The sequence below is a fragment of the Felis catus genome, chromosome A1 (genome assembly GCF_018350175.1).
Source record: "Felis catus isolate Fca126 chromosome A1, F.catus_Fca126_mat1.0, whole genome shotgun sequence".
Lineage (NCBI taxonomy): Eukaryota > Metazoa > Chordata > Mammalia > Carnivora > Felidae > Felis > Felis catus.
This window is the reverse complement of record NC_058368.1, coordinates 80,440,725-80,501,672: the sequence shown is the minus strand read 5'-3', so window position 1 is coordinate 80,501,672 and position 60,948 is coordinate 80,440,725. Positions and strand designations below refer to the sequence as shown.

At 47.1% G+C, this 60,948-nt stretch overlaps 1 protein-coding gene and 1 long non-coding RNA gene across 3 annotated transcripts; one reads left to right on the top strand and one right to left on the bottom strand.

Annotated features, from left to right (window-relative positions):
* Nucleotides 1–739: 739 nt before the first annotated feature.
* LOC109499207 lies at nt 740–7,944 on the bottom strand. The gene is made up of 2 exons (XR_002741915.2): nt 7,717–7,944; nt 740–2,668 (listed from the first exon to the last, which is right to left on the bottom strand). It is a non-coding gene; the product is annotated as an uncharacterized LOC109499207 (long non-coding RNA).
* Nucleotides 7,945–8,064: 120 nt separating this feature from the next.
* On the top strand, nt 8,065–41,271 carry ANKRD10 (ankyrin repeat domain 10). 2 transcript variants are annotated; one of them, XM_023253212.2, is made up of 6 exons: nt 8,065–8,427; nt 11,289–11,441; nt 15,603–15,694; nt 26,706–26,941; nt 36,246–36,341; nt 39,698–41,271. In XM_023253212.2, the coding sequence occupies exons 1-6, from the start codon at nt 8,218–8,220 to the stop codon at nt 40,171–40,173; spliced, it is 1,263 nt and encodes a 420-aa protein (XP_023108980.1). In that variant the 5' UTR covers nt 8,065–8,217; the 3' UTR covers nt 40,174–41,271. The 2 variants fall into 2 exon arrangements, with proteins under 2 accessions (XP_023108980.1, XP_044911835.1); XM_045055900.1 differs by lacking the exons at nt 36,246–36,341; nt 39,698–41,271 and adding an exon at nt 28,592–29,823.
* Nucleotides 41,272–60,948: the final 19,677 nt, after the last annotated feature.

The following is a 60,948-nucleotide window of genomic DNA, read 5'->3' as shown; positions in this document are numbered from 1 at the left end:
ACTTACATTGATTTATGGATAGATAATACACGCCAAGCTGACCAATAGAAACAAAATGTGAGAATTACGTATATAAGGAAGATTTTTCCATGAGCCACGCTAAAAAAAAAAAGTAAAAATAAACAGGTGAAAATCATTTGACCGATATAATTTATTTAACCCAACGTATCCAAAATGTTACAAATTGAATATGCACTCCATATTAAAAATCATTCATGAAGAATTTTGTATTCTTTTACTCTTACCAATCCGGGGTCCATTTTACAGGTATGGCATGTCTCAATGGGAGTGCTACACTTCCCCTGGGAATATTTGATCTGCGTTTACATTTCACAATGGTTACAGTGGAAAGAGCAGGTACTCATATCCAAGTTGATTTTAAGTTGTTTAGACTCTTAAATTTTTGCCAATAATTGCTTTTAAATCCAAATCTAAATAAGTTAAAATTAAATAAAGTGTCAAATTGAGGGGATTGGGTGGCTCAGTTGGTTAAGTGTCTGACTCTTGATTTCAGCTCAGGTTATCATTTCATGGTTCATGAGATTGAGCCCCACGTTGGGCTGTGCACTGACGGCATGGAGTCTGCTTGGGATTCTCTCTCCCTCTCTCTCTGCCCCTCCCCCACTTGCGCAAGCACCCACTCTCTCTCTCTCTCTCAAAATAAATAAACATTAAAACATTTTTAAAATATAAATAAAGTGTTAAATTCACTTCCAAAATCTTACTAACCACATTCAAGTCTGTGCCACGTGGATATTCTTTTACTGTTGGTGGAAAGATATTGGCAGGTTTTAAGCCGGAGCCATTGTTGGATTTATATCCTGAACAAGAAAAGCCAAGAGGCAGTCACACTGGTTTAAGCAGGAAAGCATGGCTTGGGGTGGTAGGGATGGAAAGAAGCGTGTGCACTGAAGACATATTTGAGGTAGAGCCACCGAGATCTACAGTGAGCATAGCGTTGGCCCCTGGGTGCTGGACTTGAGCCCCTGGGTAGACATGTCTGGGTCTTTCACAGAGATAGAGAGTGGGGGTGGGGTGGTGAGTGGGAGTAACAGGTGTAGGGGTGACTCAGGAATTCCATTTGGGGCATCAGTGGAGTTGTCTAGGAGAGATCCTAATGGAGATAAGGACTAAGCTGCTGGGTTTATGAGTTTGGGCTGCAGGAAAGGTCCAGGCCGGAGACATGAATTTAGGAATCATCAGTATGTAAACAGTACTTGAAGGTATGGGATTTGATGTGATTGCCCAGGAAGAAAGTAAAGAGAGTAAAGGGCCTAGGACTGAGGCCTGGGGCCCTTGAGCATTTGGAGGTTGCACAGGAAAGCTGCAGAGTCACAGAAGCCAGGACATCATGTTCCCAAGAGGAGCCAGCTGCCCAGCCACTCCACACCCTGAAACACAAGATTAGCAGAGACTGTGGGTTGGCAAACCCAAAGGCTGTGATGAGTTTGCCAGGAGCTATTCCACAGGACTGCTGGGGACTGATGCCCTGCTGGAGTGCAAGGCAAAAACTACAGCTGACCCTTGAACACCACAGGCTTGAACTGCACTGGTGCACTTACATACAGGTCTTTTGCAGCACAGCACTGTAAATGTATTTCCTCCTCCTTGTGATTTTCTTAAGAAGGTTTTCTTTTCTCTGGCTTACTTTATCATAAGAATAAAGTATATAGTACATAGGACACAAAATCTGTGTTGTTTATGTTACTGGTTAAGCTTCTGATCAGCAGTAGGCTATTAGTAGTAAAGTTGCAGAGGGGGGCAGTCAATGTCATATGTGGATTTTCAGCTGTGTGGTGGTGGTCAGTGCCCAAGATCCATTGCTCAAGTGTCAACTATATATAAATTCTTTGACATTAGGGAAGAAGGGAAATAGAAATATGCACAGTCGCTGGAAAGATACATATGGGAAAGAGAGCTGTTGTCCTAAGGTAGAGCATCCATGCAAATTTTTGCCGGTGGACAGGATTAATCCATTCAGTAGGACAGGAGAAATCACTGGTTACTGAATGTCTTGGTTATTGGATATTCGTGTTTCCTTCCAGTGAATTGCCTATTCATATCTTTGCCCATTTTTGTTGTTCATGTCTTTCTTCTTGATTTGTAGAAGTTCTTTGTATATGCTGAATATAAGTCCTTTGTTAAATGACTTGCAGTCTATTTCCGTGGAACTATAGCTTATCTTTTACTTCATTTCTGGTCCTTTTTGTTCGGTTGAAGTCATTGGGGCACCTGGGTGGCTCAGTTGGTTAAGCATCCGACTCTTGGTTTTGGCTCAGGTCATGATCTCACGGTTTGTGGATTTGAGCCCCTTCCTGACCTTTTCCTGTCATCGCTTCACCTGGATGTTGATTTGTGGGGTTTTTTTTCATGTCCTTTAATAAACTTCTAAGTGTTCCCTTGAATTATGTGAGCTGCTTTAGCAAACTAACCTTAGGAGGGGCTTGTGGGAGCCTCCCATCTGTAGTGAGTCAGTCAGAAGCACAGGGGACAGTGGCAGCTGAAGTGGAGGTCGGGGCAGTCCTGTGGGGCTGAGCCCTTAACCTGTGGGGTCTGGTCCCATCTCCGGGTTGATGGTGTCAGACTTGAGCTGGTGTTAGAGAGAATTGTGTGGGGGAAAAAACCTCCACGCATTTGGTGACCACAAGCATCAGAAACGAAGTGTTCTCTGTGAAGGCAAAGGAGACACATGGGGAAGAAACACAGTGAGGAAGAACTGGGTTTTTTTCTACATCAGAAGGAAAAAAAATTGAATTTTTCCCATTACAGCACTAATCACTTTTTTCACAAGACAGGAGTAAGATGCAGGACAATCAGTAAGATTCCAGAATCTTGATGCTCAATAACTGACATCCTTGGTCCACAGCAGGTCTCCCCTTCCTGACAAGGAGATGCCAACTGATCTGAGTTTCAGCCTTTAGCCTCCTGTCACTCAACAAATTTGTATTGTAGGCTCAGCATGGGTGGGGCTCTGTCCTCACAGGAAAGATACAGTGATGATGGAGAGTAAGAGACAGAGACAGAGAGACAATGATTGAAATATGGAGAGACAGACAGACATAGAGACAGAGGTGGAGGGAGCGAGAGAGAAAGGCATCCGTCCAGTACTTTATTCAACAGGACACTGGTTTGCAGAGCAAGCTCTGGGCCCTGCCTGGGGGCTCCCTTTCAGAGCAGAGAGAGGCCACCTCTCTCTGCCTTCCCACCTGGAGCCACCAGAAGCAAGCTTGGAGCATGTTTCTACTCGTCAAGAGGCCTGTTGGAAGTGGAGAGGCCATCTCAGAAAAGGCCTGTTAACAATCAAGTTTTTATGACTAAAAATGAGTAACATTTACTTGCTGGGTTTTTGAATGTTTTCATCCAAGGGTGGGAGGAAACTAAAATGCCAGACACCTGGGAACCCTGGAGTAGAGGGGAAGGAGGCTCCAGCTGTTGCCTGGTGGAGGCTTCTGGAAGGAGAGGCACTTGGATTGGATTGTGGGCAGGGGGCAGGGGGCAGTGGGCAGTAGGGGAGCCTCCCCAGCAAAGTCTGTGTCCTGGGCAAGTGTCCTGAGGCTGCCACAATCAAGCCCAGCAAACCGGGCTTGGGCAACCTGAATCTAAGCCCTCTCGCTCTGGAGGCCAGGTGTGGGCAGGGCTGGACCTCCCAAGGAGGTCGTGACAGGGGACCTGCCCCAGGTGTCCCCCTGCCTCTGGTGTTGCTGGCCATCCTTGGGGTTCTTTGACTTCTGCACCCCTCCATCTCTGCCTCATGGTATTCTCCCCATGTGTGCATCTGTGTCCAGATGCCCCTTTTTATAAGGACACCAGTCACACTGGGTTTGGGGCTGGCCTGCCCCACTGTGACTTCATCTTAACTAGTTACATCTACAATGATTCCATTTCCAAATCAGGTCACATTCTAAAGCACTCAGGGAGGCATGATTTGGTCACAACAGGGGAAAGAAGCGCTGGGGGTGGGGTGGGAGCCTTCAGCAGAAGCACCCTTGGTTTCAAGGGCTCCCTGGACAGCGTGTGAGGAGGACAGACAAGTCCAGAGAGGCAGGCAGGCCCTGGCTGTAGGCATGTCAACAGGCCAAGGAACAGATCTGGGATTTTGCTCCCAAGGAGCAATTTCCAAAGTGTGGTGTAGCACCACCAACCATGGGAACTGATTTGGGAAGCACGTGAACACGTGTTATTTTATTGTGGATTTGCTTAAATGAGGAAAATGTAGTTGGCACCATAAACTCATTGGTGTTTTCTTAATAAAGAGAACGTAAAGTCAGTAATTCCAAAAAATTAAGTTATTTTAAGAAAATTATTAATAGCACAGATCCTCTGTGGATACAAAAGTCCACGCAGAAGTGGTAAAAATCCACGTGGGAGTGGTATCTGAATGACAGGAGTCTGGGAAGTCGTTTGCTACGGACTGAATGCCTGTGTCCCCGAAATTCACGCCAACGTGATGCTATCTGGAGGTGGGGCCTTTGGGAGGTGGTTAGGGTGGGATAACGTCTATGATGGGGTCAGTGCCCCGCAGAGAAGAGACACCAGAGAGGTGGTTCCCTCTGCACTGAGTGGGTTCACAGAAAGAAGATGTCATCTGTGATCCAGGAAGAGGGTCCCTGCTAGCATCCTGATCTCAGACTCGCAGTCTTCCAGTTTGTTGTTTAAACCCCCCAGTCTGTGGTACTTTGTTTTGCAGGCTGGAACAGACCGAGACACTGCTCGGTGTCCAATTTTAAGTGTATTTGCCTTCTTAAAAGATGGATCTAGCCCCATGGAGGGAGGTAGATGGGGGGGTCATGGATGAGAGAGAACAGTAAGGCTGTGCTCCCACTTTGCAGCCCAGGCTGAGGGCACCGTCCCAGTGGGCTACCCACACACAGCCAGCTGCAAATCGGATGTGGGTCTTCCTCTGAGCCCTCACCCATCACCTGGCATCACAGCAAAGCCTCTCACTTGCAGTAATGAAGGACAGTGTCTTAGCGTGGTGCATGGCCTGGGTCCTGCTTTCTTCTGCAGTCTCCCCTCCCATGACACGGCGTTGACCGTGTCCTGTTCCAAGTGTGAAAACAGCCCCACTGATGTCTCCACAGCGTGTGGGCAGTTCTGCGCACCTCTGACTGGGACGTGCCTTCACCCGAGCCCTTCACCTGAGGGGTCGAGCCTTCACCTGAGCCCATTTAAGCAATTCTCACACAATGCAATCCTAAGTGCGGGGCGGTGGGGGGTGGGGTGGGGGGGGAGGGCATGGGGGTTGTGTTATCTTATTTTGATACTTTGGGATTTGGGGTCTTCTTCTTTTCTTTCATGTTTCCGAATCACCTCTTCAAATACACAAGTTTGCTTATGTTAAAGAAAAAGACTATTAGTCAAAAACATCGATTAGTGAGACGTGTTAAAGCATAGTAAGGTGGACTGTACTCAGAGGAGGCTATGGCAAGTGGGAACCAGGACCCCACTTTTGCTTGCAGTGGGGAGAGAGATCAGACTCTGGGGAGAGAGATCGGACTCGGCTCTGAGAACAGCATGGGCAACTTCTTTACCCTGGGTGGGCGATGGAGGGTGGAAAATTACTACGACAAAACAGCAGGGCCAGCTAACCGTCAGGTTCTCCTAAACTGACCCAGCAGGATTCTTGCTGAAGGCAGGCTGGGTTGAGCCAACACCACTTGGGGATGGCTGGAGGGTGAAGAAACTGATTAGATATCAAAGACGATCTGATATGGGGGATGGGAATTCTAGTTCAACCAACTTAGCAGGAGTCTTGCTAAAACTGGACAATGCAGAGACAAATACACAAATCCAAACATTTAAGCCTAGTCAAAATTTGGGGGGAGACAGAGTAGTTTGGTCAAGAAGAGAATGTTCTGTCACTTATTTATGGTTGCTTTGTCAAATAAATCAAAGCACATGAGTGATGAATCTGGTTTCCTCCCTTTTCCCCAGAGCTTTGTAAAAACAAGAATCCCAAAGAAAATCCATAATTGGTAATAATGAGTTGGGCAAAACTTGGGATCAACCAACCAGAACACTGGAATTTGGAGTACTCATTGGACACCCTTTATAACTGTTCCATCCACAATTATCATACAGGCTATCTTAGGGACCCATCATCATATCTAGGTTGACGATCTATTTCAGCTACTTAAATATGTACATAAAAATAAATAAATATCTACATACTCCTAGCAACTCTGAAAACCAGAAAGTAACCTTAATTGAGGAAAGACGGCATTCTAAGTATGGTGCCACTATAACCTACTTTATTTTCCTAGGCCTTAAGGCTCTTTATGCAAAATATATTCCAAAGTTAAAAAAATCTAACTGGATTGGAAACTAGGTCTGGCAATTATTCTCAGCTCTGCCCCAGGCACACCGTTTGTCCTTGTGCAAGTTCTCAGCTTATCTGTGTCTCAGTTCTGTCCACTGCAGCAGGCACTATAAAGAGGCATAAGTAATCCCTCCCTCTAGTTATTACAGATGACAAGGCATCTTACAAAATGGGGTGCTGCTTTCCCAGGAAGGATGGAAGTCATTATGGTGCACATCTTACAGACATAATGAGATTAAAATCAGCCTGGTGTATGAAAAGAAAAATGGTTGAATTCTGTCTGCTCCAGAATTCAAGCTTGCAATGAGTTTACAGCATAGTTCTACCTTTCTGGTCCAAACAAAAAAGGTACTGTTTCGCCTACTGAAATATTCTTCCCTGCCTCATCTACTAGATTATAAATTCCTGGAAAGGAAACAGAACCTGCCTCATTCATATTTCCCATGCATTACTAATCACCCCCTGAATTGATATACTGCTGCTTTCCCTCACTGCATCTGGGGCACCTCCCAAAGTGCTCCATTGGCATTGTAATCAACATGTTTGTTTAACGAATAGAGGAATGTGTTGTACGTTTATACCATAAATTAACAATTTCCTTTGTTAGGCACGAGGTGCCTAATTTCTTATTAACTAATGCTGCCAGGTGCTATCTCATGCACTATTATTTTCCCAGACATCTGGTTACCTACTTAAAGTTGAATTACTGTGATTCAGAATTCTGTAAAAAAAAAAAAAAAAAAAAAAAAAAAAAAAAAAAAAAAAAAAAAGGAAAAAAGGCAATATATACAAGGAAAAATAATATATATAACGAAACTATGTGGTAAAGGTACTGTAAGGAACTACCCATAAACGTTGATAGTAGTTATTCCTCGATAGTGAAATTATTGATATTCACGTATTACTCATAATCAGAGGAAAAAACCTGTTAAGAAAACTGTGATTCTCATTGTGATTGTCACTGACAGGATTTTCCAGGGTTTTGCTGGCTGCTCTCGAAGCTCGCCCGACAGGCAGGCGCCTGGAGAGGACCGAGCCGGGCGGAGGCTGGTCTGGACTGCGGGGCCTGGGGTCTGGGTGGGGCACGCGGTTGAGAGCCGACCCCACCCGCGCGGCCGGGGATCCGCCTCGGCGCAGCTCCCCGCTCCCCGCCTCCCAGTCCGGGCCCCCGGGCTCTCCGCCCCCGCACTCCCCGTTCCCGGATCCCAAGTCCCCGTTCCGGGTTCCCGAGTCCCCTCCCTCCGTTCCCGGCTCCAGGTTCCCCATTCCCAGCCCCCTGCTCCAGGTTCCTGCCAGCCTCGGGCTCGGAGCATCAGCCCCATTCCGACCGCGCTAGGCCCCGCCCCCTGCCCCCGGGCTCGTCGCCCGCTCCCAGGCCCCGCCCTCTCCCGACCTACCTCCCGCTCCAGGCGTCTGCCGCATCCGGGACCCCACTAGGCCCCGCCCCCTGCCCCCGGCCTCATCACGGACTCCCCAGGCTCCGCCCCACTCCCGGCCGGCCTCCTGGTCTAGGCCCGCTACCCAGGACCAGCTGGGCACCGCCCCCTGCTCCAGGCCACTTCGCCTGCTCTCCAGGCTCCGCCTCCGCTTAGGCCACGCCCCGTGCCCCCTGGCCCGCTCTTGCTCCACGAGTCAGCCCCGGCCTCACCAGGCCCCGCCCCCTGGCACTGCAGGCCCCACCTTCAGACCCGGCGTCCGCGGGCACGGGCCTCAGACCTGCCCGCGGTAGGCCCCGCCCCCGCCCCGCCCCCTGTACGCGCTCGGCGGGGCTCGGCTCGGCAGCCGGCGGGACGCGGCGGCGGCGGCACTCTCGCTCCTTTGTGCTCAGGCGACGGCCTCTCGGGTCCTCACCCGCGCGTCCTCTCGGCCAGCTAGCCCGCGCTCTCCGGTGACGGACCATGTCGACGGCAGGAGCGGGCGCAGGCGTGGAGGCGGGCTTCTCCAGCGAGGAGCTGTTGTCGCTCCGCTTCCCGCTGCACCGCGCCTGCCGCGACGGGGACCTGGCCGCGCTCTGCTCTCTGTTGCAGCAGACGCCGCGCGCCCACCTGGCCGCCGAAGACTCTTTCTACGGCTGGACGCCCGTGCACTGGGCCGCGCACTTCGGCAAGGTGGGCGCGGGCGCTTTAAGGCGCCATTTTCCGCAGCTTTCCCGTGGTGGGTCGGGGAAGGTGGGGGCTGAGGCGCGGGGCGTGCCGGGAGCGCGGGGCGGAAGCGGGGTCTCGGCGGCGCCCGCGCCCCGAGGGGTCCCGGGCGCATGTGCGGCGGCGCGGACGGTCGGGGCCCCAAGGAGGGCGCAGGGCGTGCCGGGAGCGCGAGGCGGAAGCAGGCCCCGAGGCGACGGCGCCCCAAGGGGCCCCGGGCGCATGTGCGGCGGCGCAAGTTTCAAACGGCGCCGGCTTCGCGGGGGCGCCGCGCCTGGCGGAGGCAGTTGGTGGCTGCGGCGGGCTGGGCAGCTCGCGCCTCCGTGGTCAGCTGCGAGCCGTGCTGCCGGCGCCATGGGGGCGGACACCCACGGGGCGCGAGCTGCCTGGACCCGGGGCTGGTGTGGGGCTGCACCGGGCTGCTGGGAGTCCTCCGGGCGGGGGGGGTCCTCTGCGTCCCCTTCTCCGTCGCTTCGTAATCACCGGCTCAGGGCGAGTCAGCGACTGAGGTCCACGCTGCATTTCAGCGCTTTAATGGTAGAGATTGATGTACCAGAATTCCGGACGTGTAAAAAAAATGCTTTCCCCGTGAAGCGAGGAGCCGGGGCCGAAATGGAGAATGGGTTTTGTGGAGAAGCGTGCAGTGACGTGAAGTGAGTTATTTCCTTTCAGGGACGTGTTTTTGTCACTAGTCGGTGCGGCTGCTTTCCTTGCGGCTACATTCACAGTACAGGTGTATCTCCTGGGACAGCGCTTGTGATTCACGAAATGGGAGAGTCAGAGTGGTTTTGGTGGAGGAAACGAGAGGGGGTTAGGATAGCGGTTAGGACCCCAGCCCGGGTCTGGAAGGGCGTGCCCGCTGGGGGTCCCCGCGCCAGCGCCCCGTCTGTACCTGCTAGCAGGCGCGAGTACAGGAGCCCCTCTGGTCCTTCTCCCCCAACCCCCCCAGCCCTGTGTGTCCCCATCTGAGGCTCTGTCCCCTGTCCAGTGCGTCTTGCTCTGCTTTATGTTTACATGGTGGGTAACTCGGAGCGTTGGTTCTCCACGTCTTTTGTCCCTCAGTGTTTTGGGGGAAGACTACCCCGTAACAGGCAAGGACAGCGTTTTTCGAAAAGGCTCCCCTGTTGATTTATTCTCCAGTTGAGAGTGACACAGTATTGCATGACAATCTGGTACATTCCGGACAGTGTTTAAAACAGCCTTACAGACATTCATTCAGAGTATTTATTTACCAACCCACGGGTGCCCCTAGGTATCTCTAGGGAATACAAGTAGCTATAAGGGCTTGAACATGCTTTAAAAATCGTAAGTTGCGTGTTATGTATATTTTATGAGCAGTAAGAAGTAAAACCCACTGAATTCACTTTTTGAAAGTCTCCACCTCCTGTCGGTTAACCTTGGATACCAAATATAGCTGGAGGCAGTTAGTTACTTCAGTGTGAGAAAGCTGTTGGGGCAGAAATAAGGCCAGGAGTCAGGGCTCCGGGTTCTCAGTCCAGTCCCTCCTGCCCCATCGCCTGCAGCTTCCCTGCTTTTTGTACATTTCAGCCTCTGCTGTCCTCAGGCCTGCACGTTATGAACTATTCCCAACTTTCAAGCTGGTGTTCCTATCAATGTGCCAAGTATGCACGCTGCCTGACCTTTTGTGAGGCTTATTTTTTCCTCGAGAACTAGGCATTATTTAAAATCCCTAATTACACTTTGCTTTTATAAGTTGTCGCATGGAACAGTATCTTTCCAGCATTCCAAACCCAGTTTGCCAAAGTGAACGCATAGGTGACAGAGTTAAGTCTAAGGAGCTCTTGATGTTATGAGATTAACCGGTTTTGGCACACCAGCTGATTTTCATCCTTGTTTCTGCCGTTTTTGGGGTTTGACACCTGTTTGTCTCTGTTGGCACTGTCACTTTTCACTGGGTCCATCAATAAAGCCGGTGTGTGAAAGTATACCAACGGTGTGTCTCTTTATGAGCCGTCACTCCCAGATTTCCAGTTCCTAGAAGACCGAGAGAGCGTGTTTTAAATCTGGGTGCTCCAAAGTATGAGGGCTCATCTCCTGCACAGGGTGATCACGGTGACCTGACCTTAAGTCGCAGAAAAACGATAAGAGCTGTGGGGTGAGGTTGGGGTGTGGCCGTTTGTCCTTCTCTGAGGGCTGTCTCCCGGAATACAGCCATTGTCAGGGAGAGCTCTTTTGTGAGCTCTGCCCTGTGCCTCAAGAGGGTAAAGGGGGCCGGGCCGCCGGTCTGAGGACACACGGCGGGGGGGGGGGGGGGGGTGTCAGTGTGAGTCTGCGGACCGCAGGCCATCTGGGACCGCAGGCCTGGCTCGCGGTAGGCGTGTGTTGCACATCTGTTGAGTGTGATGAGCTAGGATGATATGGGCGCCTGGCTGTGGAGTGTGGTCTCCTAGTCACTCATGAGGCCCTTTTCTCCCCCAGGCGGGGGTGGGGGACTCAGTGCCACCTCTCACTCTGCACATCTTGTTCCTGACTTGTCTGGAGGATGGGCCTCTCACCCGAGTCCCCGAAGCTGCATCGTATGGACATGTGCAGACTGCAGAGAGGTCTTTATTTAAGTTTGTGTGACATCAATAGTTTTTACTTTTCTTCCTGCGTACAAACTTTTTTTTACCAGGACAAGGAAAAATAACTCTTTTAAATGCTTTTTTACAATTTGTATTGCAAAGGAACGACTTGTGTTCCCTTAAACAGAAAAAAAAAATGGTAACAAATGCCACTTATCTGCATCATAGAATTGAAATGGCGTGTGTGGTGTTTAATAGTGTATGACACTTACACGTGTCATCCCCCTCCTGCTGTTTTCAAAGTTGGACTGCCTGATCCAGTTGGTGAGAGCTGGGGCTACTCTGGACGTGTCCACGACGCGCTACGCACAGACCCCAGCCCACATCGCCGCTTTCGGGGGACACCCTCAGTGCCTCATCTGGTTGATCCAAGCTGGAGCCAGCATTAACAAACCGGTAAGGGAGTGCCGATGATTAACTTGGTTTTTATTTTCTTTTTCTACTTGTAATTACATGGTGTTGAGTTTTAAAGTGAGGCCTTAATTAGAGTTTGATATCTTAACCTTTGGGCTAACTGGAATTTCTGTTTATTGAGTTACTTGTGGATAATAGGCCCTTCACAGAGCAAGGCTTTCTGTTTACAGAGTGCTTTCACCTGCTCGGGGACTTAGAGCCTTGGTGACCCCAGGTGATTTGCCCCCAGTTACAGCTGGTGACTGAAGGAGTCTGGCCTGGAGCCCGGGTTTCCTGGCTCCCCTGCTCACAGCTGCCTTCGCTTCATGTGCACAGATCCTTGTGAAACACACCCGTGCTGGCGAAGAAGTGGCTATTAAATCTTGTGCGTGGTTAAGTTATGGTGAGCCAGCCGACCAGCGTTGAGTCAGGACTGCTTCAGGGAGCAGTCGGGGGTGGAGATCGGACGCAGTTAAGTAGCAGGTGTCGTGTGGTCACCCGGACAGCAGGCGTGCAGGGATTGTGTGTTGAAGTGTGCAAGCATGAGTGTGCACGTGCGTGTACTTCATGTTGTGTTCTCACTACTCCTTTCACTTCCTTGAAAAAACCTCAAGAGTTTTGCTTACTGGGGACTCGTGCGTGAACAGGTGTAGACGACTCAGGCTAGTCTGACCAAAGTGGTCCCCAGGGGGAGACCCTGCCCTGAGGGTCAGTTCATCTAAGGGGCTTGTGCCTCAGGCTCTGTGGGGATGCCTTTATGCCTTCCTAGTTTTCTCTTTACCCTGGTTTTATATGTTTTTTCTACTAATCATCATCAGGGGCCTACTGTGTGCAAAACCATTTTTATTTCTTCTCCACGTTTCTGTCTGAAGATTCATCCCTTGATGAGAAGCAGGTGGAACAGCTTGTGAGCCCTCTCTTCCCAGTAACTCAGCTGCACACCTCCAAGCCCATGATTGAGGAAAGGCTTTTGTATCGGTGCTGTAGAGCAGGGATCGGGGGACAGGGGGTGACCGCACATGCCGCTGCTCTTACCAGAGGCTCTGGCTGTCTGCTCCACACGGTTATGGCGCCAGGAGTCGCCTGTCCCAACCTGCCTGTCCCGGTGCTGTTTCTCTCCTCCCCAGCCTCCTGGCAGAACCCTGGGGGTGGCCACCTCCCCCACTCTATGGCCTGGGGCAGCTCCTTGTTCTGTGGCTCAGTCTCCTTGTCGACAGAATGTGGATCATCCACAAATGGTAGTGATTAATAACTAATGTTAATGTGGAATTTAAAACATTGGGTTAATTTTCATTCAGTTGTGACATAGCATCTAATTTACAGAGTTCTGAAGAAAATCTAAAGAAATTGGCGCTGCCTTTCAGATCTTTTTAAATCTAGAAGAGTCCGTTTTCAGGTAACGTGTTACAGCAGCGCAGTCCTTACCCTGGACGACAGGACTGCTCTAGATAGTCCTGTGTGGACACCCTCCGGCGTCCTGCTCCCAGGACAGGAGTCCCCAGACCTCACTCCCTGTCGCTCCCCTCAAGTCCTCTCCCTTCCGAGGTGGTCACCTGGGGTTACCAGCATCCTGCCCTTGTTCTTGAAAGGGTCTCAGTTGTGGTCTCCTGTGTTACGCATGTGTTAGGCTGCGGGCTGAGTCTCAGATGCCGGCTTGCTCTGGATTAGCGGCTGGCCTGCTGGGACAGGCACCCAGCGACCTCTGAGGTCACACAGCCCTTTCGTTAGCCACCCCCAGCAAGTGTTGACTCACCCTAAGGTAGACACTTTCTCATCTCCCACACAGACGGTCAGAAAATCAGGTTCAGGGTTCTCTAAAGTTTTCTGTTTGTGTGTGTAGTGGATTTGAACCTCCCCTAACATTTCTTCTTACAACTGTTTTATTAGTTTTGACCCATCTTTTTTTTTTTTTCTTTTTTAATGTTTATCTTAGAGCATGAGCAGGGGAGGGGCAGAGAGAGAGAGACAGACAGACAGACAGTGTGGAACAGGCTCCAGGTTCTGAGCTGTTTGCACAGAGCCTGACGTCGGGCTCAAACCCACAAACCTCGAGATCGTGACCTAGGCCAAAATTGGATGCCCCCGTTTTGACTCATCTTCTAACCTAATCTTGTGGCATATTAGTTCCTACCTGTTCTAAATTCATTTTTCTCGAGTTTCACAGAGACTTCCTTTGCTATCTGTGAACTTGGCACACGGGGTTACTGGACTCAGATGTCCTGTCTGAAGGCTCAGAGTCGTGCATTTACCCAGAGAGGGAGTGAGGCAAGTTTTCAGGGGATTTGTTCTTGGTCACTTTTGTGTGGACTACCCACGGGCATCACTTTTTGTATTATTTACAGGCCATGCCTTTAATATCTTCCTAGAACTTTGGTGGAATTTGATACCCCTTTTAGTTTCTTGTAACTGGATTAGAACTAGACTTTTCTTTCTTTAAAATGCAAGGTGACTCATCTGTCTTTGCACTCCTGGCACCTCTCCCACTTTCCTCTCTTACTCAGTTTGCCCACAATAGTTCCGGAATCAGACGACACCATATTTGATATTTTTGGAATGTGACTGGCCTGAACCTGAGCCTTGAGTAGCCTTAAAATGGCTCTTCAGTCTTCCTCTCTGGCTGCACTTCTCTGTGGTGTCTGCTCTTCCTGCCCGGCTGGACGGTGCTGTCCTCGCAGGGCACAGAGCAGGAGCTGGTTTGCTCTGTCCTGTCTGTTGCTGTCCTGCCGTCTTGAAGTAATAGAGCAAACCTTTGCCTTTTCTCCTTGCTGCAAAGAGAGCTGAAAAAACCCTTTCCTGTTTTCTTGGGGGAGGGAGTCGGGTGGCACGACCCCCCCGCCCCCTCCCACATCTCCATTCCACTCTTCCTGGCCATACCTCTGTGTCATCCTTATTTGTCCTTGTCATGTGCCTCCCATCCCCCCTTCCCACCTTTCTGGGAGGATAGAGATGGGTTTCTGCTTTATTAAGGGTCTCCATTCACTAGATGGTTTCCTGTGTAGCCACATGAGATTCTGTGTTTTTTGCTTCAAAAATGGGCTTGTTCTGTTTAGATCTCTACACCCCCTTTGAGCTTTTTTTTTCTTTTTTAAAGTAATGTGCATACTTTTTCTCCCCACTGCACACCGGAGTCTTTCAGAGCACATCTTTCTGGAAAATAAGCTACCGCCCCGCACCCTGGAGTGTCCCCTGCGAGCCCATGTGCAAGCCCGTGTGCACCGGAAGAAGTGGCCCCCTGCTGTGTCTCGCTGGTGAATGAGCTGCTCTCCGAGCGCCACGCCAGGTGCACAGCGGCCCCCCCTTTGTTACGTGCGGTCGTCTGCTGCCAAGTTCAGCTTCCAGGGACGGTGAAGTATGAGGACTCGGTCAGCATTTCCCCGCCAGGAAATCCTACAACAGAAACGACTTCCTTCTCTGTCTGCTATATCTTTCTCTACCTCCTCTGTACCCGAGAACCTATGAATGAAATTGTGTTTCGGATTTCTTCCCATTCATACAGCGTGAACTATGAACTAACTCCTCCTCAGAGTCCTTCCCCAGGGTCTGGTCTCTCTGCCGTCTCCGGCGTGAATCTCTCTGACACAGACTTTCTCCCAGTCCTTGGACAAAGTTGCCCATCACACGCATCCTGAGTTTGGATGTGAAGCTGGCTGTGTGCGGCCCTGTGTTCTCTCTCTCTTCTCATTCCTGACCCTTTAGCCTCCGCCATCACGGTCTGAAATCAAGTTCAAGGCAGAAAATGCAAAGGAGCCACTGGTGATGCCCCAGCTCAGGCCAGCCCTGTGGTAGACGTGGACCAGACCAGACGTTTGACATTATGTCCTGTGTTCTTGGCCTAGGTTGCTCTTTTCTCTTTAACCTGTTAGAGGATGGTTGTTTGGGGTTACATACGACACATTTGTGCTAAGATCTAGCATAAGATCATTTCTAAACTTCTGTCCTGCTTGTACGTGCCGTCCCTGCTGACCGAGGAATCAAGGCAAACCTGCTCCTTCCCTGGCGGACTGTGTTATCCCTCCCACATCTCTAGCCACATTTCTTTGTGCCCTGCTTGCGCTTTGACTCACCATGTTGCTTGGTTTCAGAGGTGAATGAGGCACGTATTTTATTCCAAATGTCAGAGTCTTGTTGGAGCTGATATTTTGCGTGTGCTCTTTCTTGTTTCAGGACTGTGAGGGCGAGACCCCCATTCACAAGGCGGCCCGCTCTGGGAGCCTGGACTGCGTCAGCGCCCTGGTGGCTAACGGGGCTCACGTCGAGTAAGTGCCTCCGCACATTCCTCCCCCGAAGATGTAGTCAGGGCGCTGTGCTTCCAGAAAGCACCACTGAGGGCAAGCAGCAGTCCTCAAGTTTGTGTTTATATTAGCAATAGAACTGTGCTTTGTAGACCAGTTGGTGTTAGTGAGCGAGGTTTCGCTGCGGGTTGACGACTAGCAGAGGGAGCTTCATCACAGCAGCTGCAGAACTGTTGCCACGACAGGATGCCAGGGTGGAAATGGCAGTTAACTCCTTAAATTTGGAACCTGGCATTGTTGACTTGGCCACCAACTAGTTGTGTCACCATGGGCAAGTCTTCAGACTTCTTTTTGCCAGTGTTAATTTCAAAATGGGGGCCTTGGATTGGGTTAGAGAATCTTTTCCAGCCTCTCCGGTCCCAAAATTCTTGCAGACAGTTTGCTTTTCTAAGTTGTGATTTTCTCCTCTTTTAGCAGATGTGAGATGTTTTAAAGCCTATTTTGACTTTTAATGATTTATAACTTCTCATAAAATGGAACCATATACATTAAAGACTTGAGACTCATTCTGAGTTCTTCACACTGATGACATTATTGCAGTCGTGTTTTCTCCCAGTTTACATCAGCTAGTTTATTTATGGTTTGATAGAACAGTGTTAATATTTGAGTGTATTAATTTGAAGATGTGATCTTATATGCAAACATCATTAGCTAGTCATGGCAGTGGGCATTTAGTTTAGATATTAAATTCATTTGTATTAACTTTCTCTTAAAAGATTTATATTGTAAAAATTTTTCTTCTGCAGTTCACAGCATTAACAAAATGGATGCGGTTTTCACCCTTAAATGTTGAGTGTAAGCTATAGAGCTGTAATAACCAAAATAACTATAATATCAGCTTTTTTGTTTTACCCTGTCTAGAATATCTCATAAGAATTAATTACAAACCACTTTATTCTAATTGGAAATGTGAAAATTTAGACTTTGGGAGAAATAAACCCACAAAACTAACTTAGTTTAACCCTTTGGTTTCCACTTCATTGTTTTGACTCTGTGTTATAATACATTTATTGAAATTAGATCCTGGACAGCAAAACCATATAGATTAATGCGAAGCCTATTATAGGCTGTAATCTCAGGGGCTGTCGTTAGACTCCTAGTGTCTGAGCTTCTGTTTCATTAAGTATTATATTATTAAGCCAAGTCATTAGTTTGGGCTTGGAATTTTTACTTACATAGAAATTTAGTATGATAAATATGCCCTGTGTTAACTGTTACGTTGCAGGGAACCTCGTGACTTCATATGTAATTATGATTTAAGGTAATGTAGAAACAATTGATAATATGAATATATATTATACAATTTGAGACGATGCTCAGTGGATTGCTTCACAGTGAAGTTATATTCGTAGTTTTCTTAGCTGTGTTTAGATTGAAAACTAAAATCTTTAATAACAGAAGCTTTGATTATGAAATACAGAGTCATAAAATAAATGATTAAATCACTTGTCATTTATTGAAATAATGAATAATTAGAAGTTGACCTCTTTAACGACTTATTTTTCTAAACTATAGTCTAATCGATCCTGAACATTTTATTACTAAGATGTTAGTTTTCTTCATTTCAGTGAATAGCTTAATCCTTTGAGCCAATAAATATTTATCGTAAATAATATCTTTTTTTTAATAGGTGTCTTTTTAAAATGAGAACCTTTTATTTATAATTCTGTCCTTGGTTACAGGACCCTCGAGTGTCTCTTTTCCACCAAGTGTGACTGAGCACAGCCTCGAGTGCCAGTCTGTTTTTCCTTCTCAGTATAAGAGCCTCTCCCTCGAGACCCTGCATTATGGTGATCTCCCTTGCCTGAACCTTCAGATGGTTTTTAGAAGAAATATTTAGCCTGAGCCACCTAGCCAAAAGCGATTCTTAAAATTCTAAGTCTTTGGCCTGGAGACAGAGCACACAAGTAATCATTATTTATTGCTGTTGTTTATGTGGTTATTTAGTTTAACATCTGGATAAATTGCCAGTTTTGCTAGTAAGCTAATTTGTAAATTGCTTTTTGATATCTGTTTTGCACATTAAACTATAAAGTTTAACACAGCCTACCAACAAATAACAGTTTGTGTCCCCCAAATTATGGTACTTAGATCTATTTTACTTGTTTCCTATAATGCTCCTCATGGTAAAAGAGTAGTCGTGGCAAATAAAATGCCTTTTGTTTGTTTGGTTTTTTTAAAGACAATCACGGGGGACAGTATTAATTTACTTACCTAAAGTTACTTATGTTTTTTCCAGTTCAGAATGGGCCAGATTCTTAATTCTTCATACTACATGCTATGATATTTAGGAGATGATATAAACTTTTCCTTTTCCTGCGAATAGATTAAAAGCTGTCTCATGTCAGTATTTTGTCACACTTGGTGGTAATTATTAATTTTGTTATTAATTCCTACTTTTTTTTTTTTTTTTATGTATCAGCTGCATAAAGTGGCCAAAGTCTTAAGTTGCTGCTTTTTTGGTCATTGGGTAGATAATGGTGAGGGCAAGCGTACCAGGCGTCTGTGGCTAGAATGGTTTGTTCTATAACTTACTTGTCAATATAGGCCGCATCTGTAAGATAACGCATGTCAGCTGCTGTGCATCGTGTGTTACATTTTCTAGCACCACACGTGAGTATGTTGATGGAGTTTTGTTTTTTTCCTTCTCTTATTTTACATCTTGAGTTTTGGTGCCAAGTTTTCTTTTTCTCGTGAGGTTTTGTTATCTGGCTTAGATGATGGTCATTGTTATTTACCACTGTTTACATCCAAAAAGAAAAATAACTCGGGAGTAAGTGGCAGTTCTGTGAGCACACTGCGTGTGTGTGGACTTTAAATTACCAGCATCTCTGCAGATTGTCCTCAGCCCCATCCTCCTCCAGTATGTCAGGTGTGGGGTGTCCATACGTCAGTTACTTGTCCCTGTCCCCAGCCTTGCTTACCTGACAGTTGACTTTGTCTTGCAGGCCAAACCTGAACGCTGCCCACATGGAGGGCATGTGAACAGTCACTGCCCCATTTTTCTTTTCGACACTCGAATAAGTAATAGTATAAGATTAAGTCTTCATGTGATTTTGGAGACAGACTTGAAAACTTGCCAACTGCCTGCGGATAATTAAGGACACCTTCTTACTGCTGACGTTGTAAACTGACATTTCAAGCCTTGGATTATCTTTACTTTCAGTATTTTGGCACCAGTGTTTTCTTGAGAGGTAAAGTGGAAAACCTTTCCGTGTCAACCACATATTGAGATAGCTTTTTTCCTGCCTCTGAGTAGACCTGAAGGGACTCTGCGGGACTTTGAGTGCATCTAGATGTGCTTGGGTCTCAGACACATTTGCTGGTCCTTTCCATGCCGTGACATACGGGCACTAGTGTGTAATTAGGTCATGGCAGGGTCTCCGTGGCTTCAGATAAGAGAGCGTTTCCGGGGAGGCCACTGATTCCATGGTGACCAGACCTTCTAATGGGCTACATATATTTTAACTTAATTGTTTTGATCCCAAGAGGAACTTAACTGTGGTCATCAGATAACTGGAGAAGCACCAATAGCCTTATGTAAGCAAGTTCAGTGACTCACTCTAAAAAAATCTCTCTTGCCTAATTTAGAAAACAGGCACAGTCGGCTGTAGGAACAAAAGTCTGCACTGTGGTCTTGATAGGTTTTTGTTTAATGTTACAAAAACTGTATACATACTACCGAACTTCCAGACGTCCTTAACTGAAATTCAGTTGGTTTAGTTTGGCTCCAAAGTGGTGGTCATATCTATGTGACCCAGCCTGCGGCCTTGCCTGTAGAGCCCTGTCTGGAAGCAGAATTCCCCTTAGGGCATTTACGTGTGATGAGCAGATTGGATGTTCCTTGTGGCAAGTTTGTTTGCAACTCTTGCCCAGAATTATTTTATTAGCCATTCATTCATGTTTGAAATTTGTGGTTTCTTTTCATTTGTTCACTTATTTGCCCTTAAGAATAACAGTCTATGAAATTTACCGGAATTGGAACTCTGAATTAGTTTCTAATTTTGTATCCTCTGCATTCCAGTCCTGCTCCCCTCCTGCTCTTGCCTCCCCTAGCTCATTGTCCCTGCGGTCAACTGGTCTGATCTTGCTCTCTGCTGGCTCTTTCCCCTTTTGCTGAGGTGCTACAGACACCGTGGATGAAATCCTTCCTGAGATGGCTCCTGCCAGACGGGAGCAGAGGTGGACTGACAGTATTGTAGAGTTGTCGACAGACTTAGTTTAGAAGTTTGATTAATCTCATAATACCTTGACTAGCACCTAGATTTTGGTAATTGTGTAATTACTGCCTTTATAAATAGTGCTTTCAAATAACCGATGATTTCTATAGCCAAAGATCTTTTTCCTTTGCTAAATTATAGTGGGAGCATATTAAGTTAATTTTATCTGACTCTTTGAATGATGCTCTCATCCTTTAATGTATGGAAACATAATTGGGATTCAGTTGCAGTATAAAACTATCCTCAGTAATATTGACCTTGAAATGAAAACTTGGCACCAAATTTATTCAGGTAAATACTTTAAAAAAGTTTCTTCCTATTGTTACTTGAAGACTGTATTTAAGAAAGTCTTCAAAATTTAAGAGTTTGGATACCAAAGGGTTAAAAATACACATGTTTTTCTTTTGCTGAAGAAATTTTAGATGTTTGCTAATGTTGTCTGTACAAATGGACATTTAGTGATGCTTTTTTTATCTTTTTTTTTTTTTTTTTTTTAACGATTCCATGTATTTGCTTATTTCCATCTAGGAATAGTTACTAATGTATTTGAGATACAGCATACCAAATTTTAAAGTAACCAGAATCGTGAGTTAACGGTTTTAGTCCGTACTGTTAAACTTTTGCTGAACTGTTGGCATATTTAAATTGGCTCCATGCTACACAGTACTTACTAGCGGTAATTCAGGAGGCAGTGCTGGGGAGCGGCAGCTCTTGGTCAATCAAGGTGGTCACACGCCAGTGGCTTACGCTCAGTACATGTGCTTCTGCACCTCATGTATGTATATGTATTTTTAATCCAAATGTTGCCTGCAAATATTTTAAGTTTCCTGTGTTATGAACCATTGCCCGTTTTAAATCACAAAGAAGGTTCTGAATCTGTAAAAACTACGCGTGTCAATGTTTTCCAGCTACGTAATTCGAATTGACTTGATTTTTCAAGTAACCCTAGAAAGGGGGAGCACTCCATATAGAAACCACTGAAACTGCCACAGGGGCCTCTCCGAAAACCTTACGGTTGTGGCAGTGAGCGCTCAGTGTGGCCTCCTCTCTCCACACGAGGCATATGTTGAGGTATTTGTTGCGGTGATTGGTTTTCATGCTAATCTAGGAACTCAGACATAGACTCTGTAGATTTGCATGCTCTGCTTACCCTAATTTATGATACCTACCTTTTATTTGTAACTAACAATAGTTAAGTTGAGATCAGAATTTTAACAGAAATACTATTTATATAAAAATTGTGGTTATTTTTGTATTGTCACATGGCATTAACAAAAAGAAAACATCCTGAAGGTGATGTGACAGCTCAGATTCTAAAAATTCTATTTCAATGATTTCCTGATCCGTGGTTTTTCAAATTAAAGCGAAAACTGTTGTTGCTAGAACGGCTTCTCGTACATTCCCATGGTGTGACACTGTAAGTGGAAAATAGACGGAGGACCAGCTGGCAGCAGGGTGGAGTTTTTTTTTTAAATGCTTTGGGGAGACATCCTTCAGTACAGTAAGTGTTAATATTCCGTTCAGAACTTTACTGCAGGAAATACAGTCTCCAAGCATTTACCTCTTAAGTTCAGTAGAGTTTAAAAAAAAATAGCATTTTATTTTGCCAGTTACTCAACAGAACAAATAATTCACAGTGAAGATGATTTGATGTCTTTCGTATTTCTGTGTTGCGATTTAAAAAAATTTTTTTTTAACGTTTATTTATTTTTGAGACAGAGAGAGACAGAGCATGAACAGGGGAGGGTCAGAGAGAGAGGGAGACACAGAATCTGAAACGGGCTCCAGGCTCTGAGCTGTCAGCACAGAGCCCGACGTGGGGCTCGAACTCACGGACCGTGAGATCATGACCTGAGCCGAAGTCAGACGTTTAACCGACTGAGCCACCCAGGCGCCCCTGTGTTGCGATTTCAAACGAGTACGAGGACTCCCTCCCCGCCCCCCCCCCCCCCCGGGAGGAAACTGGTGGCCTGCTCAAAGATCGCTTTTCACGGTCACGGTGAGCGTCACAGGAACCAGAATCTGCAGGTTCAGGCGCTGTCGGCATGGCTGCCGTAAGAAATTTTAGCAGACTGGTCTCACCAGCCTAAAAATCCGGTCCTGTCCACTCTTTTTAAAAGGAAATTAACTTTGAAAGTTCAACAAACTGACCCAGTTTGAGCATCAAGTTGATTGATGTCTCATTTTTCAAATCTCTGCCCGTTTTCGGAGATTTTTCAACTGGAATCAGAGGATGAATGGAGAGCTTTTAGAATGACATTACAGCATGTCCACAGGGGTTCTTGTCTGCAGAAGTGGACAGAGGTGAATTTTAGGTCACACGTCATCTACGTTCACCCAAGTGCATCAACGTGGAGATGCTGAGAGTATGTGTTGTTTTCAAGATGAGGCTAACAGTTAACGTGTGCTTTCAGGACCACCCCAGTTTTCATGCAGAATACAGCTTTTGAGAGTATATTTAAATAATTTTGCAGATATTGGTACTTTCCCTCTGGACTAGCGTCTGTAGACAGCAGTTCTGATTAACATCTGTATCAGTGCCTCACTTGAGCTTGTTAGGGGGTCAGCAGTGCACATGGCTATATAGCCCCACGTGGCCTGAACACCTGTGGACCAGAGGGGGAAGGCTTGGCTTTCAGAGAGCATGGGATCAGACCCAGTGCTGCACTGGGAGGTGAGAGTAGCCACCTGCCAGCATGCAGTCCTGGTCCATGCCTGGCTTGCACTGACAGTCAGGAACATAGCAGAGAGAGCTTAGGTGGAGTACCTACATGACCTTGCAACACAGAGGTTTAAAGGCTCGGTGAATTGGTGGTACATTTTAACCAGGATTACTGTTTCAACTCTTAAAACATCAAACTTGAAACATGCTTGAACAAGTGGGAAAGCATATATGAAGAAAGGATTTGAAGACATGAGCCTCTTTCGTTAAAATTTCAGGCCTTGAGAACTCTTCCATTTAGTGATCATTTATTCTAGTCTTTGATGGAAACCCCATGTGGGTTCCAGCCTCTGTAGGACATGTGAAAGTTCCCTCTTTATGAAACTATGAAAAATGGTTGTGGAATTCAGACTTACAGAGACAGTTTTCGTCTCCTTCATAGTAAGCATATTGCCTGATAGCAAGACACCAGAACATCTGGAGTAGGAATGATGGTCTTAACTTCTTTCCACATGCTCTCTTGGGTTTTCACATGTTTTTAAAGTTTCCCTTTAACATTTTGTGGTGTAATCAATTTGGCAACTTTTTTAAAAAAAGTTTTTTTGTTTGCTTGGATAGTACATAAAATTACTGGAAAGACAGCTTTGAGGAACGAACGCATGGTCAGACGTGTTTTATAAAAATAGGGGACTAGTTAGTAGTACCATCCACTGGTCAGATGTTAACTCAGCGGGTCTACTGTGCTGCTGGTTTTTGTATGGCCCGTAAACTAAGAATGATTTTTACATTCTTAAATGGTTGAACAAAAATCAGGAGAAGAACCATTATTCTGTGACAAGTTAAATTTATATGAAATTCTCATTTTAATGTCCATCAGCAAAATTTCACTGGAACGTAGACGTGCTCTACTGTGTACATATTGTTCGAGGCTGCTTTCAGGCCACGAGGACAGGCCTGAGTGGTTGTGAGCAAGGGTGTGGCCTGTGGAGCCTGCAGTATTTACCGTCCAGCCATTTCTAGAGAAAGCGCCTGCCCAGGATCAGGGAGCCCGCGTTCCTTCCCAGGCAGTTTGTGTAATATGTGCTCTGCCGTGGAGAAGCCGCGCTCTTAAATGTAAGCAGAGCAAGATTAGGGACTTGAACATTTGACAGAGTACAGAATGGAAGAGTGAAGGCAGATAAACGGGATTCTGTTGTGTACCAGACTCAGGTATAAACGGACCCTTTTGCCCAAGAGGAGTATAAATGCTGTTAAGTAAACCATGTGTTGTATACATTCAGTCCTTGGTAACAGAAGAAGGAATATACAGTCGACCCTCAAACTGTGCATGGCCGTTCATATGTGGATTTGTTTTTGATAAATACAGTACATACTGTACATGTATTTTCCTTACGATTTCCTTAATGTGTTTTTTTCTGGCTTTATGGTAGGAATACAACACATCATACATATAACATACAAAATAGGTGTTCATCAACTCTTCGTGTTTTCAGTAAGGCTTCTGGACAACAGTAGGCTATCAGTAGTTAAATTCTGGGCAAGTCAGAGTTAGTGTGAGTTTTCCACTGCACCCGGGCGGGGGGTGTGGGGGCGGGCGGGAGGCACCCCATCCCCTCATTGTCTAAGGGTCTGCTGTAGTTGGAATCTTCTGTAGCTCAGTGGGAACAAAGTAAAGATGGTGAACGTTGTTCTCTCCCAGTTAGTTCTTCCACAGTCACCGTGTGTCCCAGGTTCTGTCCTTACATCTTCTAGCACGTCTTCTCTCCCTTTCACATCACTCTGACTCCTGGCCCCACAGAAGCGTGTGCGGAACCAGCATCAGTCCAGACCCGTGGCTGCTCGTTCTTCCCTGCTTGGTCCGCACGTGGGGTCCCACGTGGGGAGCACATGGCGTGAGTTGGCTACGGTCCTTTGGAGTTTTGAAGGTGATCCCTCCTGCCATCTGGAAACGTGGTGTGCGGGCGAGTGACTGCGTTTGCGGGGGAGGAGATGGTGCCTTCCTGCTCAGGTCTCTGTGCGCTCCTGCTAGCAGGCTCCGTGGTCTCCTCTCTGGATGTTGGTGCTGATTTGTCGCTTGCTTGTGTTAAGGTTGTTTCCTGGGAAAGCAGTAAGCTCTCTGTTCTAACCCCAGTCCAGCTTGGTGTTGTGTTTCTGAGAGGAAAGTGAAGCCCTTGAGTGTGTCTGGGAAATTGTTCTCTTCAGCAACTGGAGTCTCCTTAAGCGTCTGCGCTTTCCTCGGTGAAGTCCCGGGTGGCGAATGAACCATCCAGAAACTCGTGTGCTTTTCTTCCTCACTCGGATCTTTCCTGCCGACGTCGTCTGTCCTGATTTCAGGCAGCAGCTTCTCATTTCCGTTTATGATTTTGGAGAGCAAGTCTGTGTTTCTTTACAGGAGTGATCATTTTATAAACTTTGGCATATGTTCTAGGCCTACGTTTTTTCAAATTTTGAGGAGTTAGATGTTTCCTTCCATGTAGCTACTTATTCTGTTCACATTTTTGATAGAGTAGACCTTTTCGGACTCTCTGCACTTGGGATAGCTCCTAGAGATGAAATACACCATTTCAGAAAACCATCCAGCCAAACCCTCATTTTAACATTTTTACATCAATAACATGATTTCAAAAACCAAGCGTCTGATCATTTTATGTGTGTGAGATTAACGTAATCACACTGTCCAATCTTCGGCGTTTCTTTTCTATTGAATTCATATATTAAAAATAATACCAAATTGTAGAATAGCACTCATCAGAATTTACAGCCATGAAATCAAGAAGTCAGTTTTAGTCCCCGTTAGCCCTGCACACAACTGCCTTACACACTTTTAAGAAAACATTGCTGGTTCTGGGATTCTCGAGTCTTGTGTCTTTTATTTCTGTTCAACCCAAGTTTGGGCTTTCTCCTTTCTTCAAACTGTAACACGTTTCTTTATCTTATGCTTTACAGTGGAGACAGGTTATGATTCCAAAATAGATTTTTTTCATTCCTGAGGTTGGAGCTCTGGGAGTATGATGGCTGGAAGTATGGGTACAAGGCTCAGTGGGAACCCCTGTGTGTCCCGGATCTGTGGTTTTCACTCTGGTGTCTCTGCACGGACGTTAGCCCGGGAAGCAAGCCTCACGCATCCGGTCTGCCTGTACCGGGCCCGTGGCCTCGCTCTGTGGAGGAGTAGGCGGTGTGGGGCCTCTGTTCTCGGTTTGTTGGCCTGTTTGGCTCATTCACAGGTTGACTTCACAGAGCGCGTGTTTTTCTGGTCTTTCGGGGGAGCCTCAACAGGGAGTTGCTTTTGTTCCTCTCATATTTATTCTTTCCTAATTGAGCTTCACAGGTGGTTCCTTCCTGTTTGTGTCATTGAGATTGTTCACATGACGCTCTGCCACCACTTCGTACTTGAGTCTGATGGGAGCTGCTGTGGAAAATCCCCCCTCCGCCATGAGAGATGCCGTGCGCCCTTTAGAGGGCCTTCCGCCGGGAGGCCCGTGCACGTGTTGTGGGGTGCTCCAGGCAGGGCCAGAAACCGACCTGAAACACACAGGAACTTAACACTTCACGTCTCCGGCCGCGCGGAGAAGTGATTTTAATGTCAGGACAGCCTTCTAAACTTCCACTTACAGTGTCACACGTTAGCATAAAATCTGGCTTGTCAGTGCACTCTTTTGAGAGAGCCGATTGTTACGAATGCCATGGACAATTTCAGTACATGTTTGTTTGTTATGATTTTACTGAAGCTAAAGGAATGGATTATTAAACTTAAGTGCAGATAATATAGAATTCTGCTTCAGGGTAAGTCTGAAGTTGGCATAAATTTAGGTTCTTCAGACTGACATAAAAAATGATTTTGAGAAGTTGAATAGGAAGATGCCTTTTTAAAGTTTAGCGTATTGATTTTGAAATGCCTATCTCCCAAATCGTGCTTCATAATCAGACGTGCTTAAGAGAGAAGTTAGTTACGCAGCTGGGGCGAGGAGCTCCCTGTAAGGAGCCTCGCCGTAACGTGTATTTTCTCGCTGCCCCGTGAGGTAGTCAGGTCGGCAGGGGCAGAGAGCAGGCGAGGACGCCGACGGGGTGTAACTCGGTGTTTTGTGTCACACAGCCTGAGGAACGCCAGTGGCCTGACTGCAGCAGACATTGCCCACACCCAGGGTTTCCAAGAGTGCACCCAGTTTCTCTCGAACCTGCAGAATTGTCATCTGAACCGTTTCTATAATAATGGCACCTTAAATGGGGGCCAGCAGAACATATTTCCTAATCATACTAGTGTGGGAGCACATCGCAAGAGATGCTTGGAAGACCCGGAACCCTTTGGAGTAAAGAAGGCTAGGACCGAAGGTGAGACCCCTTGGTGGGCGAGGGGGGCAGACGCTCCTGCTTTCTGTAACATGTTTTCTTTTTTACGGCCGGAAGCGCCTTCCAGATGAGACCTTCACTTGAGGGGCAATGTGCCCCGAGGGTCCTGGTGCAGTGGTGGTGATTTTCCCAGGAGCGGATGAGAGGGAATGTCGACAGCCCAGGTGTGGATGTGCCGGTGTAACTGTCTGCACACCCAGGCCCACCTGCCATGAGTTAGAAAGATTTTTCTCGTTTCTTGTACCTGTTTGAAATATAACTATTAAAAAAATCTGCCACTGTGCCTGATTTTTTTTTTTATTTCCTGTGAATGTTCCTGAGCTTGTGACTGACATTGTTGGTCTGGGTGCAAAACACAGTTTGACATCTGAGCAGGTAGAGGTTTGCCCCCCTCCCTCACTCGTGCTGTGCCCTGGCCACAGCCGGTCCCCACACCCCACAGGGTGGTGTGTGTGTCACGGCAAGACCTGAGGTGTCAGGTGGACGGTGAGGAGAAGTCTCTAAGGTAAGTTATTTTAGTTGTAAGTATTCTCCCACCTTTTTGTCTTCAGATAACTCTGGTGGAGTTTGCAAATAAGCAGTCACCCAGTCCCTGGGAGATGAAAACCCTCCCCTTGGTCTAGGAAACAAAATTGTGTGTAGATTCCTGCCTATAAGATATCTTACAAGACAGATTCATAGCTTGGTAAGAATATTTAATGAACTTAGAGATTTAGAGATGGCAACGAAAAGTAGTCATCTTGAAATTATGAACTTAGATAAGACTTGCTGAGCAGAAATGCAAAGTTGTGCCCTTTGACTGAGAACAGATCACCTCTCCAAGGGTAGTATGAGGAACCCTGAGTGGCCGGAGGTCTGCGTTGACTAAATTTGGTGTGGGTCAGCATATGATCCTGCACCTTTTTAGTTGAACTGGACTGTGTCCAGATGAAAACGGGTTTGGTTTTGGGTTTTTTTTGTTTTTGTTTTTGTTTTTACTATAAAGCTGATAAAGTTGTATTATCTACTTTTAAATGCTTATCGTGAATTCTGTGACTTTTTTTGTAGGAATGAATGCATGAGCCTAAATGTTTTACCAAATTCGTAACTTTTATAATTATACATGCTTTCTAGAAAGGTGCTATAACAGTCCTAAGCACAACAGGAAGGTGTGTCTAAACTTGAGAAGTGGTGTTTTTAATGGTGAAGTGTCCAGTATTGTCATTCATTTGTGCCACGTCCCAATATTCTTTCTAATGTATTTTAAAGGCCCTTTAAGAGCAACCGCTTTTTAAATATAGTCCTTTTCATTCTATTAAATGCCTGGTTTAGTATTTTGGAATGATATAAAGTGTTAGCTTCATTGTGCCCTCAAGCAAGAGTCATGTAGGATAAATCTTAAATTCTGTTTAGTACCTAAGGACATCACTTAACATTCTAATAAGGCTCAGAAATGTACCTGAGGAGTTCGTAAAACCAGTGTCAGGGTTTTTGGGTCAGTTGAATTGGCCGGTATCTCATTGTTGAAGTATCCTGAAAAGACTTTCCAGGATTCCTGGAACTTGAATTTAAGTTTCCTAAACCTTGTTTCCAAACACAGATTGGGTTTGAAGAATCATGCGATGTTCAGGGGCTTTTATTTCCCTCTTCCAGACACGGACTTGTTTTGCTTGACCAGGGTTAGGGGCTCACATTTTGCCCACCAAACTCCCCGTGCGGCTTTCCCGAACTGCCCGTTCCTGCTCAGCCGGGTGCCAGCTCGGAGGCAGACACGGCCGGAGCCTGGTGCTTCGGGGATACGGCCCCACGGTCGGGCTCTGCTGCACACACCCGGAGTGGTCCTGTTCTGTCACCACCACAGGAGAAATCTCGGCTCGACTCCAGATGCCCTGACTTCGCCGCTCCTCTCGCGTGTGCTCAGCTGTGTGCTGAGCCGTATCGCAGTTCCGTGCACCTGGCGCTTGGGACACCGCAGCCCTGCAAGCGGTGGTGGTCCTGAGGATGGCCCACGTGTCACTTGAGCATGTGCGTGCATGGATTTCTGTCCGGAGCACAGGCAGGTGCCTCCATCCCATGCCGTCCCCTGCCCGTCTTTCCTCTGAGGAAAGAGATGGGATTTTTTGCATTTTATTATTATATACTCACTGTGAGCGGGGGTGTCTCCACTACTAAAGATGTTTCCCCAGCTGCCTGGATTTTCTAAGTGAGGTTCTTTTTGCCTTCGGTACCTATATAGCCATTTCCATTCTTTGATCGGGTTTTAGTATGCAATTCAAGATATGTTCAAGTTACTTTTCATTTAATTTCTGGCGTCTTGTTTTGATTTGCTCTTTAAATGTGTGAGCTTAAATTTTTGCTCACTCTGAATTATTCATTTTGTAGACAAGTTTTTGATTTTCATGCCAGAGTAAAAATAAGTGTTTTTTTCCATATGCAATACATGATATAAAATGCCTTTTTGAATAACTTCACATGTAAAAGTATTTAAAAGAGTTTAAAATTGTCTCTCTCCCTCTCCCCCCCACCCCACCCCCAGTATAAGTTTGGCTGCTGCTTTTTTTATTTTTCTTTTTTCTTTTTTTTTTAAATAGGTGCCAGGAATATCTTTTCTGTATAAATGCATAGCTTGGACCTTATTAATAAAACAGTCCATTCCGTCTTTCTACAGCTTAAGGATTACACATGTGTTTTGGTGTGCAATCTATGTTCATAAAAGCAGGTACTTCCAGAAATTTTTCTGGCTCAGCCAGCTTTTAAAGATGTGCCTTGTAAATTTTATTTTTTAACTTTTTTTTTTAACTTTGGAATCCTGAGTCTGAAAGTTCTCTACTCTTCTCCACAGAAAGTAGCCTCTGTCTCTGCTTTCAATAAACAATTTTCAAGTATTTTAAGGTTATTGGTGTGGTTTTCCCTTGGAAATTACCGATGGAAAAGGACTTGAAGGGTTAAGAATGCCTCAGCCTTTCCATGTGGCCACATAAACTGCCCTGTGGGAACAAGTGCACGACAAAGGTGGTCCCAGGGGAGGTGCCCAGCTTCCACCGTTGACGCCAGTGTCTACTGCTCAGAGCACAGACCTGGTGGACGCGGCCGTGAACTATGGAGGGCGAAGTAAAATCCAAAGTCATTTAAACAGCTGATTTCGATTAAAAGTATTTGGCCTTAGAAGGGATTTTATTCATTTGGGGTTGTATTAAGGAAGCATCAGTATGTAAGTGGGTTTTGAGGTGTCCCCCCTGCCCCATTTATCAGCCATTCGCCCAAGATGGAGTGACAGATGGCCTTCAGTTACAGCTGCTCTAACGGTTCAGGTTTGTTAGCATTTCTGTTAATCTTCAGGAATAACATTCAGTACAGTTTCTCAGATGTGTGTAGTCCTCGGAAACTCGGCCAAACTTACCAGGGAGACTGGTTGGAAAAGAACGCCAGTCCCATCCGGGAGAAAAGCTTCCACGTTGTTTTAATCGGGAAGTGTTTTGGGTGCAATCCCGGAGTCTGAGTTGGGCAAGGCGGTGTGAGTTATACACTGGCCCAGTAGCCCAGGGTTCTATAATTGGAAACCATTGCCATAGGAAGTAGGCCGTGGTGATACCAGATCTCTCGTTAAATTGACTTCATGGTTTTGTTTTTTAATCAAAGATATATTACTGATTTTAGAATCTCATAATGTATTAAGTAGTTTATAAAAATACCTTTTAGGGAGAGTGTCTACAGTACTATGACTCAGTTTAAAATTAGCAATGAGGGGGTCCCTTCGCTGGGTCAGTCAGAGCATGTGACTCTTGATCTCAGGGTCATGAGTTCAAGGCCTGCGCTGGGTGTGGAGCCTAGTTTAAAAAAAAAATCAGCAATAAGAAGTTTTTCAGTACACTCGTGCCCAGGGTGTGTTTGACATTGAAGAGTCTCCACCTTTTAATTATCTGTCTGGACCACACTTAAAGAGGGGCAGCGGGGAAAGGAGAGGGTGTGATTTGTTACATGATACTTCTAAGTAATTTGAGCCTGAGATTCAGGAAATCAAATGCCTCCCCAGGAGTAAATCTGTAATTTGCTTCCTCGTTTGATTCTGTCTGTCCTATACATACATATGACATCAGGTGTGCTAAGCGTCCTCATGTTTGCAGGAAAGGACTACTTGTCTTCCGTTGTTTGACCAGAGGAGGAGAACACTGGTTTGAATAACAGGTGATTGTTTCGTCTTAGTCCCTAAAGACTTAGTGTCATGTACCTGCAATGTGAATGAGTCCCACTTCGACACCAGGAGGTTTCTGTGATGCGCACTCTCCCAAATTCAGACCTCCCGAGCCGCGGCTGTGGCAGGAACCAGCGGGACTCCGTCCTGGCACACCTTCTTCAGAACTGTCTCTTCTCATGCACCTTCCCTTCCCTGTCCTTTTAACAAAATCCCAAGTCCCACCTCAGTGTTTCCAGAACCATCACTGCTGCTCCATGCCATTGACATCTCCGCTCACCTGCCCTCCTGACTTTCCCCCAGGGCCTGACTTGGGGCCACGACAGGAGCTAAAGTCCTATGAAAGGTCACCTTACAGTAAAACCACCCTCACTTTGGCCTTAGTACTGCTCTGATGTTAATAGCACCTTTCTTTTAAAAAGTAATTATTTGAGTAAAATGTGCTCTGTAGTGGAATCAAGAATAGTTCTGATTAATTAGGGCTGGTGGGAACTACCAAGGGGACATTTCCTTCCTGGCTTTGTTAAAGGGGCACTGATGGCTTCCCTGGCGGTCAGAGCTCCTGGTTCCAAGGGGAAGACTGCAGGGGGGTGAGGTGGACCTGGGACCCCCGCAGCACTGGCACCTGAAAGATGCACAGAGGAAGGAGATCACTAGTCCATGCCCTGCCCCCAACCTCACTGAAGTCCGTGGTGTGAACAGCTTGGCAGTATTTGCACATCAGGTGGTCTCACCTGTGTGGAAGGTGTCGGGGGGGTTAGCACCCCACTAGCCAGCTGGGGCTCTCACATTTTTTTTTTTTTTTTGAGAGAGTGTGGGGAGGGGAGGGGCAGAGAGAGAGGGAAACACAGGATCCGAAGCAGGCTCCAGGCTCCGAGCTGTCAGCACAGAGCCCAACGTGGGGCTCGAACTCATGACCTGATCATGACCTCAGCTGAAGTCAGACGCTTAACCGACTGAGCCCCCCCTGGAAGCCCTCACATCTTAGAAGTATGTGACCGTACAGATTGGTTTTTGCCTTTTAAGAGATTTCTCTGCTTTTAAAGTTAAGCCAGGTTAGGCTTATTTTTGTGAGCCCTGGGTAAGTCCTTCAGTGCCCTTGGCAATTGAAATCTTGTTTTTGGTGGTGCCCAGCTGGCTCAGTCAGTGGAGCGTGGACGCTTGATCTCAGGCTCGTTGGGTTCGAGCCCTATGTTGGGCATAGAGCTTACTTTTAAAAATAATAAAAAATAAATCTAGTTTTTGTGTACATGTCCTACATGTCTGTACAGGTGGCATGCTGGTTGCACAGTAAGTGTGCACCTTCCAGACTTGACAGCCAGCACAGCAGCCAGCTTCCTCGATGGCACGGTTTCTGTAATGCAGCAGATAGGTGTTGCCTGGTTTCCAAAAGCAAAGTATAGTATCTTTCCCATGTTTTCAAATGGCTTGGTCATAAAATAAATCTAGTTTTAGAGCCTTGCTAAGAACTGGCTTTAGGGATTTTAGATGGAAGTACAAAGGCAGATTTCTGTGTTCAGTGGTCACACTTGGTTAGGACTTGCTTCTGCAGGAAGGAAGCTGGGAGGGTTTATTTTGAGTGAAGCCTAGCCAGTTTTCTATCACAACTATTCAACATCTAACATGTTCTAGAATCTTCTCAAATGCCTGCTTTGACCAAGTAAAAGGTAAGGACATTTTTTAATAAAATGTTCAGTAAGTTTTTTCCTTTTAACTGTGGAGGTCAGTAGGAAAATGGAAGGGAGTCTCTTCTTTTCCAAAGTGTAAATAAGATCAAAATGGGTAACTTGGAAAAAAGACATTTTGTTTTTTCTGAAATTTCTGTAAGTCCACCTTTCTCAGATACAATGTGGAATATTTCATCGGTTCCTCTGGCAAAGACAAAGTGGGTACGTGTGGGAGAAAAGAGTGAAGTCAGATCCAGTGCTCTTAAAATTCTGAGAGGCCAATATTAACATCATGGTTTCTAAAATACAGTTTTAAAAAGTAAATTGCAAGTTTAATGCCTTCCTCTGAGTGATTAAGCACTTCCTACTTAGAGGTGCTAGAAATAAATGAAGTATAAAATGGTACTACCCAGGGTTCTGGGCCAGCCGGATTACCAGCCAAGGAGTTAAAAATCCTTGCAGACATTCTACGGGAACAGTGCACTACAAAGATTGCCTGTCTGTAGAGAATGAAAATTCTAGGCTGGCTGCATCGGCACCTGCTGCCCACATTAAAGAGTTCCTTGACTACTAAAATACGCAAGCCCTTGGTCTGTTTCATTTTTCTCCTGCTGTGTTAATGAGGTACTATCAGCATTCACAAAGTGACGCCTGTGAGATGGGACCGTTGCCGAGTAGTCCCTAGTGTCGGAGCCTGGGTCTCAGGTTCAGGGAGTCGTTTTTGCTGTGAAGTGGCATCGGGCCCTGGCCCCTCCCCTTGGACACAGTTTTCCCTCGGATGTCCCCAGACTCCTTTGCCAGCGGCCCTTCTGGCCCCCTAGTGGCAGGTGTGCCCTCGTGTCCCACTCCACTTTACAGCCGGTCTCATCGGAGGGAATTCTCCCGGCTTCATTACTGGCTACTCTACTTACTATTGAGACTTTTTGTTGGATTGCTGTGTCGGAGCCGTTCCAGGCTAGCCCGTGGGCTTCATGCACTGAGACGGGCGCTCTTCCAGGCCCTGGGCTTAGGGGATGAGGAGACAAATTTCCCTGCTTTTATGAAGCACTGTTGTTTGGTTGGTTGGGTTTTTTTTTCTTTGTTTTTTTTTTTGTTTGTTTGTTTTTGTCCTCTGTCAGTTTTTTTTTTTTTTTAAACCTGCTTTTCAGAAATCTGAAATTGTACAGATAGCCTAGCTGTCACTTTTCCGGAGGGACTCTGGCCCCTGAATTCTGAAGAGCGGACGTTACAAGTATGCATACCAAAAGCTGTGTTGTATCCCAGTGGAATCTTCCTTCCTGTTTGCAAGGACACTTGTGGCTTTGCCGTGCTGGCCCGCACAGTTCTCCTCCAGCCACCTGAGCACCTGCCTGACTTCTCAGGCATAGGAGAGGAAGGGGCAGAGCCCGCCCACTGCACACTCCTCATCCCCCAAGTAACTAGCTGAGGTCTCCCTGAAGGTCATGAGGACTTACTTCGTCAGCTTGCACCCCGGATGCCCGGGCCACCCACCCGGCTTTTGAAGGTGGCCTGTTTACCGCTGATTTCCTGAAAGTACCTTGTTTCACAGTGAAGGTAGAGCCTTGCCTGTCGCTGACGTAGGCCCTTAGAGGAGGAAGGGAAGCTCTCAGTGGGAAAGACTGAAACCCACCGTTTAACGCCTCTGGTTTGCAAGCACCTCTCGTGGAGTTCTCTTGGCCCCGTGCCTGTTCGCTCAGGTTTTTGCCCAGCTACACAAACCACACTGTTCACTTTCTGTTTTCCCCACATACTCACCACTCAGAATGTGTGCCTCTTTCATGAAGACCATACATTAGTATCTTTGGTCTCCATAGTTTGGGTTAGGGTTAGTAAGAATCTAGATGTGGCATGCTCATTCCTGTTTTGTTTTTAATGTTTATTCATTTTTGAGAGACAGAGTGTGAGCAGGGAAGAGGCAGAGAACAGGGAGAGAACCCCAAGCAGGCTCTAGGCTCTGAGCTGTCAGCAGAGTCTGACACGGGGCTCCAACCCACAGATGGCAAGATCATGACGGAGCCAAAGTCAGACACTTAACTGACTGAGCCATCCAGGGGCCTTGATGCTCATTTCTTTCTTTTTTTTTTTTTTTTTTTAATGTTCATTTTTGAGAGAGAGCATGAGCAGGGGAGGGCCAGAGAGAGAGGGAGACACAGATTCCAAAGCAGGCTCCAGGCTCCGAGCTGACAGCACAGAGCCCAACGCAGGGCTCAAACCCACGAACCATGAGATCATGACCTGAGCCGAAGTCACATGCTTGACCAACTGAGCCCCCAGGTGCCCTGATGCTCATTCCTGTTATGTATATTGAAAAAGACTCATGTGCCTCTAGAATTAGTAGTAATTAGAGCTGCAGAGTTCGTGTCAGTTTTTAAATGTTTATTTGAAAGAAATATTTAGTTCTGAAAGTTACTGTTGTATATCCTTGGACTCAATAATTCTCAGTATTTCTCTGACTAAAGAACCAGAAATGGACACAGAGCTGTGTCTATAAGGATGTCGATTATGGTGTTCATGACAGGAAAGAAAGCTGAAGCAAAGCCAGACAGCGGTGGGGATTTGGTGGTGGGTGAATTATAACAGCCATGCAGTGGATGGCTATTCGACTTTAATGAATTCTTTTGAACTTAGTTGATGAGATGCGTTCATTCCATGGTCAGTGAATAAGAAGGCAAGGCATAAAAGTGACTTTGGGGTCCATTTTTATAACAGCACATACTTATGAAGACTAGAAAGCCAAATGTCCAGTGACCGTGACTGTTCCTGTCGACGGGGTTCCTAGGGGAAGTGTGCGCAAAGGTGATACTTGGAGGAGACACGATTGAACGTGCACGCTAGTTTTTCTCCAAGACACAGAGAATGATCATTTTCTGAGGAATGTGCATTTGTAACTTCCTCTCAAATGTCTTGAAACTAAGACTCTTAAGGTTTGTTTCCAGTTTTATCATGTGTGCCTCACCACGACACTATTGAGTCTTGACTTTAACCTCATTTTCTGCTACGGAAATTAGTGATTTTTGTTTTGAAATTTGAAGATAGTTTTAATGGTTGATGCTATTCAAGAATTATCTTAGTATTTATGAAACACAACTGAAAGAACATTTGGGGGCATAATAGAATATGCTGACCTTAAAAACCTATTTAGAAACATCTCTGGGTTGTACACCTGTTGTATTTTGTCCAGGTGACAGTCTTAAAGGAGAATTTGTACCATCGAGCATACGTAGAATGAGTACCTGGAATCCCGTGACTTTTCATTGAAACCGCACACTTGAGGAGATGTTCTTTATTATGGAAAAGGGGGTTTCCCAGGAGTGTACTTGATTTATCAGCCGTCTGTGGATCACCAAGTTGTTGGCAGTTTCACAGCAGCTAGTGCTCTTGAGGCAACAGGATTATCTTGAAGGCTCTTAGGTCCGGGGATCTAAAATCGCCTTTGTGTTCTGTGCAGCTCAGAGCTCGGACTACTGCGTGCCGCTGGAGAATGGCGAGACGGAAGACGATGCGGACAGAATGCTCGTCGACAGAGAGTGTGCTGCTGTAACAGGTGGGGGTGGACAGTTTCCTGTTAGCTGCGGCAACAGCCCCATGGTCGAAGACACCACACAGCAGGAGGGTGGTTCTGTCGGACCAAAAGAAATAGAAATATATACTGTGTCCGCAATGCAGACCCCTTGTCGTTGCAAGAACCAGTATGCGTATTATTTCTAACATGAGTTTCTCTCACAACGTTTGCACTCTGTTGTCCAGCATTTTAAAGAATGTTCTGCCGTGTGCATATCTTGGGCGAGTTTGTAGACAACAAGGATACGAGTGTTTTGGGTGCACGTTGTATAGCTGTGAAAGCTGTTAAGTGCAATCTTCCTATTTTGATTTGAAACTTCTGCTTAACGTGCCTTGTTTAATTCTCCTGGGTTTTGCATGCGTCCCTTTCTGACATGTGACCTTTGGGTGAACGCACCGGACGGGGCGTCCGTTGCTGGTAATCTCAGCGGGATAAAGGGCGGGGAGCGTGACCCGCTGTAGACAAGGAGCTCCAGCTGACGCGTGGTTCTCACTCGTGACTGGTCACGCCGCTGTGGACTCTCCTGCTCGCCGCTCCCGGTCGCTCTGGCTTCTGGGGCGTCGCTGAACACCGCGCCTCACGAAACACATTTTGCGTGCCCAGAGTGTTAACATGTTCAAACGGTTGATAGTCATTTTCAGTTTTTAAAAGTTGAAGGCTCCATTTCTTTTTAGCATTTAGAATCTCTCAAGATGTATCCTTTCAGTTAACACTTTGCTCTGCCATTCTTCAGGTGACCCTGAAAACACGTTAGCTGTTTCCTCCTGTGTTGATACGTTTAGAAGGAGATACTGGTTGGTTGCTTGGTTGGTTTTTAAGGCTTTGTTAGTGTATCTCTGTGCTAAATTCTTCAGTGGGGTAGGAGATTATGTGTATGGTTTCCCAGATGTACGTGAAGAAATCATTTCTATTTACTAAAATGAGAGGGAAATGTGCACATCTTTCTAGAAGCGTACAGGGTTGTTATGGGTGGATTCGCCTTTTTGCCAAAGAATTCAGTGGGTAGATTTTCTAAGGGAAATTTTGATTGGATAACACATTTAAAGACCTTGGCCAAAGACGAAAAACAAAACTCAAAGCTCTTCAAAAAAAAATAAATAAATAAATAAATGGCATTGCTACATGCTTTTAAAAAGGCAGGAGTAATCACTCTTTACTCTTCACACACTAATTCCCTGGGTTTTCGGGCTGAACTTAATGCCAGGCTTGGGCGTAGATTGAAAAGGCCACGCTTCGTTTCAAGCCCAGCTCATCCAACGGAGCAGATGCCACATTTCCCCTCAGCTTACGGCACTGTGTGCCGGCACACACACAGGGTACTGGGCTGCCGGGGATCCCCCACGGTGGGTGGGCAGACGGGGAGCAGGAGCGCGGGCCCCAAGGAGCGCCTGGAGCCAAGTGAGGACGGCCAGGAGGACGCAGTCCCGGCCATGCGGGGGTCACAGCTCAGCCAGTCTCTGGGATACCTGCTATTTTCAGGCTCAGTTTTATTAGATACTCCATGACGACGTGAGGTTATCAACTGGCCTCGATTTTGAGATTGCATAATGGAGCTAATTTACACTAACTGGGCACCGAAGAGAAACAACACGCACACATGCACACGCGCGCACACACACACACACACACACACACACACACGGGGAACACTACATGGGAACAGTGCGTCTGGGTAACTTGGATTTCCAAGGTCATGCTCATTTACCTTTTCAGGTCCAGTCACCTGGAAATGTACTATCCATCTTTGTGAAAAGTGCATCGTTATTTGTCCTAATCACTGTCAAGGTTGCCATCATAGTCGGGAGTTTGACCACCCAGGAAACGTTGTCTATACTTTATTTTTGAAAAATAACTGATATAAATGTTTCTCTGGGAATATCTTGTTTCATTTCTTTTTATTAGGTTCTTGAGACACTTGTTCTCTGGCCTTGAGTAAACAAGGCTAAATGGGAAAGCTGCCATTTAATTTGAAAAAAAAAAATAATAATAATCCCTTATCCTCTGAAGAATTTATAGCAGTTTCCAAACTATGATTATCACTTAAATTTCCAGAAAAAATGGATGGTTAATGGAATGTTTGGAAGGTGTTTTTGTTCACTGAACAAGCCATGATCTTTTTGTTGGCGGGAAGATTTGTGGATCACACAGAAGCCTGGTGTCCAGACGCCAGTCAGAGGCGCACAGATGGCAGGTGGCGCAGCGGACAGCAAGCCCTGCTGGGGGGCAGAGACGCGTCCTCGCTGGGAAGGCAGTGGGACTCCTCTCCTCTGTATTTAATACCTTTCTTTAATAGCCCAGACCATTGAGATTAAATTCAGTGTCACAAGCAAGACCTGATCGTAGATGATCCTCTGTGCTGTTGAGCGAATCCCCACGAACACAAATGGTAGTCTTGAGTCTCCTCGTACCGAAAAATACCTCGTACTGGCTCTTCCCGTGGGTCCGCACGTGTTGTGACTGACTCTTCCCCCCTCCCCCCATAAGGCATCCTCCTCTTAATGGATGTCTAAACAATCAACGTTTTTCCACCGTAAGTGATTTTTTACAGCAGTCCAATTAGGTGAAGCCTTGGACCCCGTTGTCCCTGTAAATGCTGAACTTGGAGGAGCCCGCCAGTCAGTGCCAATGTGCCGCTGGCCCCAGGGCGGACGCGGGAAAACACTTAGCGACTCGTTCTCTCGTCGCCGCTCTGCGCTGTGCCTGCGCCGCCGTGTGGCATCTCGCAGAAGTGCCAGGTGGATGCGAGTGGCGCTAAGACGTGACCTCTTGCGTCCACCTCCCCGGCTTGAGAGGCGGGCGGCCTCCACGGAGCTCTGCGCCACTGTCTCGCCTGGTCCCAGGAGCTGCCCCAGGCCCGGCTTCACAGACCCTTCTCTTTTTCCCTTAAGAGCTGCAGAGGTGTGGGGTTTTATTTTAGCTCCGTGGAAATCCTTCCGTATAGTTCTGCTGGACTTTTTTCTTGGGTGATTTTTAAAACTTCTTTCTGAAAGTAGTCTTAAAATGAGAACAGGTTTTTTTTTTTTGACAGCTTTTCAGTACTGCTGGTATTTTTCGTGCCGCGTTATTTGTCAGCTTAGGTTTTTAAACTCAGCTACTCGATGCTACTGAAATTCATAAATGTTTCCTATCTTACCAGGCAAGTGGCACTGTTGTGTTCTATTTTTAAATCTGCCAGTGCACAGTTTTCTATTTCGGCGAAGGAACCGGTCTGTTTGAGAGAAAAAACAAAAGCTAAATAAACCCTTTACAATTGTAGCAGCAGTGAAACATTTTTTGCACTTTCTCCTCCCCCCCCCCCCGGTTCTGAATTTTGGTGACAGGTGTATTTCTTAATGCAGATGTGAAAAACAGTAGCTCCGTGTCGAATACATTGACAAACGGATGTGCCATCAATGGACACTTGGACTTCCCCTCCACGACACAGCTCAGTGGGATGGAAAGCAGGAATGACCAGTGCTTGACAGGATCTAATGGAATTAGCAACGGATTAGTGCCAGGACGGCCTTTTCCGAGTAGTCAGGGTTCTGTTTGTATTAATGGGACCGAGGAACCGGAAAAGACCGTGAGCGTTAACGCGGAGATGTGCGGCTCTCTGCACCTGAACGGGAGTCCGAGTAGCTGCGTAGCTAATAGACCTTCGTGGGTGGAGGACATCGATGAGAGTCTGCACTATGGGCACTACCATGGCTTTGGGGACACTGCCGAAAGCATCCCCGAGCTCCACAGCGTGGCAGAGCGCCCCGGCTCCGCGAAGGGGGGAGACAGACACGGCAGCGGCGCCCTGGGGGCCATGCACCTGTACCACGGCTCTTAGAGACGCACTCGCCCCCACCCCCCTGCAGCAGCCAGCTCAGTCCTGAAGTGGCATCGATTTGAGGGAATGCTGCGACTTGTACTATTTTTTTATACTTTAGCTTTCTGGAAAAAATAAGCTTTTATTGGAAAAGTTCCTCCCGAGTCCCTATTGTATGCACGCGTAGGGCTTACTAAGTGCATAGCTGTTTCTTTCACAGGATGGTGAGCCTCTTCTGGAGTTGAATTCTTCTCCCGCCAGCCGCAGTGTTTTCTTTTGAATACCGTCACCTTAGTTGCCATTGTTCCTTCAGTCAAATTAAATTATATCTGATCAACATAAATTGGGGCCAGAAAATGAGGTGCCTGCTGATTCAACTCCTTGCACATAGTGATTTTGAAGAGCTTGCTTTTACTCTTTCCTGTAGAATTTGTGACAGAAGACAGCTCTTTCCCTATGCAAAGTATAGCCTTACAAAGATTTCTTGAAGAGAATGTTTGATTTTTCAGTCTTTTCATGGAAACTTTGCGACTTGCCGTGTGGTGAGGTCTTGCTTAGAGCCACACGTAGTGGTTCGGGGGTGTGAGCGGCCCCTTCTTTAAAGCCGTGGCTCCCTGCCCTGGATTTCATTGAAAATACGTGCAGCCCGGGACTGACCTATGATATTATTCCACATTTCTTGCTTTGTCTCTACACCTTTTCCCACAGATAACGGTTTCCTTTGTAGGTAGTGGAAATTACTCTTTGTAGGAACTGCCAGGTCAGAATGTTTAACTGACTTTTTGACTTATATTTTCTTTTTTCCTCGTTTTTGTTTTTTGGGGTTTTCTGCTTTAAAATGTATACCACTATGTATATCCAGTCAACTGAGAGAATTTCGGATCTCTCTTAATAAAACTGCACTAAGTTCATGGTTTTATAGAAATTAGCTTTTGTTTAGGCAACTAGTGGTCACACTGTGCAAATATTGTAATGAATTTTTACTTTTCTGATTTTTGTAATAAAAATTGGTGAAGATCGAGAAAATGTCAGATGAACAAACCAATGTTCTAAGAGTGTAACTAACATGTTGTTTTTAAACTGTTCTTTACAAATTGAATAAAAAACTCTCACACTCGAGTTGTTCCTAGGGTGTTCTTTCTTTCCAAGGTGTGAGGGCCCGTAGGGCGCATCTGTGCAGGAAACAGGAAGGGAGGTTCAAGTTCAGTATTGACTTTTATTTTGCTTGTAAGATTTTACTTGACTCCCCTGATCCTGCCCATGTAGTTATTTCTTACCACCGTTTGATTTGTTAACATGTGTGCTCTAGTTGTATGGATACTTGGTCTCACTAGGTGGCTCTTAGGGGTCTAAATTGCTGTCAGCCAACAGTAATGTCCCTGCGTGCTTATTTTCATAAAAGACAGCAACCCAAGAGGCTCCTGGGCGGCTCAGTCGGTTAAGTGTCCGACTTCAGCTCAGGTCATGATCTCTCAGTTCACGAGTTCGAGCCCTCTGCCGGGCTCTGTGCTGACAGCCAGAGCCTGGAGCCTGCTTCAGATTCTGTGTCTCCCTCTCTCTCTGACCCTCCCTCATTCATATCTGTCTCTCTCTGTCTCAAAAATAAAATAAAACATTAAAAAAAACTGAAACAGGAGTGGTAAAGTGAGTGGAGACAAAGCTCAAACAAGCCTGGATGTGAGCTGATATTGACACTGGGTATGCAAATGTTCATTGTTCTGTGTACTTTGTATATATTTGGGGGAGTTTTTTTTTAATTTTTAATTTTATTATTGTTTTTTATAATTTACATCCAAGTTAGCATATGGCGCAACAATGATTTCAAGAGTAGATTCCTTAGTGCCCCTCCCCCATTTAGGCCCTCCCCTCTCCCACAACCCCTCCAGCAACCCTCAGTTTGTTCTCCATATTTATGAGTCTCTTGTGTTTTATCCCCCTCCCTGTTTTTATATTATTTTTGCTTCCCTTCCCTTATGTTCATCTGTTTGGATTTTGAAGTCCTCATATGAGTGAAGTCATATGATTTTTGTCTTTCACTGACTAATTTCACTTAGCATAGTACCCTCCAGTTCTATCCACGTAGTTGCAAATGCCAAGATTTCATTCTTTTTGATTGCCGAGTAATACTCCATTGTATATATAGACCACATCTTCTTTATCCATTCATCCATCGATGGACATTTGAGCTCTTTCCATACTTTGGCTATTGTCGATGGTGCTGCTATAAACATGGGGGTGCATATGCCCCTTTGAAACAGCACATCTGTATCCCGTGGATAAATGCCTAGTAGTGCAATTGCTGGGTAATAGGGTAGTTCTATTTTTAGTTTTTTGAGGAACCTCCACACTGTTTTCCTCAGTGGCTGCACCAGCTTGCATTCCCAGGAAATTTTTTTAAATTAAGACTTTAAGAAGACAAAGAATGATCTAGTACTTTAAAAACATATGGACGTCATTTTAACATTGACCAAGAATAAGCTTAAATTTTGCTCTGCATGTCTCACCAAAATTAAGTGCATCCTAAACTATTATAATAGTTAACTGGTTCTTAACTTTTTTTGGTCTGAAGACCCTGTTAGGTGCTTGTGTACTTAAATACTAGTGGCAAACAATTGGTAAGTTAGACTTTTTTTTTTTATTTTATTTTTTAACGTTTATTTATTTTTGAGACAGAGAGAGACAGAGCATGAACAGGGGAGGGGCAGAGAGAGAGGGAGACACAGAATCCGAAACAGGCTCCAGGCTTTGAGCCGTCAGCACAGAGCCCGACGCGGGACTCGAACTCATGGACCGTGAGATCGTGACCTGAGCCGAAGTCGGACGCTTAACCGACCAAGCCACCCAGGCGCCCCAGTAAATTAGACTTTAAAAAGTCCGTTTACATTAACACCAAAAACCATAAAATACCTAGGGATATATCTTAAAAGATATTCAAGATCTCCACACTGGAAACTGTAAAACATTTCAGAGAAAAAAAAAAAAGGTTCAAGTGAATGTTTTGGTTGAACTATGGAAAGAAAATCTGTTTGCAGATGACATGATATATATACAGAAAGCCCTAAAGACTCCACCAGAAAACTACTAGCACTGATGAATGAATTCAGTAAGGTTGCAGAATACAAAATTAATAAGCAGAAATCTATACATAATGAAATACATTAATGAAATAGCAAAAAAGAGACATTAAGAAAATCCCACTTACAGTTGCACCCAATATGATAAAATACCTAGGAATAACATTTAACCAAGGACTTGAAAGCTCTATACTCTGAAAACTATAAAACACTGGTGAAAGTAATTGAAGGAGACACAAACAGATGGGACGACATCCCATGCTCATGGATTGGAAGAACAAATCTTGTTAAAATGTCTACACTACCCAAAGCAATCTACAGACTTAATGCAACCCTATCAACATACCACCAGCATTTTTCACAGGGCTAGAACAAATAATACTAAAAATTTGTTTGGAACCCCAAAGGACTTCAAATAGCCAAAGTAATCTTGAAAAAAAGAACAAAATGAGGCATCAAAATTCTGGACTTAAAGTTATATCATAGAACTATAGTAATCAAAACAGTATGGTAGTGGCCCAAAAATAGACACAGATCAACGGAACAGCCCAAAAGTAAACCTATGCTTATATAGTCAGTTATCTACAGCAAAAGAGGCAAGACTATACGATGGGGAAAGTCTCTTCAGATACTGGTGTTGGGAAAACTGCATAGTTGTGTGCAAAAGAATGAAAATGGACCACTTTATCACACCACACACAAAAATAAATTCAAAATGAGCTAAATGTAAGACCTGAAGCCATAAAAATCTTAGAAGAAAACAAAGGCAGTCATTTCTTTGACATCAGCCGTGGAAACATTTTTCTATATATGTCTCCTCTGGCAAGGGAAATAAAAGCAAAGTTAAACTATTAGGATTACACCAAAAAAAAAAAAAAAAAAAACCTTTACCACAGCAAAGGAAGCCACCGTAAAACAAGGCAATCAGCTGGCTGGGAGAAGATATTTGCAACTGATATATTTGGCAAGGGATTAGTATCCAAACTATATAAAGAACTTACATAACTCTACGCAAAACAAAACAGTCCAGTTAAAAATGGACAGAGGAGGGGCACCTGGGTGGCTCAGTCAGGTAAGTGTCTGACTCTTGATTTCCACTCAGGTCATGATCTCATGGTTCGTGAGTTTGCGTCTCACATTGGGCTCCACACTGACAGTGCAGAGCCTGCTTGGAATTCTCTCTCTCCTCTCTCTGTCCTTTCCCTACTCCTGTGCTCGCTCGCTCTCAAATAAATAAACTTCAAGTTTAAAAAAAATGGATAGAGTGTCAGAGTAGGCCTATAGGTGGCCAACGGACACATGAAAAGATGTTCAACATCCCTCATCGTCAGGGAAATACACATCCAAATCACACTGAGATATCACCTCACACCTGTCGGAATGGCTGAAATAAACACAAGAAACAAGTGTTGGCGAGGAGGTGGAAAAAAATGAACTTCTTGGTGGGAATGCAAATCGCTGCAGCCACTATGAAAATATGAAGGTTCTTCAAAAATTAAAAACAGAATTACCATACGACCCAGTAATTCCACTACTATTAACCCCCCTAAAAAATGAAACCACTAATTCGAAAGGATACATGCCCCCTGTGTTTACTGCAGCATTATTTGCAACAGCCAAGATATGGAAGCAGCCCAAGTGCCCATCGATACATGAAGGATAGAGAAGAGGTGGTGTGTATATGTATATATATACAGTGGAATATTGTTCAGTCATAAAATAGAATGAAGTTTTGCCATTTGCCACGACATGGATGGACCTAGAGGGTATAATGCTGGGTGAAATAAGTTAGAGAAAGACAGATACCATATGATCTCATTCGTATGTAGAATTTAAGAAGCAAAACAAAAGAGACCAACCAAAACCAGACTTAAGTACAGAGAACAAACTGGTGGTTAACAGGGGAGGTGGATTGGTATGGACGAGACGGATAAAGGGAATGAAAAGCACACTTACCTTGATGAGCACTGAGAAATGTATAGAATTGCTGAAGCCCATTGTACACCTGAAACTAATGTAACACTGTATGTTCATTGTATTTAAGAAAAAGATACTCAAAACCCTACACTGAAAACTATAAAACACTTGAAAGAGAAAGGTTTAAATAAATGTTTTGGTTGAAGTATGTAAAGAAAATATGGCCTCAAACAGATAATTGATACACCAGAACTCTACAGTGGTCGTTTCTTCAGGGTTAGTTGCAGTGTTGAATCAGACCATATCAGTGAATTTCTTTCTTTTTTTTTTTTTTTTTTTTTTTTTTTTTTACATTTATTTTTAAGAGAGAGTGTGAATCAGGGAGGCGCAGAGAGGGAGAGGGAGACACAGAATCCGAAGCAGGCTCCAGGCTCTGAGCTGTCAGCACAGAGCCCGATGCGCGGCTCAAACCCACGAACCGTGAGATCACGACCTGAGCCAAAGTCAGATGCTCAACCGACTGAGCCACCCAGGGGGCTGGAAAATACTCTTTAACTGAGTTTTGCAGATCTTCCAAATGCTGAAACATTGTATTTGTTATAAAAAAAATCACCTTAATATCAATAACAGTCTCATAAAAGTTCACAGCTGGAAACTGTCAAGTGCATGGTGGTAGATACAAGTTTGGAAATTCTAATTTTTGCTCGAAAGCTCAAACTTCCTCTTCAGACTCAGTCGTTTCTCTTGAAGTGGCTAGGGTCACCTGGTGAAATTCCACAGAACGTTATCTGTCAGACACCCAGGTCTTAGTAACTGTAGTTTCTCAATCGTGCTTTCAAGTGAAAACGATGTTTCCAGAAAAAAGCAACTAGTTACACTGTGCCGCAGACACGTGCTTTTCCTAGAGACAGCCCCCACCGTGCGGCAGAAATCCTTTATGTGTGCCTTCTGTTCCATCACGCAGAATACGTACTCGGCGGTCGAGATCTTAATAAAATTATTTTCACTGTGTCAAGGACATTCTTAAGTGGAATTGGCTTTTTAAAAACTGCAGTGCTGAAAAATAGAATAGTAGTTGGGAAATTGTTGCTGAGACTGGTAGCATTTCTTGTGAACCATCAACGTACTTGTCAACACAGGAAGAAGTCCTGCCTCCTTGGTTGTACGGTTATGACATCTGGGGTGCCCGGAAATGCCCCAGGGTCCCCAAGGGCCTGCAGGTCACAGTTTAAGAACTGCTGGAAGAGGGGCACCTGGCTGGCTCGGTCGGTAGAGCTTCTGACCGGATCTCGCGGTCATGAGTTCGAGCCCCGTGTTGGGTGTACGATGCCCTGATGTGTGGGGCAGTGAGACCTCAGGGACTAAATGATAGATACTGGGAATCTAGACAGGTGTGCCTGGGCATTCTTTAGCTTGTCTGTAGATCTAATGTTTTCATAATGAGGAGGCAGAGAATGGGAGTAGATTAATTGGAGACGGAAACTAGGAAATTTCTGAAGAGTTCTCCTGCAATGGAGAACCAAGAAGGAGTCCATAGGAAGAAGGGGCCGTGCCTCCTGGAGAGTCTGCAGATGGGAAGACAGGAAGGAGGGGACGCTTCCAGATGGGCTCTGTGAGTGAGGACGGGAGGCGGGTGGGGACCTTCACCCTGGGGGGCTGTGTGGGGGAGCAGGAGGGCCAGGGGGTGTCCAGACACGTGGTGCGGCTCCACGGGCCTGGTTTCCCCCACTCGGTGACCACGAGCCCGAGTGACACCGGGCAGGGGGAGAGCTCGCGTTAGACTTGGTCCGCGATGAGAATCTGGGCAGACGGTGACACCATCCGAGCTGTGACCGAGTCACGAAGGGTCAGACGGACAGGGCGTGTGGTGGGAGGGAGGCCGCGGTGTGGGCGCTGAGGGGACAGAAGGGTCCAGAGGCCACGGTCTTCACTGGCAGCTCTGCCTTCAGGAGGACAGCCGGCGGGGCCCAGGGCGGTGAGGGCAGGGGGCGTGCAGAGAGGGAGCTGGGATGAGTTAGGAGACGTTGGGAACAGACGTGAAGACTTACTGGGGTGTGTTGGCCGGACCTCCTCTCTACGAGGCCCCGAGGTCACTGCTGAGAAACAACTCAGACCAGTGAACCTGACCCGGGTCAGTGGGATGTTTACAGCGTCTTATTTTTCTCTGTCACCGGTGACGCAGGCCTCTGCGGCTTTGTTCAGGGGTTTCGTAGGGTGGGAAACTAAGATTTGGTTAGGTCTTAGAAACCGTCCTGAAACAGACTTTGTATAACCTCTCTGTCAGGTAATTCTGAAGTTAGGGATTCAAGATTCTGGGGGTGATTCAGAAGGGAGACTGAGATGGGAAATCGGGAAGCACCCCGAGTCGAAAGGGGTAAAGAGGCCGCCCAGGTGATCAGGAGGGACAGAGACTTAGAGCAACGCTTGCTCTGAAAATCCCTGAACTAGGACAGGAGGGTAATTACAGGGACGGGAAGGGAGCTGTGACAGGGCCCCGCGGGGCTGAGGGAGGAGACCCAGGCCGCAGGTGTTCGCAAAGGGGTGCTTTGCAGTTCGGGCCTCGTGGGCAGGAGCTATGGTCACAGCCCCCCGGGTGACGACGGGTCCGGGCCCAACGAGGGCCGGCCAAGGCTGGCGGGGTCCCCAGGGGGTCGCAGCCCCCAGGAGGGTCGTGGCAAGGTGGTCACCAGGCCTTGGCCGAGGCAGCAGTGTCACTGAGGACTGACGTGGGGCACGACGCCCCTGCACGCGTCCACAGCCTCCGCACACACGCTACCGGGGGTGTGTGGCAGGTGCTGGAATGTGCAAAAATGCACACCCAGCCAGGGAGAGCCCCCCTCCCCACCCTCCCCACCATGTTCCCCCAGTGCCCGCACAGGCAAAGCTCAGGCCGTGCCCGCCGTGCAGGGGAGATGCTTGGGGTCCGGTTGGTTATCCCCACGGTGTGGAAGGGTGGGCCTGGGCTGGTGCGGTGCCCTGTCTGGACCACGGGCCAGAAAGAGGACACGTGCCGTTGGGGCAAGCCGGGAAGCGGCCGATCGAGGCACCACCTTATCGTGGGACCCAGACTCAGGCAGGTGTCTGTGTAGCCAGCCCTCATGTTTGCAGACTCCCAACTTGGGAAATCACCTACTTGCTGAAGTGTGTCCAGACCCCAAATCAGCCCTCGGGGCTCCGTGCAGATCTTTCGTCCAGTCCCATCGTAGCACCCACGGCGCCAGCAGAGACCGTGAGACCGTGTTCTGTGCCCCGTGTCCCAGCGCTCAGACTCTGCGGGGCGGGGGGGGGGGGGTCGGGGGTCCTCTTCCCAGTGCGTTTTGTGCCACGGTTTTCACATGTCTGTGCTTTTGGCTGCTTTTTCACTGTGAAGTGGCCACAGGGGTCGGGCCGAGCACCCCTTGTGCAGGGAGGCTGAGCTGCGCCTTGCAGAGAAAATGCTTCCTTCAGGCGTGGGGTGCCCTGCTGGTGTCTGTGGGGTCAGCGGTAACGCGCCAATAACGTGTGGCAAGCGGGGTGTCTTTAAACAGAGACACACATGAAACAAGGTTACGAGTTGATGGTTGGGGAAGATGTTGGGACCAGACGCTCCCAGGGCCCTGACTCCATCCCCCGTGCCCCGCCCCCCCCCCACCCCCCTAGAGCAGCGGGTCAGCACGTGCTGACGCAGGGTTTGCAGCTCTGGAGCCCGGCCACTGCAGAGAGCAGGAGTCACCGTCTAACCAGAGTGCGGCGCTCAGGACTGGCAGGCGCTCACGAAATGAAACAGCGAGGGGCACTGAGAATGCAGGCAGGGTTACGGTAATCTTGCGCAGATGAAAAATTCCTGGTATGAGAGTCACGGCAGAGTCTTAATGCCTGACCGGCCGTGTTTCTAACGCAGGATGTTCGCACGCCACTCCTTGACAGTTGCGGTAAAGACGACATGGAAACCCGTATCTGACGGTGCTCTGGGACGTCCCTGGGTTCTCACCGTGCGTGGTGTCAGTCGCCTGCTGCTGTGTAACACGCGGTCCCGAAGCTCCGAGCCTTGGAGCAACAGGCACCAGGGCGGCGCGGCCACGTGGGAACCACACGGAGCATCCGGGCTCCACCTCCTGGCGCCCTCACGGTCAGGGTGCTCCGGCTCCCCCTCGGCCGCGCGCCGTGTGGCCTAACTGCGTCCCTGCCACGTGGGCCTCTCACGTCACAGCAGCCGCCTTCCCCCCAGGTGGGTAAAGGAGGGTGTGGGAGACTGTTTGCCAGACTCGGAAGCAAGTCGGTACGTGGAGCCCACCCCGAAGGGGAAGGGTGTGAACAGAAGGACTCGGGTCCCCGGGCATCTCGGACGCTGCGTACCAGCAGACACGAGATGAACTCCCAGCTGTCGGGGCAGGCTGCACGAACGAGTGTGCGGGCCTGAAAGACTGTGCCAGAGTGCAGCTGGGAGCCCCCGAGGGTCCTCACGGAGCAGCAGGGGGGTGGCGTCTAATGTGAAATCATGTGAGGGGCCCGTGCCGCAGAGTGGCGTGCACGCTACGAGTCCGGGTATCCCAGCCTCAGAACACGACGATCATGTGTTGTCTGTGGGCACGAGTGTGGGTGTGGCAGGAGCACGGAGCCGCGGGGACAGGAGTGGGACACCACCTTCGTGAGAGTCAGGGACAGGGGAGGGGGCCACCGAGACATGGACTTCTCCCCTGCCCCTGCTGTTTGGGGGGCACAGCTGAAACAAATACATTCAGGTGAAACCCGTTTTCAGGACAAGGTAAGGAAGGTGAGGTCGGAACAGCTCGGCCTCTCCCCGCTCCCTGAGCAGCACGGTCCCCGCAACTCAGAAAATGATGGGTCTCGCTCCCTACCACCTGTGACCGCCACGGCGCCACCACCAGGGAATTTGATCAACGTGTTTGTAGAAACGCCACCAGAGGGGCAGCTGGGATGCACCGGCAGCCGGTCCTGCTCCCTCTGCTGCAAGATCCCTCGTTTCCGCCGCTTGCCGCCGAGGCTCTTCTGACAGTCCTACCGTTCACAATAATCTAAGCCAGTTTTGTGGGCGAAACAACACGGGCCGTGACACCAAATAGCACATTAAGTTTCAGTGCCCAACAGTGACCCTTGCCTCGTTTGAGTAGATTTGAAATTGTCTCCAGAAGGGAAGGAGGAGGGAAGTGTGGAAGAGACCAGTCCTGTCCCGGCGGCAGGGGCCTGTGCCAGCAGGCAGGGAAGCAGGATTAAAATGCAGCGTTCGACGTGCTCTCAAGGGGCTTAACGGGGAGAGCAGACCGTGTGCAGGCCACTCACGGGGCCCACTGCCCTCTACGCCACCCGTGGGCCTCCCGGGGAGTAGCGGTGGCGAGATCCTGTGACCAAGGGGGCCGAGGTGGCTCCTGGCTCGTGGAGGGGAGACAGGCCCCGGGCCAGGCTGGCAGGGGGACACCTGACCGGAGCCTTGGGGACGGGTGCTGACTGCTAATCTAGCCGACAGCTCCCACCTGGTGACCGTCCTGTCCAGTGATTTCTTCCGACAGACCCTGCGGGGTCGCTCCCGCCTGCGCTGGAGGCCCGCCTTCCAGAAACATGAAATCCCCCCAGCCTCCCAGCCTGTCAGACTACAACAAGCCACTCTTAGTTCCAGACGGAATAGAGGCTTTGAAGCAAGACGCGGATTTGTCGAGGTGACATCTGCCACGCGCGGTCGCGGTCGATGAGAGCCCCGACGCCTCTCTGATGCGTGACGGCTTCTGTGGCCGCGGACGGGACCCTGAACCTGACGTCTCCTGGGCGCTGCTCTCTGGGGTCCACGGGGACGGGGAGGTCACACCATCACACCTGACGCTCCAGACAAGAGCAGCGGGAAGAGGGAGAAGACAGAACCATACGAGCGGCACCAGACGACGGTTTTAAAGTGCGAAGGGTTCAGCCCCAGCGGCTGACAGCCGGTACTCCGTGCGACAGGCAGAGGGGCCGGATGTAGACGTGGACAAGCACGGGGCAGGGCGGTATTTTGTCCCGACCAGGCAAAACAGGTTTGTTTGTTTGTTTACCTAGAATTTACCTCGGTGAGTCGTGCTTGCTCAGAGACCTCCCGGTGTTCACTCACCTCTGCGGTTTCGGTTTCATTGACACAAGAGTCGTGACCTCACTGGCCGAACGGGAGGGCATGCCAGCAGGTGCACAGTGGGCATAGGGTTGTCGACGTGGTCAGAGCAAAGTCTGGGAAACTCTCAGCCAGGAGCATAAGGGGACACAAGTAACGTAACGCGGGACCCAGGAACAGAAAAAGGGCATTCGCTGAAAGTTAAGGAAATCTGGGGGCGTCTCAGTGGCTCAGTCAGTTAAGCATCTCACTCTGGATTATGACTCAGGTCATGATCTCACGGTCTGTGTGTTCGAGCCCCAGCTGGAACTCTGTGCTGGTGGCACAGAGCCTGCTTGGGATCCTCTCTCTCTCTCTCTCTCTCCCCCTCCCCTGCTCATGCACGCTCCCTCTCTCTCAAGTAAATAAACTTTAAAAAAAACTAAGGAAATCTTGAATAAAGTAGAGAACTTCATTATACTCTGTGTCAGTGTTGGTTTCTTAATTCTAACAGACGTACCACACTAATACAAGATGTTAATAATAGAGGTGTCATATGGGGTCTGTAGTATCTTTGCAAGTTTCCTGTAATGTAAGACTATTCCAAAAAATCAGGTGGGTTCTGTAAAAACTGCTAACATTTGCAGGATGTGCCCCAGGTGGCTATGGACCTGGCCCTCAGGTCGAGGAGAGTGAGGTGTAGGAACCTGCCCTGGGGACCCTGTCACGTGGGGGGCAGCCAGGCACGCCTGTCCATAGGGTAATGGACGTTCCCACTAATGAAAAATGACTCCAAAGGTTTGAAAGGAAAGTGGTGTTGAACCTAGAACCCTGTTTACCAACCAAGCTAACAGGACTTCTAATGCTAAAGCAAAGACAATCCCAAACCAGGGTGAATCGGTCACCCTAACTTCAGCCAGATCCCTTACCCCCCAAAGAATCCATGATAGCAACAGTATGAGTGAGGAAACAAGGAATGTTTAACGTGGTCCATATAGCTGTTGTTTGTATCAATACAACACATCAGTATCTGACTGTGGGACCAGAGTCTCAGGTTATCTCGTAACGGGTGATGGGTGTGGGGTACAGTGGAAAGAAGCACTGACTTTCTTACCTGGTGTGGGGCTAAGGATGCTTGCTCTCCAGACACTACTCGAAAAACAAAGTTCGTAGCGATGCGTTGGTGTCCATGTGTCTTTGGACTCAGCTTGTGGGCAAGGCATCGACTGCCCAGCTGTAGCTGTAAAGAGAATGGCACGTGGGCGTGATGGGGAGGGGCGCGGGTGCTTGACGGGAAGCCAACAGTATCCCCTTGGGAAGGAGGAGCCGAGCAGAGAACAACAGAATCTCAAGCACACTGTTTGAGGTTATAATGGCAGTATATCACATGGGATTAGATTGGGGTGTGTATAACCTAAAACCACCAAATCAGAGTGACTTAAAATAGATGTGTGTTTCGGGGCGCCTGGGTGGCTCAGCCGGTTGAGCGTCTGACTTCGACTCCGGTCATGATCTCACAGTTTGTGAGTTTGAGCCCCGCATCGGGCTCTGTGCCGACAGCTCGGAGCCTGGAGCCTGCTTCGGATTCCGTGTCTCCCTCTCCCTCTGCCCCTCCTCTCCTCATGCTCTGTCTCTGTCTCTCTCTCTCAAAAATAAACACTTAAAAAAATCATAGAAGACAAAGAAATCGTTGTTTATGGAAGTAAGACGCAGGAATGATTGTGTCTGGAAAGCGTAACTAAGTATGGAGTGTTCTGTGCTCTTTACGTGGTTACGAGTTGCGTGTAACCGTTAGATCCATGCTGAGACGTTTGGGCGCACGGCACTGAAGGTGTGGCAAGGGGCTGCTGTCCGGCAGGTGAGGGCTGCAGACTGTTGCTTTGAGAACAGTGTGTCAGCATCTATTACCAATTAAAGTGTTCGGAGCCTTCAACCGCAGGCCCCTGGCGGGAGGAGTTTTGGGCAGAAAGAGTCCCCCGTGCACACAAAACGTACAAACAGCAGTGACCACGGCGATATTGTTTGTCGTCACAAAACACTGGAAGTCACCCCATCCTAAGCCGAGGAAGACCCGTGCGGTAAAATGGAGTCAGTGCACTGGGGACAGTTCCGTCTCTTGTGGACATTACGTCCTGGTGGGGAAAAACGGGAAGTCGCAAATGCATTCCACATGCCTGCCCTGCGGAACAGCGGAGCGTGGCCTGGCCTGTGCGTGCTCAGCATGCTGCCGTCAGCCGGCAGTCGGGCAGATCATCCAGCCCAGAGCCTATGTGACAGTCTGGTGGAAGTCACATGTCTGGTGGGGCGTCTGGTGGAAGGTACTGAAGTCTGTACCAGGAGTGACACACAGCCTGGTCGTACGGGGAGACGGGGGCTTCTTGTCCTCGAGACTCCGTGCCCGGCATCAGCAGGAAAGACAGAACCGCGGCTCAGCAGCCCAGCACAAGACCCAAATCCCACACCCGGCGCGTCCTGTCCTGGACGGGGATCGGTGTCCATCGTCACACAGTAGAACCGTCATTAGTTGGGGACCGACCGTCTTCCTTGTTTGGTGTGACCCATATCCGTAGTAGACTGGTGGGTGTGTGCCCTCCCTCAGAAGGGAGAGGAGGGCGGATAATCCCATCTTGCTGCCTAAACGATGACGCATTTATATCTTCGAGTGTGTGGCTTTCTCCAGATTCAGTATCACCTCCTTAAGATAGAATCCTGGAAGTAAAGTAATTGGGTCATGGTTTATGAATATCTGCAGGGCTCTGGACACGCCTGGCCAACTCAGTCTCCAAAAGGAGACAGGATTTTTTACTTAAGTGTTTGTGCAGGGGAGGGGTTGGGCACAGAGGCGTGGGGGAGGAAATTTTGGTGCAGACTGCAGAAGGCGGTTTTGAGCGAAGGCTTAGGTTTATGCCTGTGGGGTTCCCGGAGAGGGTGACAGCAGAATCTCCCTTTCTCAGATACCGGGAACGCGGCACATCCTGCCCCACACCTGCCTGGCGTTTCTTGTTGAAACTGAGTGACACGGGCTGATGGGCATAATGCAGATATTTACGGCTGAAAAAGAGGCTGCAAATTCCTCATCCCTCCCCAGACACAGTTGGCTCATCTGTCTCATGAAAAACGTGTATACAGCCAAGTTATAACAATCTCTTTTAAAGAGACACCGAAAACTGCACACAGAGAGCGGAACAGGATGACGGAAGAATTAGCATTTCATAGGAAGTCTGGGGCCGGATGGAGCCAGGAGACTTTGCTTCCAGGAGTAGAGTCAAGGACGAGACCCTCCAGTGGGGAGTGTCCCTCTGGCCACGGCTCTGCCCAGAAGGCCTCGGGGAAGCTGAGGCTTCTCTGACAACCCCCATCCCGTGCCCACCACAGCCCGGCCTGCCTTTGATTTCATCATTCTATTCAAATTACTGCAGATATCAGTCCTGGAAACCAGTTTTAATTAAGGTGGCCCCCTGACTGTGTGTGGCTTTTTAGAGCAACAACGATGATGTTTAAAATATTAGTGGCTATTTTTGAAACTGGAAAGGGAATAATTCATCTCACCTTGAGAGAGGCAGCCCATGGGGCGCACAGCTAGAAACACACTTAAAAAGAATTTAAAATGCAGTGTAGGTCAGACCATCCAATCTGGTGCAGGGACACCCGGGAAGTCTCCAGCCCACTCCTCCAACCCTGCTTCTAATTTCTGTGCGTAAAGAACAGAGCGTTTTCTCTGAAACTTATTTTATTTGTGAAAGATGACAGCATGTGTTTCCCCCCAAATCAAGAGTGTACCCTGGGGCCTGGGTGGCTCAGTCCGACTCTTGATTTCGGCTCAGGTCACAGCCTCGCAGTTTGTGACTCTGTGCCACGTCAGCAAGGAGCCTGCTTGGGATTCTCTCTCTTTCTGCCCCTCCTCCGTTCGTGCCTCTATCCCTCTGTCTCTCAAAATAAATAAATAAACATATGAAAAAAAAAGTGTACCCTTAAAGAGATAGGACAACTCAGCTGACCCATCTGCATATTGAATAAAGATATGCAAACTTTAAAAAATAAGAATGGTGGTTAATGCCTGCCAGACTTGGGCCAAAAAGGACAAGTGAGATAACATGGATCAGGGGTGAGTGACTGCGGCTGCCCCACAGCATGAAGTGCCTCCGACCGAGTTTTCAGAATCAATTTCCTAAAGTTTCAATATCTTTTTATGGGACAAAACATTCTCAACATAATTTAAACAAGGGTTTGACGATAATTTTAAGCCAATCTCAACACAGAGACGTTTCAGTTACAATCTTTTATTTAAAAAAAAATTTTTAACATTTATTTATTTTTGAGAGACAGAGAGAGGGAGAGCATGAGCAGGGGAGGGGCAGAGAGAGAGGGAGACACAGAATTGGAAGCAGCTCCAGGCTCCGAGCCGTCAGCACGGAGCCCGACGTGGGGCTCGAACTCACGAACTGTGAGATCACGACCTGAGCCGAAGTCAGACGCTTAACCGACTGGGCCACCCAGGTAGCCCTCAGTTATGACCTTTTATATGCTTATTTGTCATCTAAATTATTTTCCTGTGACTTCTTTGTATGCTCTGTCCATTTTTCTGCTGGATTGCTGTTTTTATCGATTGATACAACCTTTTGTATACGGTCAGACCTTGTCAATGCACGCCCCATCGTTTTGCCTTTCTGTCCCTTGTTTTTAAATTTTGTTCTAGTGTCGTTAACCCACAGAACATTTTTGTCAAATCTGTTCTCCTCCTTGATGGTTTCTGAATTTAATCTCTTCTGTAAAATTGCTTTCCCAACCACAAAATTTCAAAAATATTCTGTTAGCCTTTTAATTCTTTTATGATCCTTTCTTTTTTTTTTTAAGTTTAGTTAGAGGGAGAGAGAGAGAGAGAGAGAGAGAGAGAGAACACGAAGAGATGAAGGGCAGAGAGAGAGAGAGAATCCCAAGCAGGCTCCACACTGTCAGCACAGAGCCCGACACGGGGCTTGAACTCATGAACCCTGAGATCATGACCTGAGCCAAAAGCGAGAGTCGGACGCTCAACCAGCTGAACCACCCAGGCACCCCAACTTGTATTTTCTTCTAAATATACCTGAATGTGTAGGTACTACTCCCCCCAGTTTGTATGAATGGCTTCTTTTCAGTTTTGAAGCCACCTGCTCATCTAGTGAATTCCCGCGTGTGCTTGGAGAAGCCTCTGGGCTCTGTTCTGTTCCTCTCTCTGTTTGTTCCACTGTGTTTGTGGCGGTTCCCCACTGTTTTCTGTGATGTTCTTACTACCCCTTCCTGCTGAACATTAGAATTAATGCACTTCTGTGTTAATTTAAAAAGGACTGGCATTTTCATGGTACTGTGTTCTGTTTTATTTGGGTCTTTGGTAATGCTATTTTTTTAAATATTTATTTACTTTTGAGAGAGGGAAAAAGTGTGAGTGGGGGAGGGGCAGAGAGAGAGGGAGACATGGAATATGAAGCAGGCTCCAGGCTCCGAGCTGTCAGCACAGAGCCCAATGCGGGGTTCGAACTCACGGACCGTGAGATCATGCCCTAAGCCGAAGTCGGACACAACTGACTGAGCCACCCAGGCGCCCCAAGTAATGCTGTTTTTTTGTATACACACATGACATAGATGTGTGCCATACTCATTCCTGGATGTTTCTCAATTTGTTCTACCATTATGATGTGATTTTTCCCCTCCATTTCATTTTCTAACAATGTCCATATAAGAGCATTTTTTATTGTATAAATTTGACTCCTATCCAGTCAGCTTGCTGAGTTCTCCTAACACTTTTTTGGTGAGGCTTTTCAGTTTTCTACTCATACCTTATCTTACACCGGGCACAAAAATTTGCACTCAAAATGGATTAAAGGCTTGAATGTAAGATCCAAAACTATAAAACTCCTAGAAGAAAAAAAGGGGAAAAGCTCCCTAATGTTCCAGCGATGGTTTCTGAGATCTGACACCCAAAGCAAAAACGGACAAGTGAAGGCACATCTAAAAAGCTGCACCACAGAGGAGACTCCAAGGGAGAAGGCAACGTACAGAATGGGAGGAAAATATTTGCAAACCATATATCTGATGAGAGGTTAATTTCCAAAATACATAAGGAGCTGCTACAACTTAATAACAAAAAGCCAAATAACCCAATTAAAAAATGGGCAAAGGACCTGAATAGACGTTTCTCCAGAGAAGACATACAAGTCTCCAACAGGTGGGTGAAAAGATGCCTAACGTTTTCCATTAATCGTCAAGAAATGCGAATCAAAACTCCAATGAGATATCACCTCACACTGTTAGGATGACTAATGTTTCCAAAAAAAAAAAAAAAAAAAAAAAAGCATTGGCAAAGACGTGGAGAAATTGAAACCCTTGTAAACTGGTGCAGCCGCCACGGAAAACAGCGTGGATGGAGGCTCCTCAGAAAATTAAAAGTGGACCTGCCTCGCGATCCACCTATCCCACTTGTGGGTATGTATGCAAAGGAAATGAGATAAGGATCTCTCAAAGACATACTTCACTCTCATGCTCGACCCAGTGCTGTTTGCAATAGCCAGGATATGGAAGCAGCCCCAGTGTCCATCAACAAATGAGCAGATAAAGAAAATGTGGGGGCGCCTGGGTGGCGCAGTCGGTTAAGCGTCCGACTTCAGCCAGGTCACGATCTCACGGTCCGTGAGTTCGAGCCCCGCATCAGGCTCTGGGCTGACGGCTCGGAGCCTGGAGCCTGTTTCCGATTCTGTGTCTCCCTCTCTCTCTGCCCCTCCCCCATTCATGCTCTGTCTCTCTCTGTCCCAAAAATAAATAAAAAACGTTGAAAAAAAAAAGAAAATGTGGAATGTATGTGCACTGGAATATTATTCAGCCTGGCAGAAGAGGCGGTGGGCGGGGCGGGGGGGAGGGTCCTACCACTGGCAACAATGTGGCTGGACCTGGAAGGTGCTACCTAAGGGAAATAACCCAGACACAGAAGGCGTCTAGAACAAATACTGCTTGTTCCTCTCACGTGAGGCATCTAGAATAGTCGGATGTACAGGTGTAGACACCAGAAGGCTGGTTAGTAGGGGGCAGGGGAAGGGCAAGGTGGGGGGTAGTGGTTCCAAGAGTACAGAGTAGAGACCTGCTGTTTTACGGTACCTATAGCTAGCGAGAAGATACTGTGGTCCTAGAAATTGGTACGGTACCTATAGCTAGCGAGAAGATACTGTGGTCCTAGAAATTGGTTACGAAGGTAGCTTTCAGGTTAAGTGTTATGACCAAAACAAGAAGCAAAGAAGATACACAAGGAAATTTTTTTTTCAACGTTTATTTATTTTTGGGACAGAGAGAGACAGAGCATGAACGGGCGAGGGGCAGAGAGAGAGGGAGACACAGAATCGGAAACAGGCTCCAGGCTCCGAGCCGTCAGCCCAGAGCCAGACGCGGGGCTCGAACTCACGGACCGTGAGATCGTGACCTGGCTGAAGTCGGACGCTTAACCGACTGCGCCACCCAGGCGCCCCCACAAGGAAATTTTTTGAGAGAATGAATATGTTTGTCACTTTGATTGTGGTGAGGGTAACATGAGTGTATACATATGTCCAGACTCACCAGATTGTAGACACGTTAATTGTGTGCATTTTTATGTACTAGTTATACCTCAACAAAGCTGGAAAAAACAGTGTTAAATTTTAGCCACTTAAAAAAAAAGTAAAACTTTTTTTTTGGCTTTTCTTGGGCAGAATCTACATACTCGGTTTGCTTCCTTTATTGCTTTGATTGAACTGTCTGAGGCAATGTTACACAATGGCATTTCTAAATTGTTTCTGTCCTTAATGCCTTCAGTATTTCATCGCTTAAGATCATATCTGTTGTTGGTTTCTGGAAAATAGCCATCGTTCTATTTTTTAAAGCTCTCTCCAATTTCTGTTTGCATCGAGTTTCTGGTTAGGAAATGGGCTGGATTTTATCAAGCGCCTTTTGGTCCCGTAATGATAAAATCACGTGATTTTTCTCCTTTGGTATGCGGGGTGTAATGACTCGTGTCCACAGATCTCTTAATGACGAAGCATCCCCATATTCTTGGGATAAGCCCAGCTTGACCACAGCTTATGTTTCTAGTATGCTGCCGAGCTCAGCTGCCAGTATTTTTGCTTGGTGTGCTCACATCTGCGCTCATCCAGAAGGAATGTCTGTAACTGGGAGCATGGGGGGGGGGGGAGCATCATTATTAGGGCCCTCGTGAAGGTTTTATGAAACAACGGGTCGTTTGTCTCTATTTGTCTCTGTTCTAGAACAGTCTGTGTAAATAGGGATTACGTGTTCCCTGGATATTTGGTAAAATCACTTGAAAAGCTGTCTGGCTCTGGCAACTTTGCATCTTTTTTTAGGGGCGAGTCTTGGCTGTTCTCGCTGTAGGACTCAGAGGCCATCGGCCTGTTCAGGCCACTCGCACCTTGTGGGTGAATGTTTCTACAAAGTCACAGATTTCATCCATACTTTAAAGTTGATTAACAGAAGTTGTGCAAACAATTTTTACGGTCATTTCCGTCTCCTTTGTCTGCTGTCTACCTCCAAAATCCGGGTGTCTGTGTTGCCCATCACTTTTCCTAAAGGCTCACCAGGAGCCTGGCTTTCTTGTGTGTGTGTGTGTGTGTGTGTGTGTGTGTGTGTCTGTGTGTGTGTGTGTGTGTGTGTGTGTGTGTGTATTTTATAATGTTTATTTATTTTTGAGACAGAGAGAGAGCACGAGCAGGGGAAGGGCAGAGAGAGAGGGAGACACAGAATCCAAAGCAGGATCCAGGCTCTGAGCTGTCAGCACAGAGCCCGATGCAGGGCTTGAACCCATAATCTGTGAGATCATGACGTAAGCCGAAATCAGACGCTTAGCCAACTAAGCCACCCAGATGACCCCCCAAATATATTTTTTAAACAACCAGCTTTTGGTATTATTTATTAGTTAATTTGTTTTGTATTCTACTTCATTAATTTCAATTTTATCACTTTCAATTTTATTCTTATTCTCTTCTGTTCTGGTTTCTTCTGTTGAATGCTTAACTTGTTCATTTCACACTTTCTTGTTCAACAGTAAGACTAATTATGGGTAAAACTATAAATTTTCTTCTGGCTATGACTTTAACTTCATCTTTAGATGAAATGTGCTTATTTTATTGATTTCTACGTAACTAATCACTTACCAGTCACATGTCTTTTGATCTGAGAATCATCTTTAAAAATGTTTTTCAAATTTCCAAGGGGATGAGTGTCTTCGTTTCATATTATTAATTTCCAGATCAGGTAGGACTATCTGTAAGAACTCTACTTTTCATAATTTATGAAAAAACTCCTGGCCCCCGGGAGTACCAAGAACAGGAAGAAATTTGGGGAAATTTGTACTGTCCTAAGAAAGGAATGTGTAATCCACGCACGCACATACACACACACACAGTTAATTCTTATTTGAATCCTGAATGTATGTTTATTCATTCCCTCCTTGAAGGGTCTGATTCTGAGAGAGGGGTATCAAAGCTTCCTGCTGGGATTACGATTCTAACAAATTCTCCTTGTATTTTTTATTTATTTTTAAATTTTTTTAATGTTTTTATTTTTGAAAGAAGAAGAGAGCACGAGCGGGGCAGGGGCAGAGAGAGAGGGAGATGGAATCCAAAGCAGGCTCCAGGCTCTGAGCTGTCAACACAGAGCCCAACACAGGGCTCGAACTCACGAGCCATGAGATCATGACCTGAGTGGAAGTTGGACACTCAACCGACTGAGCCCCCCAGG

Excerpts from the sequence above, each read along its gene's own strand:
- ANKRD10 (XM_023253212.2), top strand. The coding sequence starts at position 8,218 with ATGTCGACGGCAGGAGCGGGCGCAGGCGTGGAGGCGGGCTTCTCCAGC. Across the intron at positions 8,428-11,288 it reads GGGCCGCGCACTTCGGCAAG|TTGGACTGCCTGATCCAGTT; the intron begins GTGGGCGCGGGC and ends CTGTTTTCAAAG. Across the intron at positions 26,942-36,245 it reads AAAGAAGGCTAGGACCGAAG|CTCAGAGCTCGGACTACTGC; the intron begins GTGAGACCCCTT and ends TGTTCTGTGCAG.